The following is a 72089-nucleotide window of genomic DNA, read 5'->3' on the forward strand; positions in this document are numbered from 1 at the left end:
AAAAGTGGTTCCTAGGCCAAAATGGCACTTACAAAAGATTTTAGAAAATATTTCTAAACTCAAAACAAGAGAGTCTAAAATATTTGACTAAATGGGTTAGATGACCCAAGAAACTAATAACCCATATAATACTCTCTTGAGTGGTGCAATTGATTCCTTCATAGGAAGCCTTTATTTATAGGTATCAAGAGGGAAGGCTTCCGTTGCTGGTCTTCGATATGGGATGAAAAATTTTGCCACCAAAGTCAAACCTTGCGACTCAACAAATCTCGACCTTGGCATAACCTTGCCGAATTTCTCGACAACCGTTTTTGTTATCGTTATTATTGTCAAAAAATCTATAACCTGAAACTTGTCTCAAAAAAACTGGTCAAACATATATGCAAGTCTCGTGAGCGAGTCCCACAAGGTGAGCGGGTCCCATGAGATAAGCGGGCCCCACGGGATGAACGGGCCCCACAAGGTGAGCGGGCCCAAGGATAAACAGACCCCATAAGATGAACGGGCCCTACCAGATGAACGGGTCCCACCAGATGAACCTGTCTTGCAAAATATATCAACCAGTTTTGATACCAATTTTTTTGAGACAAATTTCAGGTTATAGATTTTGTAGTAACAATGACGATAACAAAGACGGTTGTCAAGAAATTCGACAGGAATGTCAACTTTGGCATGTGGCAGCTCAAGATAGAGGCCATTCTTGTTCAAGACGGAGTTGACTTGGCAATTCAGGGAATTGAGAAAAAGCTAGAAGATGTAAAGGATGCAAATTTCGCTGATATGGATAAGAACGCTAGATCCAGCATAATTTTGAATCTCTCCGATGAAGTTTTACGGGAGGTAGCAACGGAAACTTCTGCCAAGGCTATGTGGGATAAATTGAAAGTCTTGTATATGAAGAAGACAGTCGAGAATCGGCTATATTTGAAGCAGAGTTTGTATATGTTTCGGATGTCTGAAGGTACATCTATACTCTCCCATCTTGATAAATTTGATTTAATTATTATGGATTTGGAGAATAGATTCGAAAATTGATGATGAAGATCAGGCCCTATTACTTTTATATTCCCTTCCCCAATCCTTTAAGTATTTCCATAATACTATGATTTATGAAAAGGAACCAATTTCGTATCGAGAAATTAAATCTGTATTAAAATCTAAAGAGCAGATAGATAGGGATATTACTGGGAAAACTAGTAGGAGTCAAGCCGATGGCTTGTTTGTTAGGGGTAGATCTGAAAAGAGAAATACAGAAAGTAGAAGTAGATCCAAATCCAGACATAAAAATGTGGTGTGCAACTATTGTAAAAAGAAGAGCCATGTTATCTCTGATTGCTTTAAATTGGAAAATAAAGAAGAGCGAAAGGAGAAAAAGAGTGAGACCACCGAGGCTAGTATTGCAGTTGATGAGAATGATGGAACCATTTTCTGTGCAACGGAAAATAATTTTAGATCTAACAACGAGTGGATTATAGATTCGGGTTGTTCATATCATATGTATCCCAATAGGGACTGGTTTTCAACATATGAATCAACTGAAGGTGGAGTTGTCTTAATTGGTAACAATGCCGTTTGTAAAGTTGTTGGCAAAGGCATAATTCGGATTAAAATGTACGATGGTATTGTGAGAACACTCACAGATGTTAGACATGTTCCAAATTAGAAGAAAAATCTCATCTCTTTGGGCACTTTTGAGTCTATTAGGTGCAGGTATTCTGGTGGAGGTGGAGTTCTCAAAATCACTCGAGGTGCTCTTGTTGTTATGAAGGCACACAGATCTGGTACTTTATATATTTTACAGGGATCTACTGTTATAGGTGCTGCTACTATTTCAACATCATCTTTATCAGATACAGACATCACCAGATTATGGCATATGCGTTTGGGGCACATGAGCGAAAAAAGCTTGGGCATACTGAGCAAAAGAGGACTTCTTTGTGGACAAAATATCGGACCATTGGAATTCTGTGAACATTGTATTTTTGGGAAGCAGAAAAGAGTTAGCTTCAGTTCATTAGCAATTCACAAGACAAAAGGTACTCTTGATTACATTCATTCATATCTATGGGATCCTTCTCGTGCTCTTTCTAAAGGTAGTACCAGGTACATGTTGACTTTCATTGATAATTATTCCAGAAAAGTTTGGATCTATTTTTTTAAGTATAAAAATGATGTTTTCCTAACTTTCAAGCAATGAAAAGTTTTGATTGAGAAACAAACAGGAAAACATATTAAGTGGTTGAGAACAGATAATGGCATGAAATTTTGTGAAGGTGAATTTGATAGATTCTGTAAAAATGAAGGAATTGTTTGGCATCGCACTGTCAGAATGACGTCTCCATAAAATGGTATGACCGAACGCATGAACAGAACGCTTTTGGAGAGAGCAAAATGTATGATCTCCAATGCAAGATTGACAAACGACTTTTGGGCAGAGGCAATCAATATGGCCTGTTATATTGTCAACCATTCTCCTTCTGCATCTCTTGATTTCAAAACTCCTGAGGAAGTTTGGTCAGGTACTCCTGCTGATTATTCCAATTTAAAAGTTTTTGGGTGTCCAGCATACATGCATGTGAATGATGAAAAATTGGAGTTTAGAGTTAAAAGGTGCATTTTTCTTGGGTATGCTTCTGGGATGAAAAGATACAGATTATGGTGTCCTGATTCCAAATCTCCAAAATTTGTAATCAGTAGAGATGTTACTTTTGATGAATTGTCTATGTTATCTTCCAAGAAGGAGTTTCTAGTCCTTGTACTACTGATAGTACACAGAAGCAGATGGAGCTTGATATTGGCAGTTCTGGTCCTTCTCAGACCAAATTTTCTTTTCATCAAATGCCAGTAGATGCACTTGAATCTACTGTTGAAGATAGTTCAGATGAAGAGGAGTATTTCATAGCCAGAGATAGATCAAGGAGAGACATTCGACCACCACAAAGATATGCAAATTTAGTTGCATATGCTTTGTCTGTTGCAGAAGAAACTGATGCAGTTGGTGATTCTTCCACCTATTCAGAAGCAGTTTCTTGTGATGAATAGGTGGAAGGCTCTGAATAGGTGGAAGGCTCACCAACTGGCTCAATTTTTTCTGCAACAGACAAAGCATATGCAACTAAATTTGCATATTTTTGTGGTGGTTCAATGTCTCTTCTTGGTCTATCTCTGGTTATGGAATACTCCTTTTCATCTGAATTATCTTCAACAGTAGATTCAGGTGCATCTACTGGCATTTGATGAAAAGAAAATTTGGTCTGAGAAGAACCAGAACTGCCAATATCAAGCTCCACCTGCTTCTGTGTACTATCAGTAGTACAAGGACTAGAAGACTCCTTTTTGGAAGATAACATAGACAATTCATCAAAAGTAACATCTCTACTGATTACAAATTTGGAGATTTGGGATCAGGACACCATAACCTGTATCCTTTCACCCCAGAAGCATACCCAAGAAAAATGCACTTTTTAGCCCTAAACTCCAATTTTTCATCATTTACATGCATGTATGCTGGACACCCAAAAACTTTTAAATTGGAGTAATTAGCAGGAGTACCTGACCAAACTTTCTCAGGAGTTTTGAAATCAAGAGATGCAAAAGGAGAATGGTTGACAATATAACAGGCCATATTAATTGTCTCTGCCCAAAAGTCGTTTGTCAATCCTGCATTGGAGATCATACATCTTGCTCTCTCCAAAAGTGTTCTGTTCATACGTTTGGTCACACTATTTTGTTGAGGCGTCATTCTAACAGTGCGATGCCGAACAATTCCTTCATTTTTGTAAAATCTATCAAATTCACCTTCACAAAATTTCATGCCATTATCTGTTCTCAACCGCTTAATATGTTTTCCTGTTTGTTTCTCAATTAAAACTTTTCATTTGTTAAAAGTTAGAAAAACATCATTTTTATACTTAAGAAAATAGACCCAAACTTTCCTTGAATAATCATCAATGAAAGTCAACATGTACTTGGCTCTACCTTTAGAAGGAGTACGAGAAGGACCCCATAGATCTGAATGAATGTAATCAAGAGTACCTTTTGTCTTGTGAATTGCTGGTGAACTGAAGCTGACTCTTTTCTGCTTCTCAAAAATACAATGTTCACAGTGTTCACAGAATTTCAATAGTCCGGTACTTTGTCCACAAAGAAGTTCTCTTTTGCTCAGTATACCCAAACCTTTTTCACTCATGTGCCCCAAACGCATATGCCATAATCTGCTAATGTCTGTATCTGATAAATATGATGTTGAAACAGCAGCAGCACCTATAACAGTAAATCCCTGTAAAATATATAAAGTACCAGATCTGTGTGCCTTCATAACAATAAGAGCACTTCGATTGATTTTGAGAACTCCACCTCCACCAGAATACCTGCACCCAATAGACTCAAGAGTACCCAAAGAGATGAGATTTTTCTTCAAATCTAGAACATGTCTAACATCTATGAGCGTCCTCACAATACCATCATATATTTTAATCCGGATTGTGCCTTTGCCAACAACTTTATAAACGGCGTTGTTACCCATTAAGACAACTTCACCTTCAGTTGATTCATATGTTGAAAATCAATCCCTATTGGGACACATATGGCATGAACAACTCGAATCTATAATCCACTCATTGTTAGACCTAAAATTATTTTTCGTTGCACAGAAAATGACTCCGTCATTCTCATTAACTGCAATACTAACCTCGGTGGTCTCACTCTTTTTCTCCTTTTGCTTTTCTTTATTTTTCAATTTAAAGCAATCAGAGATAACATGACCCTTCTTTTTACAATAGTTGAACACCACATTTTTATATCTGGATTTGGATCTACTTCTACTTTCTGTATTTTTCTTTTCAGATCTACCCGTAACAAACAAGCCATCGGCTTGACTCCCACTAGTTTTTTCAGTAATATCCCTATCTATCTGTTTTTTAGATTTTAATGCAGATTTAATTTTTCGATACGAAATTGTTTCCTTTCCATAAATCATAGTATCACGAAAATATTTAAAGGACTGGGGAAGGGAACATAAAAGTAATAGGGCCTGATCTTCATCATCAATTTTTGAATCTATATTCTCCAAATACATAATAATGGAATCAAATTTATCAAAGATGGGAGAGTATAGACGTACCTTCAGACATCCGAAACATATACAAACTCTGCTTCAAATATAGACGATTCTCGACTGTCTTCTTCATATACAAGACTTTCAATTTATCCCACATAGCCTTGGCAGAAGTCTCCATTGCTACCTCTCGTAAAACTTCATCGGAGAGATTCAAAATTATGCTGGATCTAGCCTTCTTATTCATATCGGTGAAATCTGCATCCTTTACATCATCTGGCTTTTTCTCAATTCTTTGAATTGCCAAATCAACTCCGTCTTGAACAAGAATGGCCTCCATCTTGAGCTGCCACATGCCGAAGTTGACATTCCTGTCGAATTTCTCGACAACCGTCTTTGTTATCGTTATTTTTGCCACAAAATTTATAACATGAAGCTTGTCTCAAAAAAACTAGTGAAACAGTTATGCAAGTCTCGTGAGCGGGTCCCACAGGGTGAGCGGGCCCCACGAGATAAGAGGGCCCCACCGGATGAACCGGCCCCACAAGGTGAGTGGGCCCAAGTAAAACGGACCCCACCGGATGAACGGGCCCCACCAAATGAACCTGTCTTGCAAAATATATCAACTAGCTCTGATACCAGTTTGTTAGGACTGATCCAGGAATAAACAAATTAAAATTAGAACAAAATAGGTGGTATAACCGACCATATAATGGTTAGGCGGTAAACACCAGCCATATAATAATTAGGCGGTAAAACCGACCATATAAAAAGGGTTGTGGCAACCCAATAAAGACAAATAACAAAACAAATAAAAGACACAAAAATTTACGTGGTTCGGTCAAATTGACCTACGTTCACGGGGGGAGGAGGAGCAATATTTTTACTATGAAGAAGAAATATAAAAGCCGTAGGAAAGTGATTCCTAGGCCAAAATGGCACTTATAAAAGAGTTTGGAAAATATTCCTAAACTCAAAACAAGAGAACCTAAAATATTTGACTAAATGGGATAGATGACCCAAGAAACTAATAGCCCATATAATGCTCTCTTGAGTGGTGCAATTGATTCCTTCATAGGAAGCCTTTATTTATAGGTATCAAGAGAGAAGGCTTCCGTTGCTGGTCTTCGATGTGGGATGAAAAATTTTGCCACCAAAGTCAAACCTTGCGGCTCAACAATTAGATATGAAAGATTGACTTGTGAAGTTCTTCAAAGGAGCAACAGAAGGAATCTCACCTGTTAAATTGTTGAAAGAAAGATTAAGGGAATTCAGATGTGCAAGTTTTTCCAAGGATTTTGGGATTGAACCGGAGAGATTGTTACTAAATAGGTCCAGCAATTCCAAGCCTATATAATACAGACCACAGTGAGTCTCGAATAGATCCTTCAAGTCTATTTTGTGCCAAAGAAAGTCCAGATAAACTTTGCAAACCCCCCATTGAGCTTGGAATACTTCCAGAAATGTGATTTACTGACAAATCTAAATTCACCACTACCTTCAAGTTTTCAATTTCTCGAGGTAGTGAGCCGCTCAAGGAATTAGAGGACAGATACAAATGCAAGAGATAGTTGAGGCTCCAGAAGCTTGCTGGTATGGTAGAGTTTAATAAGTTTCCACCAAATCTAATCTCCCTCAAAGTTGTAATGCTACTTAAGCATGAGGGGATCGATCCTTGGATTCAATTTTGGCCTAGATTCATACCATATAAGCTGTTTAAGCCACAAAGAGTGTCTGGCAGATATCCACCAAGTTAGTTATCATTCAAATCTAGAACTTGAAGTTTCTGCAGGTCTTTCACTGAGGCCGGAATAGGTCCACTCAGTTGATTTCCAAATAGACTTAAAACCCATAAATTGCACAGATTACCAATAGCTTCAGGAATGTTTCCCTTGATAATACAATGATATCCGTAAAGTTCTTCAAGTGAAGTAGAAAGGTTTCCAACAGATGTCGGAAGAATGCCGTGCAACGGATTGTCAATTTGTCACCGAATATTAAGATTGTTAGGTTCTTGCAATTTGTCAAGTAACTAATAAAGCTCAACTCTGGTGACGAAGGATCATTTGTGAAATTGTTTTGGAAGAGACTAAGTTCTCTTAGAAATCTTAGATCCCCAAGAGAATTAGGAATTGGACCACTGAATCTGTTGGCAGCCAAGCTTAAATATACTAGGTTGGATGCATTTGATATCGAGGCCGGTATCACTCCTTCAAAGTCATTCCCATCGAGATAAAGCTTTTCCAGATTGATTAATCCAGAACCCACTGTTGATGGAAGATTTCCAGAAAGATTATTGCCCGGAAGTAACAATATTTGCAGCGTTGAGATGTTGAACAGTTGAACAGGTATGGATCCTGCAAGCTTATTGAACGTCAGACTTAGCCCTTCTAGATTCTGCAGATTGCCAAGCTGTTGTGGTATTGTACCTGCAGAATAAGCAGGTTTAAACATGTTCAAACAATTATATAGCGTTCTTTTTGAGACTAGTTTGCCTTTTTACAAGGACTAAATCGATTTTGCAACATGATGATTAGGCTAATTCTGACTTTACACCTCCATTGTACAAAACATACAGCTCTTTTCTAATCTATTAGATTGGCATTAGCTAGTGATCCTGGCTTAATTAGTACCTTCTTCTTCTGTGATTAACTGTTAATTAGTTGCATATATTTCCACACTTCAATTATGAAACCTTCAAATCGCCCAAACTGCTCAGGTTGCTAACGTAAGTAGACTAAAGCACAGTGCTCTCACATTTTTATAATGGAATCAACATATCGTTTGCCTAGTTTCATGGACAAGTTGCTGGATTGGGGAGAATTGGGTTGAGTTTATAACTTTAAAATGTGAAGTGGTAAAATCAAAAATTTGAGGTCCCAAGTGACAATAAATAGAGTGATGAAAATATGAAATGTGCGAAGGAAAATTAGACGTGTACAAAAGAAAAGGATCTCACCAGTCGACTGGTTATAGCCAAGCTATAAATACACCTCTAGGGGAATCACACCTGCAAAATACACTTGAACTCTTAAATCTACATCTAGAAAATGTATAGCAATAAAATTAAATAAAATCCTAGTAGCATCATAGGCAATGTATTTTTTACAGTTACACATACATGCAAATATTTAAAATGTTACCCTTCATTGCTTGAGATATTCGAAATATACTTGAGAGTATTATAGGCACTGTAATTTTGAGAGTTATATATACATATGAATATTCAATATATTACTCTTTATCGCTTGGATGTTAGAAAACAGTGTAAGTGTAAAAAAAATTAGGATGGATAAATTCAAATTTTAGGGATAAGAAAAATAGAATAACTATAAGTTTAGGAGAATTGATGGTTGAGAATTTTTTATAAGATCAGAATCACTTAACTTTCCAAATTTCCAATTAAAAATATTGCAGGTAAATCGATGTCTTTGAATTTAAAAGATGAAAAAAAAAAAACAATGGGGCAAGTAACTAAATAATCCTTTATCTTCGTTCGAAAGACTTGTCTATCAGTTGCTTAGTTGAAGAAATAGTGCTTACATTTTAATTGTCAATTGTAGGATCCTAAAACATTTAACGGAAAAGGCTAATGTATTCAAATCATACTCCTCTATAATTGTTAGTGACAAATGCACCGTGTAATGCAGACACAAAAAAGACAAATATAAATTCTAAAATAACAAATATAAATACTAATGTAATTTTAGTGCACAAATTTCAGGAAAAAAAAGTTTATTGTGTTACTTTCTACACTTATTATTTTATCAACTTCATCTAATCTCCTAATGTTTATGTTGTATAATGCAATTATCACTGTTAATTCTAGAGGTTCTCGATTCACTGTCAATGGTGGTTTTAAAATTTTTAATATAAAAAGTTGGTAACTAGTAGTACTGATTAGTTTGGTGGGTCCTCTTAGATTGTTTAGGCCAGTCTTTCCGTTAACTCTCTGAGCGTTCTAATCTAATTTAATTGCTTATCTTTGACAGAAAAAAAAGTAGTACTGATTAGTCTCTAGCAAAATATAAAGTTGGATGGTGTTGAAGATTCAACAATTATGGCTCCTTACCGTGTTGAAGATTGTCGAAACTTATGACTTTTGTTTGTATCTAGCTAGATACAAAATACAATTGTACACGGTATGGAGCCATTATTTTGGTCAACACAATCAAGCCATGATGGTTGAATCTTCAAGTCATAATTTTGGGACACAAAAGTCATAAGTTTCGGCAATCTTCAACCAACATGTGGCTTTGAATATTTATTAGCAAACAAGAAGGAAAATAGCTTGCATTTTTTTGAAAAATTAATTGGTGCCACCCCTTTATCAAAGAAAAGATATAGGACAAGTTTGATCACCTAATCGTAGTTTAACCTTTCTTTATTTAACTTTTAATACTTCTTCTATCCTATGAAAGTATCATGCTATAATTGTCCCAAAACTTTTTTCATTTACCTAAAATAGTAAAAAGAATTTCATGCATTTCCATTGAATACCGTTACATGAAAAGTCAATGACAATTTTGTATAAAGGCCCATAAACGACTTTGACTTGTGTAATCTCGTGCGTGAGACATACGCCCTGCCAAAGGAGCAGCGTGGCGTTCGAACAACAACAAAGTGTTGTGTCATTTCAGGTGGTGAGTCCCACATGACTATATAAGGTGGATACGGGGCAGGAGCGGTCCTCAGACGACCGCTCCTGAACGGTCTCCTCACAATAAAAAACGTGAGGAGACAAATGAGCCAAGTCAGCAAGGCTGAAGCAGGGCACAAAAACGGCACCGTTCCAAATAAAAAAATGTTGACTTCCAAACGTGAGCAAACGGAGCAAACGGAAGAGAAGTAGATTTTGAAATTCAAGTTGAAATTTTGAATTAGTCGCAGAAAACAAAACTGAGGGAAGAGTCTTGGCGTGCTTCTGAAGGAGCTCTACTGTGACAGTCTGACCGACCGCTCATTGAAGGTAGAAAGCTGAAGTTCGAGTAGAATTCGACTTACTAGCTCTTTCTAGTGAAGTGAGTGTAGTCTACTCTGATGAAAATAGCAATTGACAGAAAAGTGAGTGGAAAGGCAGGCGGCAAGGAAGAAGCAAAGAGAGATGAAGCCAAAGTTTGGAGGGAAAACTGAATAGCAGAAGCAGCTGTAGTTTTCAACTGGGTATAAGAGTATTGTATCTATTTTGAATGCGCACAAGGCAGGCGGTAAGGTAGAAGCAAACAGAGAAAGGACAAAATCTCACGAAGCCAGATTTTGTCCTTCAACTTAATAGCAGATGCAGCTATGCTCTCCGACTTCGGTGAAACGTGAAGCGTATTAGCAGACCAAGGTAACATGACTAAACCATGTCAGTAACTGTGGCCAATAATTTGTCACCCTATTTTCAATTGTTAAATGAAGGATAAAATTAGAGTCACTGAAGACATAATATGAAGATGATACAAGAATAGTGAAGTTGTACTATATTAAATATATGTACCGTATCTGTGTGTGTGACCATTTAGTTTTTCAGTGATGAACTATAAAGGGATAGTAGTTTTTGGAAGACCTAGGGGTATGTATTCAAATAAACCATCGAACGGAATTAGGGAAAGATGAGAGAAACAAAGTCACATTTAACAAGTGAATGAATGTACATCTTGTTGTAAATTAGTTACATGTTATAGCCACCGTATTACAATTGATATGAATCATTGTGCATCTAGTAATTGGTCCATGCTCATGGAGTAATATTAGTTTGTCCCTCTCTTGACCGTGTAGTGTGTATAAAATAGAGGTGTAGAGTTGAATGAGGTGAAACTGAGGAAAAGACATATATGTGAATAATAAATGGGTGAACCTTGTATTGTAAGTAAATTACATGATGTAAAAAATATATTACAATGAGTAGAAAGTGATTGTTTGGCCCTCAAAATATAGAAATAGTAGAAAATGCGGAGTTGGCTTATGCGGTTGTTATTAACGAATGACATAAGGTCCAGTGAGCTAAAGAATCTAGAATCAAAATATAATCACCAGCGTGGATGTACATACAGTTAAAATAGACTTACATCGTGTGACCAATACATTACAATCTGTATAAGTTAGTGTACATGGAGTTGTATTTGTGCACAGATTGTGTTAGAGTAAAAGTAAGATGATGTGAATCATTAATCATATTGATAGCGTAATAATAGAATTTGGTATACGAGTAATGTATGATTCATAACACATTATGAATGGTAATATACATTTATGTTGTCGTTTATGTACATACAATTCATGAAGTGTTGCAAATTAGGGTGTTTGATGCATAATTGGTAGGATCAGAAGTAATGGATTGCAGCAAATTGGTAGAAGATGGGACCCCTGAGTTAGGAATGGAGTTCAACAGCGAAGAGGATGCGTACAAGTTTTACAACAAATATGCCTTTAAAATGGGTTTTAGTGTACGTAAAGACTATCTGAATAAAGACAAAGACGGCGTGACCACGTCTAGGAGATATAGTTGCTGCAAGGAAGGTGTGAAGCGCAAGTACGAAGGTGATGTGATGCCAAAGAGGACACGAGCTCCGACGAAAACAGGGTGTGGAGCTAAAATGGTTATTGTGTTGTTTAGAGGAACAATGAAGTACCGTGTGCATGATCTTGTTTTAGAGCATAACCATGAGTTGCACATTGCTCAATGTGCGCACATGATGCCATCACAAAGAAAAGTGAGCGAGGCTCAAGGATTCCAAGCTGAAATAAGCGAGGACGCTGGGCTTTCATTGAAACAGAGCCATGAGCTTATGGGAAAGGAGGCAGGTGGGATGGGAAATGTGGGATATACTCGGGAAGACCTGAAACGATATCTTCGTACTCGACGGGAAAGGAGTTTGAAATATGGAGAAGCAGGTAGCATGCTGAATTATTTTCAAGAGCAAACACTCGAGAATCCATCGTTTTTTCATGCCGTACAGCTGGACTGTGAAGAGCAGATAACGAATATCTTTTGGGCTGATGCAGGAATGTTAATTGACTACAAATTTTTTGGAGACGTAGTCACATTCGACACAACCTACAAAACAAATAAAGAATACCGGCCACTTGGAGTGTTTGTGGGTTTTAACCAACATAGGCAAATTGTGATATTCGGTGCTGCCCTTATGTATGATGAGACTATAGATTCTTTCAAATGGGTGTTTGGTACATTTGTAGAAGCAATGTGCGGAAAGCGTCCAAGTACCATACTAACCGACCAAGATCATGCCATGGCAGCCGCTCTTTCAGTTGTTATGCCTGAAACATTTCACGGTCTATGTACGTTTCACATAAGGCGTAATTTTATGAAACATCTTGGCAATCACTACAAGGAAAATAGTGATCTTCCATACATGTTTGGTGCCTGCATGTATGAGTTTGAAGAAGTGGAACAATTCAATAGGGTGTGGGAGGCGATGGTGAAGAAACACAATCTTGAAAATAATGAATGGCTCTCCGGGTTGTATAAAATTCGTGATAAATGGGCAAGGTGCATGATGAAAGAAAGATGGACCGCGGGAATGCGAAGCACCCAACTCAGCGAAAGCCTAAATGCAGCAATTAAAAATCATTTGAAACTGGATCATGACCTTGTGCAGTTCTTTAGACATTTCAATCGGGTGGTTGATGAAAAGAGACATAATGAACTGATTGCAGAATATGAAATGAGGCAAAAGCTTCCCATGGTAGGGTTAAGGCAAACACCTATGCTTGTGCATGCATCAGAGACGTATTCACCAACCGTATTTGTTGCATTCCAAAATGAATATGGCGAGTCAACAGCTATGGTTATATTGAGACAACAAGATGCAGCGATGTTTGTGGAGTTTGCGGTCATGAGGTATGATGGAGGACTTGAAAGAATAGTAGTATTCAATCGGAATGATCTAAGTGTACATTGCAGTTGCAAAAAATATGAGAATCAAGGCATTTTATGTGGGCACGCGTTGAAGGTGTTTGATACCGTGGGCATAAAAATAATTCCTCCTGAATACATTAAGAGGCGATGGACAAAAAGAGCTCGGGCTGGAGACTGTTTTGATCGGCGAGGACAGGAAGTTGTGGCTGATCCTAAAGTAATGATTTCAACTCGTTATCGGGAGCTCGCTCCAGCCATGATTAAGGTCGCAACTCGAGCAGCAATGTCGGAGGACACCAGCAAAGTAGCAATCACTGTCATATCCGATTTGTCAAAGAGAGTTGAGCTCCTCCTCTCAGAAAGCGAAGAGCAACCTTTGCAAAATCAAAAAAATCTGAATATGGAGGAACGAGATAAAATTGAAATTGTAAATGAAATGGGGGAGGCAGTAGTCGCAAGAGGCATCGTCTTTCTCGGCCTGCGCTGCATTATGCTCGTCTTCATCAGACCCTTCCGCATCAATTTCTTCAGCATCATCATCCTCGTCGTCTGCCCCTTCTTCGGCAGATTGAAATTCCGGCTCTTCTTCGGTATCAGGACTCTTGTGCATTGTATAGTCCTCCTGTACAGGTTTTTTTCCTTTGTCCAATGCTTCAGTCCCAGAAGTGGAAGCTTTTGCTCTCGGCTGAGAGGAGAGGATTTCTGCAATCTTCAATATCCTTCGTTGGCTACTAACAGCAATGTTATACAGCTCATTTAGCTCAGCCTGCAGTTAGATGATGAAATTATCAATCCATAAATGAGCCACATGCTCTCAACAATTTCATACAATACAGGCATATACAATAGTACATTTACGCAAAGGTTCTTAATTTAACATTTGAATTGCGGCCATAGGTTCTATAACTGTAACTTATATACTAAAAAATAAAATGGTCACCCGGGATCATTGAAACTTCATACATTTATAACATGATTGGCCAAGAGATCACTATATTTCTGTATTTCCATTCATGTGACTTAATTTTTAATAACTCTCTAGACAGGGATGTAATATTGGGATTGGTATCACATATTAACATGATACTACAACATGAATGAAGTTGATAGGCCTATCAATAACCAATAACGTTGCTTACAATATGCAGTAATTACGTCTAATCAAACAACAAATTTCATTAAATCATGGAATAGACCCACTTACACCGATATCGGCGTGCCCGCTGTTCATCAGCATTCCTACCAAATCAGGGGGTAGTTCAGTACTCTGCCCATCATATTCATTATCTTCCGGATCATATTGTCCAATCTTTAACAACAAATTAAACCAACCATTTCAATAGAAAAGCCACGCAATACATAGACCACTACCTTTTATATGAAATGAGATCAATAATATATAACATTTTACCAGTTTTCCTTTTCCATAAGCTCCAAGATTTTTAATCTCAAGTGCATCCCTTTCAGAGATCAGAGCATCTGTCCATGCCTTAGCTCGCGGAGTAGTCCTCGACACTTTATGCTTCAGTATTTGTACCCGATCAAGATAATGAATCTGCAATACAATACAGTAATTAATTCAACTGTAGATAAACTTGACCACACTGTTAAAACATCATCGTAGACGCATTCATTTGAGCATAATCTAAGCAATCCATCGCACTGAATTTGATAAAATGTGGAAATACAGACAGTAGTTATGAAGGCTCGCAAAAATAATTGACTCTCTGGTGCACTGTGTAACAATTAGAGCATATTTTCGTCATGACTACAACTATCTAATCTTACCAGCAGAACGAAGATACAACCGCCAACGTATTGGTGCTGCTTTTCACTTTTCTTTTGCACCTCTAGCACCTTATTGCATAGTACGATCCTCACATACTCAGCCCAGTTCAATCTGGCTACCCTATCAACCAATTGCGTACAGTTCCAAACCTTTATTTTGTGCTCGGCTCTAGTGGTTGGAGCCAGTAGACATCCACAACAAAATGCCACGAATAGTCTTAAGAATTCTTCCCCTGCATTCATGGCTACCAACTCATTTGGAAGCTCATTCCATTTGTATGTCCTACGACTTGGTCCACTTCCCCCAACCTCGGTTGTATCGGTGTCTTCAACTGGAACGGGACCTTCGTTCGGGATCCCCAGGATTAAACTGATATCCTTTGACGTTAAAGGTAGCACACCATCTCCACCAACATTTAAACTGCTCAATGTCGGATTAAAGTTGTCAACAAGCCAGGTAGCTATGCCACTAGGAATCCAGTGACACTGTATGTCTAGCAGCCCTCCAAATCCTATGTCTCTAATCTGCTGCTTCTTAGTTTCATCGATTCGTGAAACTAAACTTGACATCTGCTTTGGCGAGCATCGGATAGTGTACTTCTGATTCTACACCATTTTTTAGATATATGCATTAGACTAATATAAGTTTCATTAAATGTTTGATGAATCATGCCGTGTATTTACCTTGATTTGAACCCGTGTTTTTCGCAATATCGGCTTTCCTAGACGTTCCATTTCTTTCTCATACTCTTCTTTCTCTTTCAAATATTCCTCCTTTCGCTTCCTCATTTCTTCCTCACTCAACTTATTATATGCTGCCCGGACAATGTCATTGTACTGCATTGAATAAATAAAATCAAAAAACACGTTAGACTAAACACAAAATAATTGCTCGTTTCACTATTTTTCCCTTAGGCACCCCATCGGTTCAATGATTCTTCAGTTTATTTTGCTAGGACAGCATACCTCGGTCAGCTTAACACCCTTCGCCGAAACCGTGTGTTGATACTCTTTCCTGTCCACATTCAAAACTCCAAAGTTATATGTGCTATTTAGTACCATTATTTTTCCCTCGCATTCAATAATCTTACCTGAACTTCATCCATGGATTCAATGGTGGGACTGGTTCTGCGACCTCGCTTGTTCCCGCTGTAATCAGTTCTTCCTCCCCACCTAAACGATCATTCCTTTTACTTCTTCTTTTCCTTCCCATCCTTCCCCTGAACAGTCAACATTGTAATGCTGAATAATGATGCCAAGTCTAACCTGCCAAGACCTTACGCAAGCACTGGCCACTTACCTATTCGATGAAGTGGGTGCTGCACCGTGTTCTGTACCACCACTTGTTTCGGCGAGTTCTTCTCTGTCTGCTTCCTGAAGTGTGCTTCCTGCTCGCGTTCTTGCCATTGTAAACTAATGTTTTTAACAAACATATTGCACTTCAGTTCCAAAATTTTTTTTCCAACCACAGTCATAACATATCATGAAGTACTGCTAAACATAATATATGAGCATCAAATATTAGTCACGCTAGTTATAGTACAACCTGTAACATTTTTTCTCACACTCAGTAACTCATTCTTCACAGTTTGTTATTTATTCCAACTGCCGCTAATCTACATAATCTGTTGTTCTACCTATCAGATTGTACTTCATCCATCAATTTCTTCTTCTATTTATTATGCTACTGTACAATACCAATGCAGTAGAATAAGGGGCCATCCAAATTTATAGTATCTTCATGAAATTCTATAGACCAGTTCTATTATTGTAACTTCTGATCTATTACGTGTAACAACTATCAAAGATGATGTCCAACCACAACAATTATTGTACAAGTAATCTTCCTTTTCACAATTTGTTTGTCTCAATACCAAATTTTCTGGTTAATTATCCCTCATTTAGTCATTTCATAATCTATTCCCCTGCCTATCAAGTTCAATTCAATCACATTCTCCTTTATTTATCACCCTCTTCAACAATATGAATGAAGCAACAAACCCGTTAAACAATTTTACGTCCTTGTTCATCCAATTTTACAGTGCATTTCTCCTAGTGTCACTATTAAATGACTGCGTGTAATGACTATCCAACATGATGTGCACCTATAATAACTAGTAAGATTCTTAACCGTTATTCCACACTAACTATGCTAAACCTCATGATTTGTTATTCCGTTTGTCTCATATTGCCAACTTATAACCTACTCTCGTACTCATTCACTTCCAACCTAGAAACTTGTCTCTCTTTATGCAAGTAAACCAATAACCTGTAACATCAATGTAAAAGAAAATATGAGAAGCACAACTGAGTACAAAACATTAAAACTCTGTTATTTCTCTGTACCTGTTAAACCACAACATGTAACAATTATCCAACACTGTGTTAATGCACACGCCCTAATACAATAAACTTACACCAATCAAGACACAAATACGACATCTCAATTTCAAAATAACATTTTCATTAGCAAGTATGAGACGCACAACTCAGTACAAAACATTTGAACTCTATTATTTCTATGTACCTGTTCAACCACAACATGTAACAATTATCCAACACTGTGTTCGAGCACACGAACTAATACAATAAACTTACACTATTCAAGACCCAAAAATGCCATCCCAATTTCAAAATAACATTTTCATTAGCAACTATGAGACGCACAACTCAGTACAAAACATTTGAACTCTATTATTTCTATGTACCTGTTCAACCACAACATGTAACAATTATCCAACACTGTGTTCGTGCACACGAACTAATACAATAAACTTACACCATTCAAGACCCAAAAACGCCATCCCAATTTCATGATAACATTTTTTCAATTATAATCTGCATCCATTTTTTCAATACTAACTATCGAACCCATGCACACATTTTCTCAAGCAGTTGTGCCGCACGATTTCCCCCTTCTTTCCCACTCTCACTCTGTCATGCTCAAAAACTAACTCATAATACTCCTATCATGCTGCACTTACTCATTACTATACACAAAATTGTGCTCACGTGATATCCCTCTAAGCGATCATCCTACTGTACGCCAACAACATCCACAAGTAAGGTCCTTCAACAAGCATGTCAAATCACACATGTTACTGCATCATCGTAGGCCTCAAAAAAATTTGAATACCTGACTGATTTTCGGTCGTTCACTACTCCCGCGCCTACGATCTTCCGCTCTTCAACCTTGGGTTCACCTTTCTTCTTCTTATAACAAATCCGAATCACCAGAAATTTGTCCACCACTCCACCACTTCTTGCTTCTCCTTGCTATTTTTTCAGTATCCAATGTTGCACTTCCACAGCTTTTCGCAATGTCACGCCGGAGAGTGTTGCCAATCTCGTATTTTCCCCTCTTATTTCTCCCTTCGTGGCTTTTCGCATGCAACTGCTTCGTCTGGTTTGGGTGGGAGTCTAAGTGCGGCTTTTCATTTTGGTTTGGGCGGGACTTTGCTTACTAGTGGTCATAAAGTTCCGTTTCTTGCCGTTACGGTCAGCAGAGCATAACCATTTTTTTTATTGTCTCACTTAATAAAACGACGTCGTTTTGGGCCAAACTGAAGCCTTTTGACGTGGTTTATTTCTGGCCTTACCTTTCTTTCTGTGAGGGGACCGTTCAGGAGCGGTCCGTCTGAGGACCGCTCCTGCCCCGTATCCACCTTGTATCCGTAGGTACCACCATCCCAATTTTTATTTTTATTTTTTTTGTTTTTGTTTTAAGGACATCCAAGGTTAACTCAAACTGAAAAACGAGGTCCAAAAGGGGAGTTCAAGCATACAGCTATCAATCTTAGAGACTATTCACATTAAGTTGGTTTTTTTAAAAAGTGATGAATTTTGTGGGACGGGAGTATATATTTGAATACTTTTTTTTTTGTTTTCCTTTTATCATACACTTTTTCTCGTATCCTTTCTATCTTCAACTGTTAAAATTATGATTCGAATTTTGAATCTGACAGCAAAAAAAATTCTAAGAACCCTTTCTTGATCATTGAGTCAACTCTAATGATTACTTTTTTTTTCCTAACGATAACAATTAATGATTACTTAATAACCTCATTTTAGTTTCCAAAGCTTCAAATCTAACACTTTGCTATCTTAAGTTATTAGTTATAGAAAAAAAACACACACACACACAAAACACTAAGTTACGTAACAAAATCTAAGGCAAATGATCGTAACAAGAATTTTTGCCATCGATAGATTAAGAATTTAACATTAATTGTTAACAAATTTTTGCAATAGATTGTGTCGTAACTTTTGAATTGTGTTCTAAGTAATTGGCTCATTTTTTTTTATACTAAACCTTATTTTTCAAGTGAAAATTTGGACAAAGTTATTTTGATTTGGAACGTAGGTAGGTATGACTTTATGTTGTCAATGACCTATTGTGAACATTGAGAGGGCGGCCGCCGCATGCTTTTCAAAGCATGTTGCCAGCCAAGAGTACCCTAAGCCTAGCACATGTTCATTAATGTGACCGCCCGAGCTCTTGCATGAGTTTATTGAATTACCAATATAATATCATTTCTTTTCATATTACCAAACTAATCCAACATGTCCAAAACTACAGATTTTTTGCATTAATTAGCAATTTGTAAGTTGCCTCTCTATAATATGTTTGTTAAATCTTTGGAGTGAAATGGTGCTCAGCAAATGAAAAGGTTATGACAGGTTTATTAAACTACAAATGCGATTGGAAAGGGCACATAACTTTAATAGTTTTATGAAATGCCAACCACAGGCACATATTTTAGTTCCAAATTTTCAAGTAAATTCTTCTTTTCCTAAAGAAGGAAACTCATCTCTCCTTTTGCATCTACTAATGCCATCAGAAACCCAAAAAAATGAAGTGAATAGACATAAAATATGCAATAGAAATTTAAGTGTCTCATGAGAGGCGTTTAAGTAAAAGAGTTCACTTACACTAAACGATTTTAAATACATGATATGCTTACACATAGGAACTCCTAAAAATCAGGAGGTGGGTTATTTTTAATCTGTATGTATTGTATTAGTCCTATATCGTTTAGAGTATAATTTTTTTGAGTAAAATTCACCGAGGAAGTCCAACTTTAAAATGGAATATAATATAATGAACAAAATCCCACTTAATTATTTTTATGAAAAAATTTCAAAGGGCAGAGATTGGGCATCTCAAGTAGCAAGTTTTAGGGGTGGCAATCGGGTCGAATTTGAGTTGACGGGTCCGGTTGAGACCCAAATATAACAGAAAACTCGCTGACCCGCCAACCCGAAATGGGTCAAGATAACTGACACGAACCCGAAAATTTCGGGTTGGCGGGTTGATCCGAAATGACCCGAAATTTAATTTTAATTTATTAATTTACCACTGTAATTTCTAATAAAATCAATTTCTCACAAAACTAATTACATAATCAAGTAATAAAAATTTAAATAAATAATTCCAAACCAAATCTAAAATAAATTAAACACCGTAAAAGTGTTTTATCCCAAACCAAATTTAAAATAAATTAAAATAGTATAAAAGTAAAAAATAATATAATATATTATTTGTCCAAATATAATAATTTTAACTTCACACAAATTAAATAAATTCATTTAGGATTAAATAATTAATGCCTTTGAAAAAAAAGAATAACTTAGCTTAGTTAGATAAAATAATTTTTATATTTATTAAATTATTTTTAATTCGTAAACGGGTCATATCGGATCACCCACTTGTTGACCCGAAATCGACCTGTTTTCTTTTCAGATTCATCGGGTTCGACTCGATTCTGACCCGAACCCCCGAAATCTCAACCCAAACCCATTAATTTCGTGTTAGGTTCGTATCGGAAATTGCCACCCCTAGCAAGTTTAAAGTTACTACTTAAAGATAACGAATTCTCTATATTAGAAAGTCTATAGCTTCGGAAATTTAAATCTAAGCATGGTGGAAATATTAGTGTGCTTGCTTTTTCATTGGAATTATACATATAAATTGTTGTACCCTCATAGACAAATCTTTAAAAGAAAATTGTCATCTTCAAAATTTGATTTGCGCAAGCATGTGAACGAATCCTACCTGTTAAGTTGTTATTGTCTAGATATAGTTCCTCAAGCTCCGTCAAGCTACCAATTTCCTTGGGTATGGATGCAGTGAAGTTGTTGATAGACAATCTGAGTACTTGAAGCTTTGAACATTGAGACAATATTGATGGTATTTCACCACTTAGCCTGTCGTCTGATAGATCAAGCCATGTTAGCATCTGAAGTTGGCGACAAATCTCAATCGGAAGCTCCGCCGGTTAATCTATTACTTGAAACAATAACCCTTTCCAAAGAGGAAATGTTGAAGATCTCAGCAGGCATAGGACCAGAAGGTTGATTATAGAACATGTACAAGTTCTTCAGGTTTGGTAGATTTCCAATCTCCTTTGGTATTGTCCCTTCAAGAGAATTATACGACAACCATAACATCTCCAAGTTTGACATGTTAGAGATACCAGGTGGGATAGAACCCGTAAAGCTATTATTTCTGAGGGACAGGTATTGGAGTTTATGCAAGGAACCAATGAAGGAAAGAAGCTCTCCGCCAAGATCATTGACTCCAAAATCAAGAACTTGTAATCGGCACAGTTGAGATAACTCATGGGGCAGTCCTCCATGGAAATTGTTTCGACTCATGTTGAGGTAAACAAGAAAGGATAGATTTCCTAGTTGTGGAGGAATGGTGCCGGTAAGACTCATGTTGGCAATGTTCAAGGCAGTTACCCTACGATGACGAGATCGGCAAGCGACTCCTACCCATTCACAAACTGAGGATGTAGGAGACCAGTTTTCTAAGAATTGATGAGGGTCTGAAGTGATCTGAGCCCTCAAAGAAAGAAGGGCTGATTGATCTGTGGTGATGTTGGTAGTGGTGGCCCTGGCTGAGTAAGCTAACAGGTAACTTGACAAAAAGTATCCAAGAAACAAGTAGTAGTAAATATTTTTCATGGCTATTTTGATATTAAGTTCTAAAATTACAGATTTAGTAGGCATTTGGTTCAAGCTAAGGAATCCGAATTGTAATTGGAATAATTTCTAAAAAATTGGTACGAGTTCTTCGTGAGGATGTCATTCAAATAACTAGTGTTTGGCAAATATCTGTAAGGAATAGGTATCATAATTTAATATCATTTTTTACCTATATTTTGTCCTCTTTTTCCCCTTTTCATCAATTCATCATCTTTTTCTTCTATGTCTAACTCTTCCGTACTCACCCCACCACCATATCTCTTACTAAAACATTACCCAGCAAACCTCTGTCACCAAATCTCTTGTTAGAATGCAAAGAATGTGATGGAAAGAAAAATTTTTCCTCCCAAACTCAATGGAATTAGAAATATACAGATTTGAGATTAATTCATCGAAATAATACACTTGACCTATAAAAAAAAGGGTAAAATACAAAAAACCTCCCTGTGGTTTGACAATTTGACACACTGCCTCCTCATTATTTAAAAACACCCATATTACCCCCTCATGCTTTGAACTAGAGTGAAATTACGCTTTTTGACCTGCAATGAACCAGTAGTCTATCTATTATTAATTTTTTTCTTTTTTATTTTATTTTCCTTTCCTTTCCTATTCTTCCTCTCCTTCTTCCTCCATTTCACATTCTCCACAACTCACAATATCGAAGCAAGGGGTCTTGCTTTTCTGTTTCTCCTTTTTTTTTTCCATTCTTTTCTTCTTTTTCCTTTCGCCGCGATTGCTGCCATGGCCGCTGCCACTTTGTTAGCCATTACTGCCACCATCACCTACCATGAAACTTTCAGCAACCCAAGAGACATAAATAGACAAATAAAAGGTCAGGCATCACGCTATAGTACCTTCGGCTTTGACTCCTCCCCGCAAGGAAAAAAGAGGGAGAGGCCATCGGCAATTTTCCCAATTAACAAACAGACAAAAAGAAGTAACGTCGTCGGCAGGTCAGGCATGGGATCAGTTTTGTCTAACTTTTTCAAAGGTGGTGAAGCCGTGGCGGCAGCTGAGTCCTCAGAGCCATCACGCGTGACGACCTTTCATTCATCTAACCGATGGTAGCTTCACTTCAACAGCTCCAAGCAATTAAACAAATTGGTTCGTCTTCCACCTCATCGTGGTTGTAATATACAATCATTGTAGTTTATGATTGAAAATTCTGTAAAATTCCCTTTTTTTTTGGGGGTTCTGCTTTAATAATTTTGCCCAATGGTTATATGGAATCAAAATTACTAATTTTAATACGTAAAAAAAATAGACAAATAAAAGGGGAAAAATGAAGGAAAAACCCTAAATCTTCGCCTTTGAACTTAATCATTGCGACGAAATTCCAAATTCAACAATGCTAGAGAGTTGCGTGAATGATGAAGATCAAGGTTTACGAACCCCTGATAGAATTGGATGAAGATGAATTGATTTATCGGATCAAGTCAGACTGAATTGACAGTGGAAGCGCCCAGATTTTTGGGATTCTTTGGGCAACAAGGTCCACCTAGATTCTGTGAGGTGCTATAGTAGATTTTAGCGATGAAGATTTTGGATCAAGTAAAGGAAGAAAAGGAAAGGAAAATGGAAGGGAAGAGCAAAATAGAAAAAATGAAAACTGAAGGAAAAAAAAAGGAAGGAGCAAGATTTCAACTATAAAATTTGTAAAGATACCTATGATAGTTAAGTCAAAGCACCAAAATTGAAAGAAAAAATGACAATAAAATAAAAATATTAAAACAATAATAATACATCACTTGCAGGTAACATACCGGTTACCGGTTAAATTTCACTTTAGTCTAAAGCACGAAGGGGCTATATGAGTGTTTCTAAATAATGAGGAAATAGTGTGTCAACTAGTCAAACCACAGCCACAGGGAGGTTTTCTGTATTTTACCCTAGAAAAAAACCAAGTTGAGTCAGTTAAAGGAAGAGGAGTCAAAGTGTTTGCTGCCTGTTATGGAAGGAAAAAAATGGACTATATAGAGGGGGAGAAAGGTCGAATGGGAGAGAGAAGGACTACTATGGAAAGAGGGAAGGGAAAATAGAGGGGTCACCATTGAGGTACGAGGGAAAGAGAGAGAAGGAAGAAGAAAGATGAGTCATGGACATGGGAGAAAGCTGCGAGGGACCAAGGGAAGAAAAGATGGAGGGAGAGAGAATGACGTGAGGGAAAGGGTGTAGAAAGTGCAAAATATTAATTTTTAAATCATGCACATGGATTAAATTTGGGAATCCACCAAAGCTTCCCAATTTATTAGGAACTAAGAACTCCCAAATTTTAGTAATTCATTCCAAAATTTTGAATCCAATACCTGTAGCCCAAACAACTTATATTGAATTTTTTTTTCGATTTCTAATTCCAATCCCCTCTCACCAAACGGCTAGTTAGATGGCTTGGGTAATAATTGCACATTCAAGGTATGTATACTATACAAGACAGTTCGGATGTGAAATAATAATGCGAAAAGATACATATGGCCAGAGAGGTAAAGATAGTAGCACCATGACAACGATTTATCTGTTGATGACATGTTGACAAACACAATATGAGAACAGGGATAATGATGATTGAAAGACTTTGAGGCGTGTATTCGCTTGTTTTAAGGTTATATTTTACGAGAACAGGGATGATGATGTTCAAGGCATCTATTATAAGCAATTTTTTTCCTTAAAGAATTCGATTGATAATTGATAATGGAGGGAAATGGATCCGGGCGGTGCCTCTACAGTCTATTTAACTATCTTGCAAGTGTAGAGGCCAATTAGACACCTAGTTTGGATCTGGCGCTGGTAGGGCAACATCTTGGCTTCTCAAGTCTCTATCTTGCGATATACAAATTTCACAGACCAATTTGCGTTTGGTAAGTTAGCTACCAAGAAGAGATTTCAAATTCCCTTAAGCTGTAAATCGGGCAATAGAATCCCCACACCTATAGTTAAAATGGGGTTTTCGAATCCTTACACCTATCCATCTATACTTCTTATAAAGGTATTATGAGTCTAGAAGTGTAACTAGTGTAAGTAGAATTTTGTCTTACCTTTTTTTTTTTTTTTTGAATACTTAAATTACCCTCCGCTGAGCAATGGTAATGCATTCCAATAATGATAAATGAATGATATCAATCGTTTTAACCGTTACAAAAGTTATTTGTAACTAAAATAACACAATAAAATAATTAAAATCCATCATTAAGAGCAAGCAAACAAATTGAAAAATAAAAAACCCTAAAATTGAAAACCAATAATTAATGACTTAAAGTAAATAAACAAATTAATCAAAAAGGTGAAAAGGCAACTCAAACAACATCAAAGAGAACGTTCAAGTGTCCATAGTGCAAAGGAGACTAAGTTGCTTGTGTTTGATTTGTTTGGTGAGATTAGACCAAAAACCAAATCCATCCAACAAACAATAAAAAGCCATCTCCAATGGAGGAGGAAAAGAAGAAGGGAAAAGAAAATTTAGAATACGAAAAAAAACTCTAACTTTTAACCATTTAAACTGTCTTGTGTGTAAATTTTGGTTGTGCTCAATTCATAACTTAATTTAGCATCTAAGCAAGTAATATCCACAATATTATTTTTGGTAAACTAAAGAATCTTTAAGTCATTTAGATGAACAACTGCTAGACCAAAATGCATTTAGAAATAATAGGCCAAAATCATAGCTAAAAGCTTTGGTGAACGTAAGCATATGAAGAGTGGTACGTGTAAACTATATGACAATAATTCCATATGTTTATGATACAAGCTTTGTTGACTGTGATTCTCTCTAAATTTATAGTGTGCTTATCATTTACTTTCGCACACTCTAAAATACCCCATTTAATTACTTTCTCTACTATTCTAATGTAGCAATCAACTATACCCCATTTTATCATGTGCTTATTCCTTTCGCTGGTCTTATTATCATGCATACAATATTACTACCCATATAACAGCGTCTTCATATGCCAAAATCAAGAAAGAACTAACTCAATGCTACCATAATTTATGAATACTTTGCATGTGAAGAGTATAATTAATAAAAAGTGGCAAAAAAAGGGGGTGTGCCCTTTATTAGTGTATAAAAGGAAGTTCAAGATAACATCTCTAGCCAAAAATTAATCATTTTAATGCCATTCTTGAAGGTCGGATCTACAAATTTTACCTCAACATATTTTGTATTGTATTTGGCACTCAAGATTTGCTATCTCTAGCCAAAGTTAATTATACTTTTGATTACCATCCTTGAAGTCTGAACCTAAAAATTGTAACTTAACAAATTTTGCTTCGTATTTGTTGGCAAAAATAAGGGATAATTGCAGAAACCTCCCCTGAGATTTCTGACATTTGCACTGACCTCCCCTCTAGGTTTAGAAATTGCACTCACCTCCCCTAAACAGTAACAATTTGTTGCAAAAACCTCCTTGACAGCTTTTGTAGAAGTGAGATAAGAATTTTCTTCCAATTTTGCCCTTACTTGCTTGACAATTATTATTTGTTTGACAATTGCTTAACTAATTATCTAATTAGTTAATAGTTAAACTAATTAACTATTAACTAATTATCTAATTAACTATTAACTAAAACTGTTGTCTGTTTGAAACTAACAAACTATTTGCATGTTAAACTAATTAACTAATTAACTGCTTAACTAATTAACTAATTAACTAACTAACTAATTAACAAACTATTTGCATGTTAAACTATATGCAGTACGCATTACCTATTTAAAGTATCGGCTCTTTATTGGTATTTTACTTTCAAACATTTAATTTATGATAAAAACATCAATGTTTGTAAGTCAAACTCAAAAAGTGTTACAGTAATATTCTTACAAAAAGGGAGGGGCATAGGGCCATAAATTAAATGTTTGAAAGTAAGAATATTGATATTACTGTAACACTTTTTGAATTTTACTTATAAACATTGATGTTTTTATCATAAATTAAATGTTTGAATGTAAAATACCCATAAAGAGCCGATACTTTAAATAGATAATGCGTACTGCATATAGTTTAAAGTTTGTTAATTAGTTAGTTAGTTAATTAGTTAATTAGTTTAACATGCAAATAGTTTGTTAGTTTCGGATAGACAACAGTTTTAGTTAATTAGTTAATTAGTTAATTAGATAAACAGAAATTAGTTAATTAGTTAATTAATTAATTAGATAATTAGTTAGTTAATTAGTTAAGCAGTTAATTAGTTAATTAGTTTAACATGCAAATAGTTTGTTAGTTTCGGATAGACAACAACTTTAGTTAATTAGTTAATTAGTTAATTAGATAAACAAAAATTAGTTAATTAGTTAATTAATTAATTAGATAATTAGGTAGTTAATTAGTTAAGCAGTTAATTAGTTAATTAGTTTAACATGCAAATAGTTTGTTAGTTTCGGACAGACAACAGCTTTAGTTAATTAGTTAATTAGATAAATAGAAATTAGTTAATTAGTTAATTAATTAATTAGATAATTAGTTAATTAGTTAATAGTTAATTAGTTTAACTATGCAGAAATAGTTTGATTAGTTAATAACTATTAACAATTAGATAATTAGTTATTAATTAATTAGATTATTAGTTATTTAGTTAATTAGTTAAACTATGCAGAAATAGTTAATTTAGTGTAATTTTTATTAACAAATGTTTTGTTGGGTTTGATGAAAGTACTCATCACATTCATTTGGTAAAATTAAATCATGTTAGGGGTACTTTAGTAAATTGACCCACTTTTACCTATTAAATTGCCTCCAACTTTTGATAGGGGAGGTCAGTGCTATTTCAAAATTGATAGGAGAGGTCAATGCTATTACTATAAAAGTCAGGGGAGGTTTCTGCAATTATCCCCAAAAATAATACACTATAATTTGAGCCAAAGTTTCTTGACAGTTTGAAATGACACCTAGTATGTGCTTACTAAATCGTCTCTATGATTGCACTTGTCAACCAACATAAAACCGCTCAAATTATTGAAGATTGTCCTACTACATCCATATGAAATTTTGTTCCCAACCAAGCAATTGACTGACAATATCCATTTCATGCAAATTTTGTTTCAATACCTGGATTTTTAATTCCGTTCCGTCACTGCCAATTTTGAAGTTACTGTTCAATTGTAGACCGATATATGTTTAGTGAAACAAACAAAATTTTCTTTCTATTTTAGTTGCAACTGTGGTCTTTGGTTGGAATCGGAGAAAACACTGCCAACAATTTGCAAGTCTGAAATTGTGTGAGCGAAAAATATCAAGTTTTTAAAATTACATTTTGACCAGCTAAATTTTTGGTTCGGTCTTAATTTGACCCAAGAAACGTCTAGTTTGTAGTGTGGATTATGTACAAAAGTGCAAAGTCAAAGTTCTTAACTAATGACAATTTGATGGTGACAGTCAGTTATTATTTTATTTCCGTCTGTTGTGCTAAATCTATTTAAAATCACAAATTTTAGGGACCAGACTTGTCTTGACCGAAATATTAAGGATCAATTTGGCACACGACCTAAACATTGAGGATCAAAACTGCATTTCTCTCAAATTTTTAAGTCAATAAACTATTTCTTAAATCTTGACGGTTGGTTCACTGAATGTGTTAATTCTTTCGTTTTCAACATTATTATACCGCCCTGCTGCATTAATAGTTTACAAAGACCAGACTCTTTAACAAGACGACCAAACTTGCAACCTGTAACGAGTCAACGAGAACAAGTTAAATGCTCAATTTTCCAATAGTTGAAACTTGTATCATAAATACATTTCTCAATCTACATTTTTATATTTTTAACTATCTTTTTATTTCACATACATCACATCACAAAAGTGTTATAGTAATTATTCCAAATAATATTTCAAATAATACTCTATTCAAATACACTTATTTTCTTCCCTCATCAAGTACCTTTATCCAACGGTTGTGGGCATTTGATTTTTTTCTTATTTATCAGACCATTTATGCTTGATGGATAATCCCACATCTTAATTAATGTTTTTCAACCCTTTCGAAGTTATATTAATGTTTAGAAGACTCTTTTGGCATTTTTGTTATTTCATTAGCATGAATTAAAGAGGGAAAAAAATTTATAAAACACTAGTGCTCAAGGCACACCTGATTTGCAGGTAATAAATAATTTATTTCCAAAAATTATTTTGATGATTAAAAATGAAAGAAAATTTTAAAAAGAAAAAAGAGATCAGAAATTATGAAAAGAAGTGAGGGTAACAGAAAAAACTTTGCACTTTAGGGGGTATTTTATCTATTTCGTGAATACAAGGGATGAACTGAAACCGTTCTCTAATTAAGGAAAATGTATTTAAGCCTATATTATATTCACTTTATAAAATTAATAAGAACTAAACGAAAGAAAACAATTGTACTAAATGCAAAACTAAATTTCACACACACACACACACATATATTATACGTATAATCAATTTTGCTTATAATTTCTCTATCTTCTTATAACTTTTATCTCTTTAATAAATTTGATTTATTCCTTTCATCCATACACAGTGAACCTGCTTAGTGTGAATTTAATTACTAAATTCATAAATTTACTAATTTTGATAAAAACTAATAATTCAGTCATGAGACAATAGATTGCTAAATATTTTTGTCTTTAACTGAAAATGAATATGAGTAGGTATATAATTATTGTAAAGTTCAATTATCATCTCAAAGAACACCAAACCTATTATTTCTTTTTTCTATGTTTTATATTAATTAATAAATATTATAACATTGTAATAAGTTTACGAATAAAAGTTCCTAAAGACTAATATGCATGTAAACATGAATAATACATTAACATATTAATTAATTATTTATGGCTTGCATCAATTCATAAATAATCACAAATAAAATTTATATTGTGTTAATGCACAAGCTAAATTTTATGTATGTATATATATACACACACACATGAGTTTGGATATGTCTGGTATGAATTTGAATTTGGATATGGATCATAGAAAATCAGATCCTACCCAAATCCTTGACTCTCTTATAGGGTCTGGGTAGAGTTTGAATTTAAGAAATTAAATCCAAACCCTACTCAAGTATATTGAATCTGGGTTGGATTTGGATAAGATCCGATCCATTGATATACCCGGTCTGCAGTTGTCAATCTTTCTTTTGCCACCTTAGTTAAAATAATAATGAATGGGCCAAGATTGGCCCAAAAAAATAAGCATCTTTGAAAAATCACATATTGATTCGGGGCTAAGATTGGCCCAAAATTTCAAAATTCAAAATAAACTTGTTACATAAAGGTGAAAAGGAAAGTCAAGTGTCTAATTGTGATTAACGAGTGCACGTATCGTTGTAAGTGATGTACAATTTTACCCCATAGATACAGTCATTACTGCACGTGGGAATGAGTTTACAGGAGGTAATTCCTCTTCTCCACTAGTTACTGTTGAGTCCAAAAAGCTGCAAAATCACAAGTATTTGAATTGATAGGACATCTACTTTCTAAATATCAAGGGAGGTCCTATAATAGTGACTAACCTATGTGGAGGTCAATAATCAATTTAACTATTCCTAACTGTTACTAAGATTAGCTACTGACGCAAGATTCGATACCTTAACTGCAACTTCAGGAGGCAATTCTCTGCTCAGGCTCAGGATCAGGATCGTCTCATTTTAGAGTTTTACCCCTTTTACTCTAATATTTTAAAGCAACAGTTTTAGTCATACCGCATAAGAAATCACCTAAACTAAACTGCTAATTATCTAGATTTGATGCCTTAACTGTAACCCCTAGAGGCAAGTTTTGCTGTCCAAATGGATTGCATCTCAAATTTTGGAGTTAATTTGCTTTTCTTCTTTACAATTTAAAGACAGTTTAGATCATGCTACTTGAGACGTGACCTGATATAAATCGTTAATTATTTATCACACTTATTTCTATGAACTCTAGATTCTCATAACAAGAAGGGATCTCGCCTGAGGGCATTTAGTGTTCGCATCTCAATCTTACAAATTACTTGCAACCTCAAAAAAGGCAAATACATTTCACCATAAACACTTTAGACCAAAAACAATTCATAAACTTCTAGAAAAAGAAAAGAATATTGCAATCTAAAGATTTGCCATTGGCACATTTTTTTTAGTGGAAAGCCACAGAAGGGCTTAACTTTCACCAAATTATGGGTGTAAGAACCGATTAAGGTCGAGTAAATAGTTTGAGGACTAAACGTGCCTTTAATTGAAAAGTAAAAGGACTAAATATGCCATTTCCCTTATTAAATATTGCTCCACTCAACTCGACCGGTTCAATTTTGCCCCACATAATAGACCCGGTGCCCGGTCCATGCAATTTTACAAATATAACCCAAAAACCCCAGGGAGCCCTAATTTCCCAAAATCTCTACAATCCTCTGTCTCTCACTCTCCGGTCACCGGCAAAAGCCCTCTTCACCACTCCTCCGGCCATTGACGGTACAATTTCCACGCCCCTCTACCAAATTAAGCTTCTTTATCCGTAATATTCTCATTTTTAACATGTTTTTGCAGCAATGGTGGGACTTTCCGTTGGAGAAAAGCATTTTATCAAGGGAGGCATTGAACAGGACCTCCGTACTGACGGCCGAAAACGCTACACTTATCGGCCCATTTACATTGAAACAGGTGTCATCCCTCAGGTAAGGGTTTTTCCATTCATTTTACTTTGTTTTTTTTCCCTAACATAATCTTAGAAATTCTTTTTTGGAGCTAAATTTTGTGTTTTAAGTTTGGGTTTTCTTTTACTATAGGCTAATGGTTCAGCTAGAGTTAAGCTTGGTGCCACCGATGTTATCGCGAGTGCTAAGGTGGAATTTTTTTTTTTTTTTTTTTTTTTGGGTTTAAGTACTGGTTCTGTTTTGTATGTGTTTGGGATTTTTGAATTGTACATTTTGGGTGGTGATGTTGGGATTTTATGTGAGTTGTCAATGTGTAATTCTAGGCTGAACTTGGAAAGCCGAGCCCATCTTATCCGGATAAAGGGAAGGTATTAATCAACGTGGATTGCAGTCCCACGGCTGAGCCAGCATTTGAGGTGATATTCATGTATTCTTTGTAGTTCTGAGTAAACATTTTTTCTTTTTAATAACAGACAGATATGACAAATATAGCGGATAATAACTATGAGCACTATAAAAGCAACATGGAGATCCTGCAGAAAGTTGAAACAAAATGTTTTTTTTTTTAGCTTTTTGTGCAAACATAAAATTTTTTCGCATTTTGTTATTGTATCATGAATCTTTAGGTTGGTTATCTTGTCTTGAAACTCTTGGATGTAACTGAAACTTCATTTCCTGTTTTTGAGCTTATGATTGCATTTAACACTACTAGGTATTTCTTCTTGTTCTATGAATCTTGCGGTTAACAATGAAGGGTAGTGAAGCCCTGGTTTACTTCCTTTGTATGTTTAAATTGACAATGAAGGGTAGTGATGCCATCTATTTGTGTGTTTACTTGCCTGCTTGTAAGCAATGCACAGCTAGGTTTACTAGTTTAAGTAGGTGACTGTGTCTTTCGATAGTGAGCAGAAACACTGGAATTTCTTTGCATTAACATAATAGCTGTGCTGAATGCCATATGGTAGATACTTAATTTATCCTCCATTTGGATTGTTAGCAGTTTTCTTTATGATCTTCTTTCATGTAGGGTAGAGGAGGGGAAGAGCTGTCGTCAGAACTCTCAGTTGCTCTTCAGCGCTGTCTCTTGGGTGGTAAAAGTGGAGCAGGTAAACATGCTAAGAAGCAAGATCAGTCCATCAAGGGATGCAATTTGCTGAGGTACTCTGTCTTGTTTAATTAATATGGGGCTCTTAATTTTCTTTGCTTTTTCAGGGGCTGGAATAGATCTCTCATCTCTTTCTATCGTTGAGGGGAAAATCTGTTGGGATCTTTATATAGAAGGTCTTGTTGTAAGTTCAGATGGGAATCTGTTAGATGCCTTGGGCGCTGCAGTCAAGGTGCATTTATACATTTGATTTATTTGATTAATGAACTGCAGTTCAAAGGTCTATATATATATATAGTTTTTTGGCAATGATGAATTGACTGGTGACTGCAGCTTTTGACTTTGTTTACCAATGCGGATTAATCAATGCTTGGTGGCAAGAAAGAAGCTTAGACACTGCTTTTGAAATCCTAGATTAAATCGATTAGACCTGTTTGATGACTACATCTTTTCATGAAGTTTGATTTTCATTAAAATAATTGATTTTTAGGCTGCTCTGAGCAATACAGCTCTTCCAAAAGTCCAAGTGGCTTCAGCTGCCTCTGATGAGCAGCCAGAGGTTGATTTGAGTGATGAAGAATTTTTGCAATTTGATACCAGTGGAATTCCTGCCATTATAACTCTGACAAAGGTGAAAGAATAATATTTTCAGGTACTAGTTATCCAAATTATAACATTATCTGTAATTCAAATATCTTCCATGGTAAATTTTGCAGGTTGGTAAGCACTACATCGTGGATGGAACTTCGGAAGAAGAATCTCAGATGAGCTCAGCTGTCTCTGTTTCTGTGAATAGGCAAGGGCGCATATGTGGGCTGACAAAGCGAGGGGGTGCAGGCCTAAATCCATCTGTCATACTTGACATGATCTCTGTTTCTAAACATTTAAGTGAGCAGCTGATAAATAAGTTGGATTCCGAGATAGCTGCAGCAGAAGCTTGTGAAGAAGATGAATTTTGACACAAAATCAAGCATCCATTTGGTGTAATAGTTCAACTGTTTTGCCTTCAATATAGCTTGCTAAAGGTTGTAATTTTGTAGAATTATCAGATACAAATTAACTTATAGGTGCTCAGGAAGTGATTGAGCTAATTGCAGCTGGAACTGGAAATGGCAATTATTTGCTGAACTGTAACCACGGTAAGCAAAATTTCCTAGGGGTGTAAGTTGTAGCTCGATGTTTAGTTCAGGAAGTTCAGGAAGTTGTAGCTTGATGTTTAGTATTTTGAAATTGATGAAAGACAGGTTGTACTGCTCTTTTCAATATTATTACAAATCTGTAGATTGTCATACATCCTTTATCTGGACTTGTGAATTTGTAGATGGTGGTGCTTTCTTATCCTGGATATGGAGTAAAGTTATCTATATGGGCCAAAAGAAAGAAGTCTGTTGAGAGTCAAGAATGTCTTTCGGACTATTTGGCATATATCAGAATCTCATCCGTAATAGGCACAGGAAATTCTTCTTTGAACCATGAGTATTTTGTGTCTGGCAGAGAGCATATCAGCAGAGCACGTTGGTTTCTCATTCACCAGGCCATGAGCGACAGAATGACTTAATTTTATATTTACAGGCTTATAATAATGCTGAAGCCAGAAAACTATTCCTGTGTTCTGTTTCATACGTGGGTTGTGTCTGCTGCCTCAGGAGTTTTTCTGCCTATCAATCATGAGATCCATATCCATGATTTCGCCTATTCTTGCAAATTCTTAATTCGATCGTATTCCAATGGTTACACTAGATAGTTTCATGACCATAAAAAAATAGTCTTATTATTCTTTTATTTGATTCTATAATCTAACATTTACCATTTTCTACCGAAATTTTAAAGACCTGAATCTATTTCAATTTTTGGTGCATAAAGTAACGCGATAAAGGCTCCAAATGGTCACCAATGACATTTACTTTTCCCAAAGATCAAATTTCTCCCGTGCTAAGGACCAGGCTTTAGGTATGGGTGAGCTGGAAAAGAGTGACACAACTGGCCTGATTCCTGTGTTTCTGTGGATAACAATTCGAGATTGGAAATAGTATGTGAATAGGGAATCTGGTAATCATGTAACATTGGTTTTAATCGAATACAACTTAAAAACTATGGAGTTTCATTCGAATATTCCTATCTCCTTTCATGTGTCATTTTGGCATTCAAGTACATCTGCAATACAAGCTCAATTCCTTGTCAAAGCAAAAGAGCTGAAACCCGCAATAAGCTCTCTGCAATAAAGCTGAGGTTCTTAGACTTCTAGCATAGAGTTGGATGGCATAATTGAATCATCCATAGGCATTCAGTTGATCTTTATTACTCTCTACAATCAAGTTGAACTCCTTCAGACTTCTATGTGACTTGATTGGACCAGGTATACCTTTCAAGCATGGAGATCTTTGGGAGAAACCATAGTGTTTGCTGATCTGACTGCAGCTTGTAGCCTCACTATTAATGGAAGATATGGGAGAGAGTTTATGCTTATATGGAGAATTGATCTCAGAGTAAGCATCAAAACAGATTGGTCTTAGCCTGGGTGAGCTCATTGATCTAACTTTTGCCTTAGCAGATTCTGTGGCTGCCATGTATGTTGGAACAGAAGGAGAGCCTACAAAAGAGTCCTCATCTCCGTTGGAACGTTGCCTCCTGTGAAATGATCTTCTTGGAACATTTAGAGGAGAATCCAATCCTTCAATCTGATATTGTTTCTGAATTCTTAGTCTGAGTCTTCTGCCAGCTAGTTCCTCTTTGGCCTTTGCATTTACCGGGAACGCTGTTCCTATATTGCGAAGATCTTCTCTTTTAGCCAACTGGGAATCCATCCATTGTTCTAGCCAGTATCTCTGTTTTACATTTTGCTTGCTTTGTTCTGACTCAGTGGACCTCTGAATATAGACAGTATCATGTTAGTGATGCTATGCTATCTGGTGCCGGTAGAATTAAGCTACACTTTTAAGATTTCAGGATTCAAAGTTTTAGTAACTAACCCGATGATTTAACCAGTATTCCTTTATTCTTTCTCTCCTGATTGAAGCCACCCTCTTGTTCATGGACGATGCATTTGCTTCATCCCTCGACAAAGTACTATCATCCCACGTTCTCTGGCTATTTGTATCAATCTGCAGATATCAAGAAAATAACTAAGATTTGGGGACGAAAATAATTTAGTTACTTGGAACAAGAAGAAAGTTTCTTAGGATAAATTAAAACTCAAACTCAATAGATAAATCTGTTCTTTCATTTTTCTAGTTCAGGTTGAGTAGCGTAAGTAGATGGATGAGGAAATGCTAAGGACGATGATACTTGATCTAGTGAACTATTGAAAGCAAACTAAATGTTATGGAACTTTGTGGATTTACTCAACTATATGTTCAACAATTCATATATATTGTGAAACCTAGAGAAATTTCTTTTTGACTCTTAAGTTTCTGCTGATACCCAGTCAAGCACAGTATCACTTTGGCGAGGTTATTGATTGATTTTACACCAAAAGAACATTTCCATCAAATTGGATCCACTGTTAACTATAAATTACAGCAAATCAGGCAAAAGTTTGAACCTTTACGTTATTAATGAGATAAAGCCCCAGTATTGTCAAAAGTACAGTAGGAGAAAATGAAAGGAGGAAGGCCAATTGGCTTTTGGATTATTTGTTAAGCTTTGTCAACACGAAGGAATGAAACATAAGAAGAGCTAAATTCACCGTTAACTTACCCTTATGTCCTTCTCTGTCATGTCCTGCACCTGGTTTTCTTGATTATGCTGAGTGGTCTTCACCATATCACATCTCTTGGCACGAAACTCTGACTGAATGTTCACTATGCTTTGCAAACACTTGAGGGTATTAATGGCTTGGCGTCGAACTGCCCAACCGCGAATTATCGCCTGAAGCCTTACTAGTCCCTTCAGTGCACGTAAAGCTTTTCTAGCCTGCAAAATCCAAACAGTTATGTCAGAAAGAAAGAAAATGATCATCCATCTAAAATGAGTTCAAATGTTTCAACTGACACTCGGATAATTCTTGTTGCCCAATTTAATTTGGTGTTTCACTAGTAATTTGCAGGTTCCTTGTGATTTCACTTTTGATATGGGAAGTTTGATAAGAGTGCTGCAGTTGGATTTGCAGATACAGAAACAGAGTGGAGAAGTTTGAAAAGAGAAGTTTGACAAAACTCACTAGATATCCGCGAAATGCTGATTGAATTTTGATAGCTGCAAGATGTTGGATCTGCAATTGGCATTGATGAGATTGTGAAGCAGGGCTAAAGACATTGGTTGCTGAAACTTCATGGGATTCTTTCTTGTCTTGAGTGGACAATCGAGGGCTGACACCGGGCCTGAAATCTCGAGTATTAGTACGAGAGATTTCTGCAGCCGTAGTGTTAATGGTTCCATTTTCTGCATAATTCTGCTTCTCTTCTTCAGGTGCACCTAGTATGCTCTTCTTTGGAGGTGGTGGTGCTGATAGAGAGGCTAACCTTTTGCTCTTAAATCTTCCAAATGCCCATCCTTTTCTTTCATCCTTCTGTGAATATTGTAATTAAGCACCTTCTGAGATGTATGCAACATTCTGCAAATAAAAGAAGCAGTTGAACTCATTATTTACCTTTCTTGATTTTGTATCTGCAATGAAAATTCTCCTCAGTAGATTGAACCAGCTCTTCTTCTTCTTTGCCATGAAATACCACTCGTTTTACATGAAATCATGAATCTCAGTGACTTCAACTAGCGATTTGATTTAAGAATTATACTTCCTAGACTGAATCTAGCAATAGTAGCAAGTAATATTTTCACGAAGAAGCTTATTGGGACTTGGTAAACGTTGCACAAATACAGCAAAGATCAACCTTGAATTTAGAGAAAACTTTGTATTTTTTATGACACCAAAGACTGGATCACCAGGAAATCTGGTGCAAACAAATGCAGGTAAAGTAGATTTTCTTGAAGGAATAAAATAATGGACCAAGACTAAGATTCATATTCTTTCATCTTTTCTTCACTCCAATGATGTACATTTGCCTTCTTCCCCATGTATGATGAGTTTCATCCATTCAACCAGTAGGGCCTTGAGTCATAAGCTGTTGGCAGAGAGGTAGTGTATTTTGTATTTATGGAGGGAAACCTGTTCTATATAAGGGAATCTTTTATTATGGCTTGTTGCACCTTTCCACCTTTCATTTTTCTCAACCCAATAAATGACATGTTCATATGTTTGTTGGAAACCTGAAAACTACACTCCTATCAGTTTAGACTGGACCCTGACATATTTATTGGATCAACCTTAGCTGATTGAATCTAGTCTCTTTCTTTATAGTAATTAGTTTCATGGCGACTGTGACATATACTCCAAAAAAGAGATGTTACCTTAAAAGTACATAGATTTTTACTGAGCAACTAACAGACTGCTCTCGGATAGATCATTCAATACAAGTTATTGGCCTTCATTTCTAGTCTCAGCAGTTGGGTTGAGTTTTGTGACCTTAAAGCCACTGTGCATCTGTGCCCTTTTTCCCTCTTCTATTTTCCTCCTCTCGCTGTGTATATATCCCTCTCAACATATATACTGTGTATATATCCCTCTCAACATATATACCGAAACTCAACCGATTTAGTAATGGTAACGCACGGTAAAGTGCACGCATTAACGTAATAGATATAGACACTAAAAAATAACATATCTAAACACTGATAAACGATATACGAACTTCTAATCTGGTGTTTGTATTTTGGTGATTTAGTGCCTATTTATTATTATGTAGTGTTATTAGCGATTCACCAACAAAGTAGTGCCAAGTCACAGGTGCTCGCCATCCAAGGCTCAACTAGGCCAAGTCATTAAATTTCTAATAAACAAGACTTCATAATTTTCAACTTTTGCATATGTGCGCATTAATATTAGTTGGTGTATTATTCACAAGCTTTCTGACACGTACACAAGTTATACTTAACTACAACAATGATAACATGGCTTCGTTTGTGCCTCAAAATTGTAAAGAGTATGGTGTGGCCTTATATTGGCTTTGATTGGTCAATATCTTCATAACCACAACACTCAAAAGACTTCAAATCCCACAGCTCCCATTTCAGTTGGCATTCATCTGACTCTATAATTTCCCAAGAATGGGCCCATATCAAACCATAAACACATACATTTGACTGACACCTATATACACCTACTCAACAGAGAGGCATGTGGATCAGTGTCCATGATTTTATTGATCATATTATGAGGTACTAGTACTGCAGAAAGGACAGCAGGGCAGCTTGGCTTTTTTTTTTTTTTCCGGAAACGATAGATAATTTTATTAATAAATTAGGCATTACAGTATTTGACCAACGGCTCAATCAGTTATAAAAAGTGTATCATGACACTTATTGATGCAAGTCTTTTGTTATGTGTTACATTTTCCCCGGTCAGAAAATCCATCTATCTTAAGCACACGTCACATGAATACTAATGTAGAAATTGCACATGGACTACAATATGGGGAAATTATAAGTGGGGTGGGAAAGAATCTATTGGAAAATTATATGTGCTTTAACAATTTGTAGCACATTTTGATGCAAGAAAGTAGTGCTCCAAGTGATATTCATGTGCACTTGACGTACAAAGAAATTTTCACGTCTAGAAATTGTTCTAGACTTGTATCGTCTAGGCTTAAAATGGTGAGAGTGAGGGATGATAGAAAATACAGTGAAAGCGAGAGAGATGAGAAACATTATTGGATGTGGGGAAGTGCTCATATGGAAGACAACAGGGAATGTCAAGACAAAACAAAGCATATGCTTGTGATGAAGATGGGAAAGACAGCTGTTGAGGGTCCTAATGCTGCCCACCATGTACATTTATCCTAAAGAAATTTGTACACGGTAAAAAATACAAGGAAAACATGGGGTGCTTTGTTGAACAATTTGTTTGTAATTTGATAGAAACTGAAAGTTGGTTGGCAATGGTGTGGGTTTGGGGCAGGGAACCCTGCTCCATCCCTCGTCTCGTGCCCGCTGTTCCTGTAGGTGCCCTCATCCTGCCCTGTTACTATTTTTATTTTGGGTAAAAAACAAAAAAAATCTCCTGTGATAAATCTAATACACAGAAAAGCTCCCCATGGTTTCAAAATATATAACACGATACCTTATACTTTGAACTAAATTGTAAAGGTGACGGAATCCGTTAAACTTAACGGAAATGGACGAAATGGCCAAAATGTCCTGATATAATTAAGCAAAAGACAACTCAAAAAAATCATTTGTTTTATTTTCTAAATAGAGAGAATTGAGGGTTAAGGGGTAGAATAGGTATATTTGATAAAAATAAGGTATAAATTTTTTTTTAAGGTTCCAATAAGTCATTTCCGTTAAGTTTAACGGATTTCATCACCTTTACAATTTAATTCAAAGCATAAGGTGTCGTGTTATATATTTTGAAACCATAGGGGGCTTTTCTGTGTATTAGGCTTACCACAGGAGGTTTTTTTTTTTACTCTTTTATTTTTTTTATGTGGCTTTATTTTTATATACGTACAATACTATACAATAGACTTATTAATCATTCTTTTAAATTTTTAACGAAAAATTTAAGATGAGATAAAGTTAAAAAATTATTTTGACCATGTGAATTTGTTTCTCTATATTTGATATTACATAAATTCTAAATCAATTATCATTATTTTTTACAAACAACATGCCATAACAAAAAAAAGTAAACTAACATAGCAAAATTATCATTTTTATCAAAAAAATTATATTATGTTATCACAAGAAAATATCATATTATCCATTTCGCATTACATATATATATAATTATTTATATTACGTATTATATATTCATATATATATAATATTAAATTAAGACGAGAGGCAGGGTGGGGTATCCTCCTCCACCTCGTTTAAAGTTGGGGGAGATTTCCTCCCCTCCTCCCACCTCCCGCCAAGCATTTCCCCCCTCTCCATCAAACCCTATTGCTATCCCTAACCGAAAGAGATGATGACAAGAGAGTATGTACAACTTTTGGAAGATCTATATACAATGACTCACATGTTAGTTAAATAGTAATAAGATTAATATTTTATGCAATAATAGTATAGCGATTTTTTTTTCCATACTAACAACTATGGATGTATGTATAACACATATGCATGATTTGAATGTTAAATTTAAATTCATGTTATGTGACATGATTTAAACTTGTTCGTATAAAAAAAATTGTATATTAACAGTATATAAAAAGCTTACTCATAGTAATATAGCATTAATACTACAATTACCTCATGCCTTTGCGAGATTTAAGCTTGACATTTTTTTAGTTTCACTGTTCTGGTGCCAAAAATGGCTCAACATAATTCAATATCGTGGTCACCTCTTGAAACAGTAAAGGGGCTGGAATTTATTCCCTCAAAACACTAGGATGAGGGACAAAATTAAGACTTTAGTTTAGATGAAGCAAACAATTAAATACATAAAAATATAAAAACATTGTAATGAATAAAGTATGACAAATTTGAGCTTAAAATTCATGTGAAAATAATTAGCATTTAAATGCTTAAACAATAATAGACAATGCAAAAAAATGGAATACTAAAAATTAAATATTCTAGGAAGTTAAGTAATGGCAATGAACAATTAGGTAAAAACTTAACAATGATACCCAAATCAAAATGGAATCTAACAAAAGCATATGAATAAAAAGCTAAATAGATAAAAATGAATAATTTTCTTTAGGTCTTCTATAGTTGTACCTCTTACTTCTAAACAAGAATAATTGTTAATATAACTAATAAGTAAGATATAAAATAAATTTGAATAAATTTTAAACCAAAAATGGCCTTAGTTTGGAGAAATGGAGAAGAGTCAATACTTGAAAACAACTACAAAGACACAAATGTTGGTCTGGTTTTGTGTGTTAAATTATGTTGGTTAATACCGGTAGAGTTTTTAATTTGATGTAGTAGAAATAAAATTTAAATGGGGTGGTTCGTCTTAGAATCTTTTGTTTCCTTTTCATTCTATTTTATTTAATCACTAATTGCTATCTGCTTTGTATTGGGACTTTGGTTATTATAGAAATTTGTATCAAGAGGAAATAGGGGGCAATATATACTGTAAAAAAGGAAAAAAAAGAAAAGAAAAGAAAAGGAGCAATGCAAAGCCATTGACCTTTGAGGAGGCATAATTAGTGCAGTTTAAGTAAAAAAAAAAATTAATAAAAATTAATGTGATAAAAATGCTAATGGCACTTTCTTTTTTTTTTTGTTAAGGACTCTCTTACAATTTGTTTTATCATATAAACTAATAAGTGAAAACTATATGATAAAAATAATTGTGGGAGTGCTGCTAATAAAAAGTGGAGTGACATTAATAGTTTCATGTCGCAAATTCTCAAAGTTTTTCGAAGTCAATAATGCATGAAGAAAAGGTTTATAAACCTTCAGTTTCTGATGACTTAAAGTGGGCTTTAATGTGCCTATGGGCTTTGGATTAGGACATTAATTTGAACCCAACCCAATTACCTTTTGGGTTGAGTCCATTAAACTGAATGTGATTTAGACCCATCACATGCCATGATCTATGTTCGGTTTTACAAACAATGACAATAGATAAACGTTCAACGATTTGAATGAAATTGGCACACAAAATCTCGAATGATCAAAACCTTTTTCATAATAAAATTATGTGATTACAAATCCACGAGAAGATGAAAGGTTAATATGTAGTGGAAGTTAGAAACGAAAGGAGATGGTCCAGATGGAGCGTCAAATAAGCTGGGAAGTTCCTCATATTTAAGAGAATTCGGAATGTCTAGACCAACTGACTGTTTCCCATCATATGCACCATCGTACAAAACCAATTCTAGGCAGAAAATTGAGTAGGATGCTGCAATTTGAGCATAGAAGTAAGCCTTAGGAAGTGAACTTGTACAGATGACTTGGAATTTCTGATAGAAACTTGTGAGAGCAGAGGACGGATCTCCCGTAGAGGTCAAGAGCCTCGGGAAAATGCACGTCACCTACAACACAAAAAAGACACAGATTAGGGTTTCTCCTCGATGCGACTTTGATGTTTAAGTTAGCAAGTATAAGATGTCGAGAAATGAAAAACGAAGAGTATGAATGGAATTTGTTACCTCTAAGATGCAAGAGAGAAGGGTATTTATAATGGTAATAAAGTATGCAGATTAATCGGTGACGTGTCTGAGCTGCCTTTAAGGTGTTGGAAATTAGGAATGGCAACGGGGCAAGGGACCATTGTCCAAACATACCCCTCACCCCTGCCCCATCCCCCGTCACCCTAACCCCTTGCTCCGCCCCAACTCACAGGTGAAAATGTTTATAATTAGTAAGAAATTTAATTAATAATTAAATATAAATATATAATTAGTAAAACGTGTAATTAGTAATTTAGTATAAATATAGTAGTATAACTAATAATATTAATTATATCACACACACATATAGATATATATTATTCTAGTTAAGCGGGGGATTAGACGAGGGTATAGTCCCCCGTCCCCTGCCCCATATTTTATGGGAGAAAGAATTTTACCCGCAGTCTCACTCACCCCACCCCACTCTCCATGGGATGGGTGTCCGTGAATACCCGCTCCAATTGCTATCTCTATTGGAGACGGACTCGGGGCACGGACGGTTGCACCTGCAACCGTCCCGGGCAATTTTGGTCATTATCAATTGCGCGTAACTTTCTTTGTACATCGTGTAACTTTTTTTTCACAGGATGTATTTTCAGAACAGATAGTGATGGGCCCCACACTTGGCGCGAAAATCGAGTTACATGGTGTAATCTCAGCCGCACAAAATTTTGAGGGCAAATCTTGGCCCTTAACCGTGCAGGGACGGTCATACTGATGACCGTCCCTGCCCCAAATCCATTGGAGACGGTCGTAGGTTGGCTATGTTAGGAATTGGAGCTTCAGATAGCCTTGTAGGGATTGATGTCAGGCGGTGGGATCACATCAATCATTTCATAAGGGTTAAGGTAACGGATCGAACTTCCCCAGCTGCCATCTTAGTATCCACTATCCACACCAAGGACACCAGCCTCGGATACAAAGCCGAGCCGGAGCGGGTATCATGTGTTCCACAAAACTCAAGAAGGATCAATTTCTAAAGCATTGTCACAGTTTATTTCTGTTTCTTGACACTAATTATCGATACAAATGACGTAAGATTCAAATTACAAGAATTTTGATCCTACACGAGCATTGGTTATTCATTGAATCTGGATTTCTATTGCTGAGTAAGATCAAAGTGGAATAGGACCATATGATTAACTTGGGTAGTGCCTTAGTATTAACACCGAACGGATTAGGATATATGTCGATATTTCACCTACAAATGCTTAAGTTTTACCATTGACAAAATAGGTTACTAAAAATTAAGCCTTTTACAATGGAATCAATTTCAAAAGTTTATGGCTCGTTCAATTAAGTAAGATAAAGATCTTTAAGATTTATTGGAAACCCCAACTTTGCTTTGAAGAACTCCCCAAAGCACTGGAATTAAGAGTACATATTTGCCTAAAATTAGCAAGTGGTTAAAGGCTTCCGTGGTATGATGTGAAATTTTAGGGTGTCATTGTAGTTTCAGTAGGTAGAAGAAATGGCTTTATAATTATGATGAAATCCTAGGAATGTCATTCTAATTCATTACCATGATTTTTAACATCCTTTGATACAAGAATTTTGTAATAGCGAGTTATGTTGAGCGTCCATACTCAGGTCCAATTATCACACAAATCTCATACAGTGGAAAGAAATAAAGGAGGGAATGGATCAAATTTTGAAGCCATTTCGATGCTTAAGTGAGTACACTATTGTTGAGAGTCCAAAGTAAGGTTACAAACAAATTGATTCAAGTCGAATTTTGGGTTAGTCGAGTTGAATCTCAATTCAATTTTACCCAACTTGAATTCAATAAACTCACAATAGAAAACTCGAATTCGAGCTCAACATCAAATTCGAGCTAAGTCGAACTTGAGCTCGAGTTTAAAAAATAAAAAAAAAATTATTTTATTTTTAAAAAATGAATAAAATAGTAATTTTTTCTTAGCAAATAACAAAATATTAGGGATATATATAATTGAGTATCTTTGAATTCAATCTTGACTTGGTCAACTCAAGTTGTCGAGCTTTGACCAAGTGGCCTCACAAATACTCACGAGTGACTTATTCATTTGTAGCCCTAGTCTAGAAATGAGATTTTTGATCAATTGTTTTTTATTACCATTTTGGTACATAATTAGGGTATTTATAGATGTAAGAGAAGGTATGCGTCTTGTGGCCAAGGGTAACATGATAATTTACTCTTAAAGGGTAGGCCCTGTATATCATCAACCTACCATATGAATATAATGAAGTTGAAGCAAGCAAGATTCGAATCTTTAGGATTCCTGCTGATTAAAAATTCCAGTTATGTGACCCATAAGTTATTCATTGGTATTTCTAAAAGGATCCCATTAATTATATGGTGAGGCTATAATGTAGTATACAATAAGAGACTGTGATTGAAATCTACATCTTTTACTTTTCTCCAGTGGTATTGGTACACTTGATGTGTTTGCAAAATTAAAAAATTAATTAGCAAAAACAAGATGAAATTTAAAGAAGGAAGGGGAAGTTATTGACATAGTAATTAGTTACTATACCAAACAAATTAAATCACATTATCTGGTAGGTTTCAAAAGCCTAGTTGCATCTGTTAATTGTTTCCTAGATGACAACACCAAAATCAGACTATATGGCAACAGGCAACAATTAGAACAGTAATCTGCCATGTCAAATTTCCAAAATCTCACCGGTACTTCTCATGTTTGCCTCTCATTCATGTCCCTTGCTACAAGAAAAAGAACCACAAACAAAATTTCCTTTGAATATCCCACAAATCAAGACTACAGAAACATGGCCGAACCACCTAGAATTAAACTTCAAGCTACCCACACAACAGTGGATCAAATGTTCGTAACTTAGGCTGATACAGAAGAGGAAGGCAATCATTAGAACAATAATCTACCCAAGGCAAATTTCCAAATATTTTACCAATATTTGTCATGCTAGCTTGCCATTCATGTCCATTGATAAAAGAAGAGCACCATAAACAACATTTACTTGCTTTCAGTATCCCACAATCAAGACTACAGAGTACAGACCATGGCTGAACCACCTACAAGTACACACAAAAAAGTGAACCAAATGTTTGTAATTTAAGCTGAATCAGAAGAAGATGATTCATCAGAGCTCTGATCATCTCCCCTGCTATCATTTTCCACAGATCCCTCACTTTCACTTTCAATATCAGTCCAGGGAGTCTTGAAAACCAAAAGCTCTTCGCATCTTTCTTCAAGAGCTCCCTCCAATCTTACATTCCAACATCCCTGAATGTCAAGGTATGTAAGAGCCTTACACGCAGTAAGTATCGTGCTAAGGCCATGATCAGTCATGCGAGCAAATCCAAATTCAAGATGATCAAGCTCTGCCATGGTGTTGGCTATCGCGAATGCCTCATCATCATCAGTCTCTGAAGCCACAACTGCCCCAAGCTCCAGTGGTGGCATGTTCCTCTTCAAATGAGTCAAGAATTTGCAGTGTTTCCCAAATGCTTCAAGGCTTTTGCTTGTGAGCTTCAGACAATAGCTGATATCCAGTTCTGTCAAGTTCACTAGTAATTCTGCATGCTTTTCTACTACCTGATCAGTTATCTCACTTACTGGAATTTTTAGGACCTTGAGACATCTTCCACTGCAACAATTACAGAATAGAGCATCATGTCATTGTGATTGATGATATATATGACCATAGTGAATGAATCTTCTTATTTCAACTAGCAATAGATGACAAAGTCTATTTTCAATTACAGTGTGCATTTTGTGTAAAGCATTGATTTACAGATACAAACACAAATCCTGAGCACAAATTGAATGTTTTAGTAGCATAAATTGAATTTCCAGCTCCAAATTAAACATGGATAGCTTTTATAGTACAGTTTTTTGAAGTACCAGAATTCCCAAGGCCACATTCGCCCTATTTAGATAATCCCCAAGCCAATTGGGCACTTAAGAATTACACAAAAAAAAAAAAAAAATTGATGCACGTTTCACATGCGCAGATTATTCAAATCACTAGATAGAACCATGAATTATGTACAAAATTCTCAAGTAATTATTAGCTTCCAAATATAGGTAATGAGTGAAGGAAGTAGTAGCCAGATCTAACCCATGAAGAAAAATTAACTAGTGGACAATCTGGTACTAGTATATTCTCAAGAACTAGATAGAAACGAATTCAGATCTCAAAGCCATTTTCCTTTTCAACTATAAAAATTTCCTTTTCTTTTTTCACTTTACGCTTGAATTGTCACACTTGATCATAAACAAGCTATTAGAGAAGGCAAAATCAACTAGGTGCTATTTCAATAAAACAGGAAATATTATTGTTATCTCCAAAGAACAAAACAAAAACAACTTTTTTGCAAGGTAAAATTCCACAAAACAGAAACTTCAAAAAACCTTTCTGGCATTTTCAAAACCACTTCTAGACGGTATTGCAACTAAGAAATATTCAACAAAAATACATACTAAACAAACAAAGCAAAAAACAAAAAAAAAAAAAAGAAACAAAACGTTTTGATAAGAAAAGTACACATACCAGTTGGCGACGTAAGAGAAACCGGCATTACCCAAGCGATAAGCACAGAACTTTCCGGCGGTAAACTTGCTCCGGCGAACAAGCTTCCTAACTACCGAGTCAATAAGGAGCCCACCACGGCGATTGCCGGCGTTGCAGCTGTTCCAGTGGCTGCGACACCAATGTTCCACGTCAATCTCATTCCAACAGTACGGCCCCACCACCGTCTCCAGCCACCCTCTGCAGACTAAGCTCACCGCCCTCACCATTTCTTCCACGGGGACTATTTTCGTGAATATCAAGGATAATATTTCTGGGATCATTGCATCCCAGCTCCGTGTTGGTACGATGTCGTTTTTGGGTTCAATGGTGCAGACCCTTTTGGTTTTGACCCTGCTTTCCATTTCTGCGTTGCAATGAAAACACGCACAACACACACTGGTAGTACGTTGTTAGTATTAAGGAGGTGGTTTTATCATTTATGGGGTTTTGTTGGTTTTTGTTGTTTTTCAGTTTTAGGAAGGTGAAGAGTAGGAGAGAGAAAGGCGAGAGGGGTTTAGATGGTGACACGTGGAGTTCTGAGGTATGATGAGAAAGTTTAGGGTGTGTGTGCACAGACCTTTCTTTTTCCCCCCTTTCTTTTGGTGTTAAATGCACTACCCTCCCCAGCCTTTGGAGCAATCTGCACTTCCCTACCTTTATATTTGTTTGAGTAGTGATATATATATTAACAATAAATGAAAGGATTAATCTTTTTTACACTGACAGTGTATATATCGTCAGTATTGAATGAATGACAATTATACAAAATTTGAATTTGAAATTCATCTTTCACATGTATCATGAATCTAATGGTGATAGTGTATAAACTGTCAGTATATATAAAATTAACTCTAAATGAAATGTATCACTAAAATTCGTTTCCTATTTGAGTGGCAGATTTGAAATGCCACTTAAGACCTTTTGTAATTGTATGGCTAACTCGAAATGCCACCTAAATTTTACTTGATAATAAGACGTTTCCAATTAAGTTTCCTTCTTTTTTTCTCGATTCCATAGCCTCATCCAACAGCTGCAAAATTGCAATTCATTCAGTCATCAAATCTATCTCTAACTCTGTGCCACAACCGGTTCCTCTTCAGCACCAGTAAAAGCCATTCTCCATTGATATATCCCTTCTAGAACACGAAGCCAATCAATGAATAATTTCAAGGCCAAATGTCAAACACAAATACAAATGCCCAAAAACAATCTTAACATCTAAAATCATAAAATTAATCATAAAATTGTCGACTGAGGGTTGAGTATCTTGACCTTTTTTTCCCCTATGATTCTAACTTCATTTGCAATGTTATCATTATATCTTTTCCAAGATTTGATGGAAAGAAGGGAAAGGGGGATTAAGAAATGGGAAAGTTTGGAAAAGGGAGGAGAAAAAAAAATTAGAGGTTTAAGAGTATTGTAGATTCCTGATAGTCTGATTGTTGAAGGAGGGCACTACAAAATATCAATTCCCTTATATTACTTGATGCTTATTATTGCTTTTTGTTTTATGGTCTCTCTGGGAAATATAGACTAAACAAAAAGGGCCAAACTAGCTTGGAGTGAAGCACTTACTCCTCGGTTCTCTGAAGCTGTTTTCGTCGTTAGTCTTGGAAAATATGGATTTGAAAAAAGACTGCAATTGCAAACCCCCATTGCTATTGCTATTGCCATTGCAGCTGTTTCTGCTAATACAACTGCTATTATCAATCGCTCCCCCACTACCATTATTACAAGCATTCCATTGCTGCTCCTCCTGCTTCGCCATTGTATCTTTTTTCTTCAATTTGATTTTAATCGGTTTGGTTATAAAGAATGGTGACGATGATGAAGAGAGGACAGAGGTTGTTTGGGTTTTAGGGTTTTTTTTCTTGATAAATTATGATTTTGGTTAAAGAGTTTTTATTTTAATCGGTTTGATTATAGAGATTGAATGGGTTTAAGTTTTCTGTCCGGTTAATCGATTAATTAATTTAATATGGTTTGAGTGGGGTTGTTTGAGGGTTTGGTTTATTAAGGGACACTTGGCGAGATTCTAAGGAGTAGGGTGTGAGACAGAAGATTCGTTCCGTAGTAAAAGCCATTCTCCATTGATATATCCTTTCTAGAACACGAAGCCAATCAATGAATAATTTCAAAGCCAAATGTCAAACACAAATACAAGTGCCCAAAAACAATCTTAACATCTAAAATCAAAAAATTAATCATAAATTGTCTACTAAGGGTTGAGTAACTTCATTTGCAATGTTTTCATTATATCTTTTCCAAGATTTGATGGAAAGAAGGGAAAAGGGGATTAAGAAATGGGAGAGTTTGGAAAAGGGAGGAGAAAAAAAAATAGAGGTTTAAGAGTATTGTAGATTCCTGATAATCTGATTGTTGAAGGAGGGCACTACAGGTTTTTTTTTTCTTTGTGGAAAACTTTTGCTTCTACACATGAGAAAATTTAGTAACCGTGATATGATGCTACTATTAAAAGCGTTCATAGTCAAATTATGATCAACGATTGAAGGAGTCAAGATGAAATAGGGTCAAATAGCTCTACCATGCACGTCATGGACATTTGAAACCCCACCTTGGCTGCTAAATTACATGACCGCCCCTGAATTGCCAAATTATGATCAACAGTGACAGTCGCAACTTCACAACATTGGATCCTTACATTTAAAACGTAAGATCCATTTCCAGCCTACTAAATTTTTGGTGACTAATAGTTGGTTGGGAAAAAGAAATTACTCCACAAAAGATCATTATTATTCGTTTACACCAAATCTATGATGAAAAAACCTACCTTTTTGCCACTATTCTGACTAGAATGTCACTCATATTATGTATTCATACACTTTTCAGTGGACAACCAAACTGGAAACGGAGTTTGGTTCTAAAATGCAATGTTTAAAATGTGAAAGGCTAATTGTCTTATTGTGAAGGTGAGTGGCTTAATTATCAAAAAGTAAGGATGTTAATGGTTGATTATGCTATATGGTTAGTAGTTTCATTGAATTTCGGGAAGGGAGCTATCTAATTGTTAAAATTTGCCCAATAATTGGCTCATGACTTCAGCTATTTAGTATTATTTTCAATTTTAGACTCGACAGTTATTAGCGTAGCACAATTTGAATCTATTCCAAAATGAGAAAAAATTAGGAAATAAATTTTCCTTAGTTCAATTTTGCTTGTCAAATTTTATTTTATTTTATTTTTATAGTTGCACTAGTAACTGCTAGAAGATATATCTCCTTAAGGGCATACCATCTGAAAAAAAAATATATATATATACATGTGGTTTAGTACTAAAAATAGGCTAAAGCACTTCAATGACATAGTTGCAAACCATTGTTATACATGCTCATATTTTCAAGGAACTATAAGTTAACTTTTACTATTTTCTTCTCTTGAAGAGGTAAGCACGGGAGTTAAAAGTTCTTTAGTGAATTTTTTGAAATGTTAATGCCTAAGTAGATGCAATCTGAATATTGGTGGCTAAGATCATAACTTATGAATTTGTTAGGACTACTTTGGCAATTATCTGGTTCTTGAATGTTGACCATGCAGTACAGTACACGTAAGAGTCTTTTAGCTAATTTTGGTAACGTTGGGAATGTTTAATTAGCATGACCCCTGAATTGCCATATGGTCCTTTCTACAAATTTTGTTGAAATTTTGACATGGGGAAAATGGATGTCAGTTGAGACTATCACTGTTGATTTTGGTTTTATCACTTTGGCTTGCAGGAGATTAGTAAATTTTATTCATTGGAGAGAAAATCAAAAGAAAATGTCTTTTAAGCTTGACCAAAGTAATAAAATGTTGTTAGTAAAATATATAGTGCAGCAACTGCAAAAATCATTTCAAATTGGAAATCACACTTCACCAATCTTTATTTGCCACTTGTATGGAACAAAAGGCATAGATAGTCGAAGAAGAAAAAAGTATGAGATGAAGGGTTTTAGATTACAGTATTCAGAAAAAATGGCAGCCTTGTCAAATTAATTTAGTTTTGAAGACAGACTAATAAATTTTCAGTCATTTCAGTATGAGTTGGCCAAGAGTGAACTATTCACCTCTCCTCCAGTTTGATTCTTTGGCAGCTAATCAGTGGCCACCTCCAGCATCTTGTATTGTCCTGTGCCCATATGGTAATGTTAATTTTCATTGCAACACTATTTATTGTTTTTTTCTTGGTCTATATAGAAAACATGTTAAAATAAATGTTAAACGTATTCATTTTGTAGTTGAGAACTCTGTTGATATGTTTATCGGGTTTATTCTTTAATTTCTAAATTTTGAAATGGAACACTTTAGTCCATAGAATATAAAAATTGTCTCGCTTAAGTAAAATCATTGATCGAGGTGGGACAAATTCATACTTATGCATGACAAATTTTATATTTTAGAGATTAAAGTGAAATAGATTTTATATTTTTGGAACCTATGTGGAATAAATTTTATATTTTAAGAACTAAGGGAAATAGACTTTATACTTTGAAGACTAAAGGATCTCACTCTCCAATTTATAACCAAAGCAAGAATTCAAGAACATTGAAGTGAAATTAACCCAATCTTTATAGCCCAGTTTCGTGTTTATAGAGTTTATTGCTATTCATAGGTGAAATTCCTAATCCACAAGCACAATTTCCTTTGAAGCCCATCAAAGATCTAGAATTGTTCAGATATCCAAATAATGGGCTGACAATTTCTTGATGTTGTAGCCCAGTAAGGACGTGGCAATAGGAAACTACGTGCCCAAGCATTGAGAATTTACTTTGCCCATCACACATGCCAGAAAAGTTTTAGGGGAAAGAGGCCCTAAAAACAACCAAGATGAAAATATTCATGCTTGTGTTATGGAGGTTCTCATGCTTTACCTCTTTGAACACACACAAAAAATTAAAAAATTTTGAAAAAATTTCCTAAACTAATTAATCTGTAAGATGTTTGACCCCCAAAAAATATACTAATATGTAAGACAATAATAGGTTATGTGTTTAGTGATGATGCAAATCAATAAATATTTCAAGGTACACATTGATGGTTTTTATAAAACGCCAGTAAAAGAACACATTTTTACTCAAAAAAAATTATAGGATACACCCCCCCCCCCCTTCACTTGATGATCGTTGATATTGATACTGTATTACATGAACTTGTTAAAGTGCAATTAGATCGACAATGAAACGCAGCCTAGTTGGTAAGACGTTTTATTTGTAACTAATAGATCACGAGTTTGAGGTTCGAGTTATCAAGGAGGATAAGTGAAAAATCTTTAAAAAAAGAAAAAGAAAAATTATAATTCGATTTTAAATCATCTTGATATTAGTGGGCCAATTGACAAGATTTTGCAGCTGAACCTTGAAGTTGCAAAATCTTTATATGAGCAGCCCGACAAGCACCCCGCTACCACTAAAAATAAAACAAGCGAAAGACGTCATACAAGGTATCTTGCTAAAGTTCATTATTGGGGCAATTAGATTTCTTGTGGAGGTAATTCTTAGCAAAAGAATGAGCTGAAAATTTGTAATGTGTAAGTAAAATGATATCAAGTAGAAGAGACAGAGAGAGAGAGATGTTTTGAAATTATCATCTCAGAAAAAGCATTTCTTAATATAGTACAAGAACAATCATAAAGAAAAATGACTGTATCTTTCATCAAAACTAGCCAATTAGACTATTACGTAGTACAAATTGATCTTTACCTTGTAGAATAATTAAAAGGTGAAATAAGTGTTTCACATCTACATAATTCCTTTCAAAGAAACATCAACTACTTCTTTGTACTGCCTAAGTGCATTGTTCTTTATTACATTAGAGTTTTTTTTTTTTATAACAAAAAGTGCTTATAATTAATCTCCTAGAAAAATCAACGCATTTGCTACTTTGAGTATATTTTTCTATTGACAATTAATTGAATTTTAATACATCACCACGGAAATTAATGAGTTCAACACCTATCTGATTTTAGAAACTCTTAGCGCATGCAAGACAATAATAGGTTAGACGACAGAATATGCATGTGTTTTGTGATAGTGCAAATCAATAATTTGTCAAGGTAAGCATTGATGGTTTTCATAAACACTAGTAAAAGAACACATTCTTGCTCAGAAAAAGAATAATTCTAACAGTTGCCCCCCATCACTTGTTGATCATTGATATTGTATTACATGAACTTGTTAAAGTATAATTAGATTTTAAACCATGTATATTTCAAAATCATTTTAGCAGGCCAATTGACAAGATTTAGGGTGCATGTGTTTGATAAAATTAAAGTTTGAAAACTGGAATCTAAAATTCGAATTCTGAATCGGTTAAGCTACTGAACTGTTAAGTACTAAATCTAATATAATTTAGTGTATATTATTTTAAGTGATAAATGAATAGTTTATCACTTATTTTTTAGAGTAAGTTTTATTTAAAAATTCAATTCCACTTAATTAATTTAGATGTTCTAGGTTATCAAATGTATCTAAACATATAAAGATCTGAACTCATTAGGTTTACTGCTGAATTTGGTTATCAAATAAGGTTTTAATAGTTGAATCTGAGTTGCAAAATCAAGCAATTTATATGAAAAGTCCAACAAGTACCTCGCCACAAGTAAAATTAAAACACGCTCAAAGATGTCAATGAAGATATTTTTCTAAAGTTCATTATGGGGGCAATTAAATTTCTTGTGGAGTTAATTCTTAGCAAAAGAAAGAGCTGAAAATTTGTAACGTGGAAGTAAGATGATATCAAGTACAAGAGAAAGAACAGAAAAAGAGAAACGCCTATCTACTTAATCGCCTAGCAAAATCAAGGTTTTTGTTTCTTTATTTATATGTTTATTTTGACAATTAATTAAATTTTAAATCAATCACCAAGGAAATTAATTAGTTCAACACCTATCTAATTTTAGAAACTCTCAGCACATGTATCATCATATTCTCAAACTCCTATATGTACTTAAAATAAAATATGAAATGAGAAAATTGTCACTGTTTAATTAAGCCCCAAAAAACTAGGGCCCTTAAAGAAAAGATCAAAAAGCAAAAGGTCATTGTCATTATCAACTTGTCAAAGGAGATGAGATTTAAAATAATTGTCAATTTCAATTAGTCGACATTAACACGAATAGTGAAACATATATACAATTCTCGTTTTCACACACCACTCCTTTTCAATAATGAGTAGAGAATTATTTTTATTGATAGGAGGAATTTGAATAGTACACAAAATTTATTGCTGAAGTTAACTCTTAAATTGGAGCAATTTCAACCACTAATTGTCCAATCCCATGCGTGTAGATGGCCAAGTCCAAGTTCTCCACGATTGAGACAACACTCAACAGCCATTTTCGATGTTATAGTCATTGCAATGATAAATAGGCCACACATATTTATTGTGATTTCATGATATATTTAGATTCTTTCTTTATGGTATAATGGATTCTTACGTCCCCTAGAACCCTCCCTTTCTTTTTCTATTTTATGGTGAAAGAGAAAATTGGACCACAACATAAGCTAGCTAGCCAAAGAAATCAACCTGCAGATTGCTTAACTTAGCTACGTGTATATAGTTACATCCCTCAAGAGCTAGTTTCCCACCTCTTGTACCTAACTAGTTTCAAGCTTTAATACATTCCTCCTAATTTGCACTTAGAGGAAAAAAAAGACAAAAAAAAGGGAAAAAAGTTCATAGGTCATTAGTAATATTATGTGGTTTTCAAGTTCAGGATGAATTTATTCATAAAGCTAAATATGGTCAAAATTAATCTCAGCCTATAGTTTTGCATGGCTAAAAATATGCGTTCTTGTTAGCTTTCTCATTGGACATGTAACTGATGTTTGCTAGACATAATTGTTACACCACATTGCCACTGTTGAGACATGCACATGCTAATCTTGCAAGGGGTTTCACAAGTATTACCATTAGAAGAATGAACATTATTGTATAGTCAAGGAGAGCCAAGGTGTAAAATGTGTTTCATCTTTTCTTTTCTTTTTTCCTTGTTTTTTTTTGACATGTGACATCTGTGATCAGAAAGACTTATTGTCAGATGCCTTTAGATTCCAAGTTCTTGTCCGTTCAAATTGTTTGTGGACGAAGTTTTTGCAGTATAAACAGTTGACTTTCGAAAAGTTAAAAATGAATCACAAGAAAGAGGAAACATGTTTCTTATATAATTCATTTAATCTTCTCTAACAACCACTTTTTGGACTGCAGAGTAAAGAGGAGACTTGTTAGAAAGCTCAAAATAGTCAAAATTAATCTCAGCTTATAGTTTTGCATTGCTAGAAATATGTTATCTTGTTAGATTTCTCATTGAACATGTACTTGAAGTTTGATTCACGTAATTGTTATACCACATAGCCGCAGTCCAGACATGCGAATGCTAATCGAGTAGTATCGCTAGGGTTGTAATTGCACTGAGCTTCTCGCGAGCAGTTCAGTCAAAAATTTGACTCGAACTCGGGTTGATTGATTTTGAGTTGAATTCGAATAAATCAATAGACCATAACGAGTCGAGTTCGATTGTCTATTAACAAGACTCGAAAGCTCATCAAATCTTATCATGTTTTTTAATTTTAATTTTTTAATATATTATTATTATGAAATTACCCTTGTACTCATGAGAGTTATTGAATTTACTAAATGTTTAGGTTGTATGAAATTTTTTGAATGGTGATAATTTTTTTAGCTTAAAAATTGTAAAAAAAAAATGAAATTTCGAAATCTTCTTGATCGAACTCGATAAGACTTGCTTTGACTTGAACCCATGCAAGTTGAACTCAAGTTCTATGAACAATGTATCGAACTCGATCTCGAGGTCGAGTATCCTTCCTGCAGGTGAAGTCGAGCTCAAGTGTGATGATACTCAAGCTCGACTCGACTCGATTACATCTCTAGTACTGCCTGGTCTAGGGCTAAGACAATTTAGATGGGGTTTCACATAAGAATTAATTTTATATATACTGACACTATATATACTATCATAATAAAATACATGACACGTATATAAAATTTAAATTTAAATTAATTATTATGCATTCAATGATGATAGTATATACACTATCAGTGTATACAAGATTAATCCTTCATATAATGTGTAATATGTGTTCAGTGTTTCTTTGTATTTCTGAAGTGTGACATCTATCATCTAAAGATGTAATTATGAGAGCCCTCATAGATTTTCCGAATTCCTATCCCTTCAAGTTCTTTATAAACGACAGAAAATTATACAGTACAAAGAGCGACCCTCAGAAAGTTGAATTGAATATCAATAAGAAGGACACTTATTGCTTTACGTGATTCATTTTAACTTCTCTAACATCCACTTTTTGAGCTGCACAGCATTTTCCTATGAACGATTAGCAACCAAGATCTCCAAAACGTCTAGAATTAGCCTATGTTCAAATACTAAATTGCTTTGGTCATTTCAAACAGGTTAAGTCATTAGTGAGTTGATTCAGTCAATCGGGACACCGAGACATGTAACATTCACCACACCAGCAAGTAGTGAACCTGCACCATAAATCATAAGTACAAGCAAACAAGCAGACGTCAAATGGTTACACAATCAAGCAAATCACATAGATCAAAATGTGCCAAAAACGTAAATAGTGAACATATACACCACTAAAAAGTGAGTACAAGCAAACAAGAAAACGTCAAAAAGTTAGCCAATCAAGAAATCTCATAGATCAAATATGTCAAAAACGTAAAGTTTCCTGTCTGACTATCTGCATCAGGCCAATGACATTCCAAAGCTAAACTATGATGCCCAAATTATCCATCCTCAAATCCCAAAGCACCATTTGGGTATCAGATGGAATTGGACCAAGGAAAATTCAGGGATCCATCAGACGACTAGTTTACATGTCCTACGGCTCATCATCTAATGATTATGATGCTACGTCCATCTGCTAGCTTGCGTCTCAATTTACATTGCTAATGCTAGGCAGGTATTGGTTACCAATTTTTTGTGCCCTTTTCCCCACTTCTTCTCCTTCTTTGTAACGACACATTTGTGAAATATCTCATTCACTAAGCTTTTTTCTGCTTTTGGAGTTTGGTCCAAATTATAGGGACACATCACTTTTTTTATTTTTTGGGTAGAAAATATTTTCTAGTATGAAAAGTACTGCCACCACAAGTTGTGCAGCAGATCCTTGCCGGCAATGAAGACTTGTTTACATTTGTCATTTATCACACTTGAGTGGAATTTCTTTAACATTGCTCACCTTGATTTTGACTTTTGCAATCATGGTGATAGTATATTTTGGACTGATTAATGCTTTAAGAATTTACTTTTGAGCATTTTTAATTATTAACCGAACGAGAAATATACTACATAAGACATATATATATATATACACCAATATTTGCAATTCATTCATCTAAAGCATTTGAGTTCTAACTTTCGCAAAAAGATTGAATAAAAATTCGAAAATTACTCTGCTTCGTTTGACAAGCAATTAATAGCCATATTTTATTAACATGTGAACTTCCATATACCCGATTTGTGCCAAAATCCAAAAAAAAGGAAAAAAAACAGTGTCTAAGATCTTTTGCTTATTTTCATTGAATTGTCATCGAAAGTATTCCATTGTCAATAACCAGCTGGTTTGTCAATCTCAGGCAACTGTACTTCCAGGTGCTCAGAAAGAAGACAGCACTAGTGTTGTTGTTTTCTTTTCCCGTGTTGTTGTTAGTGCATGTGTCATAATTACACATCCTTTACTTAGAGAACTCTGATTAGTTATCAGAATCATTACAAATTCAGATTTTCCCAACAACAAATGGTTGGATGGTGGTCCAAGGTTTGAATTCATGAAAGGAATTGTCTGCATATTCTGTATTTAATGGAAGAATTGGAAAGATGGTTCACTACACTTGTATATCATTCTTTGGGTATATACCGTACACAAAAATTATGCATTTTGGTCCCAAGATATGGATTGTATAATATTTTGTCCCAAATTTCTTCCTCACCACATTTTTTGTTTTTATTTCTAAATATCTAAGGTGGTCATATCACATTCATTTGCAAAAATTGATAAGGAAAATTGAAAATACTCCACTTTTTCTTTAAAATAAAATTAAAAAGAAAGTATAAGGCATGTCTAAATAACATGTTCCTTCCAACTTCGATTTCACTAACTTTTCGAAAGGAACATTTGAAGAACACATGCTCATCTTATTAATGCATAGCTCTAGGTGTTCATTTTCATGAAAAATTTTTGCTGGTAATGGGAATTGACAACAAATTTTTTAAAATTTTTGTCTAATTATGTTGGGGATCAAAATACATGATTTTAATTATGAGGGACTAAAACAGGTCATTTACAATTTTGAGGGATCTAAAACACGTAATTTACAATTTTTAGGAATCATTCATGTAATTATTTCACTAAGAAAGCTAGATTTCTTTGGAAAAATCACATTCGCGTTCACACCGTAATGCACATTGATTTTCTACTTTAAACTAGAAGCCAAAGAATTTTATACAAAAAAACTTCTAGATTAGGCCACCACTTCCATAAGTGAAAGCAATATATATTCTGTATAGGGTAAAGAAGAATTAAGAAAAAGGTTAAGCACCACTGATGTAACTTTCAACAAATAAATACTATATTCTGTATAGGGTGGTCAAGGAACATAGACCTAATCTATCACATGGATTTCTTGAAGATTATACGCAACAAATATATCTTCATTATCAATGACTTGTGAGGCTCAAATTCGTGATAGAAGAAAGGAGACACTGACAGAAGAGGCTGGGTCAGAAAACCTAAAAAAGGCAAAATTCTAATTTCAAAGTCGGTCAAGAAATGAAGTACAAAGCATGCCAAGGCATCATAGTTAGACAAGTTATAATATTTTGTTTGTTTGGTAACAAATTATTTGTTTGTTTGGTAACAAAATAGAATGTCCCCAGACTGCCAATCACCTCCCAAAATATTAATAGTCCTCGACAAGTAATAAACATAAATAGTTTGAGTTCAAATTTTTCATCTCTTTCCCGACTTCTATTTGCCGTGCAAATAACCCTAAGCATTTGTTAATAGTCCGGACGACACCTTATTTTCATGCATTCAAAGCCGTTACCCTACTTCTGATCACCAGAATTACTAGGTAATTAACATGTATATGAACATCCAATGAGAATACCCCTGTGTGGCTTCATTTGATTAAAAAAAAAAACATAAGAGATATTCCTCTTTCCTTTAGCATGCATATAGGAAGTCTTGAATTTCAGACATGTCTGGAATCTCTTCTAATGGAAAAGGGGCAGTTGATAATTATTCCTAAAGGATGTTACCAACATGTTATAATCCACACTTAATTATTTTGTAACACCTTACAATAGGAACGCAATTATTATGTATAAGATCTTTTTGAATAGTTACTGAATATAATGCAGTTATTGTAAATTTATTCAAAGTAGTTATCAAATTGTATTATATTGCCTGCAAACAATTATACTGATAATTGTTCCTATTCCAAGTCCCACTTCTAATACCATATCTGAAATTATTTTCATGCATCGATATATTTAAAACTTTGCATGCATCTAGATTTTCGTCAAACCATGATAGGCAAAATTTCCTTTGTTTTTAATGTTTGTGGTTTTGCTAAGCTTCTTAAACATGCATTATTCTTTCATAGTCTGCGTATGCTGAATTAATGTTATGTATAGACAAATTGCAGCACTTTGTTAATAAATTTAGTTTGCCTAATGTGTTGAAATCCAATTACATGATCAATGAACCTTGGTTCAAAGCATAGACGATCAATTACATTTTTTTAGGCAAAGATGATAGCTTTCATTGATATGAACAAGTAAGTTTGTACAAGAGATTAAGAATCTCAGTTTACATATAGACGATCAATTACACTAAAAATGAAAACACAAAAAATTGGATCAACATTGTTCAAATCTATTGGGGATGGAAGGATAAGATTTGCTACGAATAGACTACAAAAAGTAGGAGGTTGTGGAGTTGACATTGATGCAAATTGGAATTGACCCAATTTTGTTGGGGCCATTCAATTGGCTCTTAAATTTGTTAAAGGCTTTTATCAGTCAGATAAATTAGGAAACACTGAACGTGATTCTTGCAGCTCATGATATATTTTGTTGTTGTGATCTGCAGAGATGAACATAATATATATTAAGTCTTTCAGTGGACATAATACAAATGAATATGGTCCACTATCGATCAAATTAAGGTAGTTGAACAAGTGTTAGACCATGTTTGATAATGCAATTCAGCACTTAAATTTAATGTATTTAGATCTTAATATATTCAAATGCTTTTGATAACAAAAAGTTGAACAAACTGAATTAATTAAGTGCCACTGAATTTTTTAGGCAAAGTTTGCCCCTAAAAATAAGTGATAAGTTATTTACTTATCACTGAATGTGATATATACTCAAATGTATTTAATTTAATACTTAACAATTCAATAACTTAATAGATTCAAAATTCAGATTTCAGACTTCAGTTTTCGAACTTCAATTTTATCAAATGCATCGTTCGACAAAATTTGTTGTTATTAGTTGGGCACGTGCTTTCATGTTTACTGGAAAAATATAAATTCACTTGAATAAACTACAAAATCCTTATGGAAATTATTAGCCTTACAAAGAAATAGCACTTTAGGCTTTACAGCTCGTGATTACTGTTGTACGTTGAAAATTCACGTAGTATATATATAATATCCTTCTCCTAAGAAATTTTAGAAAACTCTTTCCTCCGACACGACTTCGATTCCTTTTACATTCATAAATCACACATGTTGTCTTTAAAACATTCCTGCCACCATGGTTGGGATATTATATCTTAGGTGCGTGTCTGTTTCTGCTTAAAGATTTTCTCCTATAATTAATGTTGTTTGGATGCGTTTAGCTTGATTTTCATTGTTATTATCATACTTTTGAGGGTAAAGTAGGATATTATTTTCCAAACTCTATATGTGCGCATTGCTTCATTGTCAAGGAAACTTCTCTATAGTATTAAAGTTGTTTCAAAGAAATTTGAATAAAGAAAGTAAAAGGGAAAATAAGTAGATTTGCAATTAAAATGGAAGAAGGGTATAATTAGAATATCATATGGTGAAACAAAAGAAGATTGCACCAGATATTTAAGGTGCTCTTGTTTAATTAGTAGGATGATACCAAATTAGGGTGGGAATTTTTTTCCTTCCACAAATACTATTATTTTTTGAAACACTTTTTCCTCTAACAAAAGAAAACTCTGATCAGGATAGCTAATAGAAAAAGCTTGCCCATTGAATTGCACTTGAGGTCATAATTGTCATTTTTCAATATAGAGAGAAACCAATTTTTTTTTAGCTTAATGAAGAGTAATTACATGAATTGCTATGTATTATACAAGTTAAAAGAGTTTTCCAAACCTTAAAAATTGAAAGAGATGATGCACTTAATCTCTCTTCAACAAAAGACTTTGAATTATGTGTGATAAAATTAAAAATATAGATAATGGAATTTTTATTTATTCTGTGTAAAAAATTTACTTTTTTAAATGCTATCACTCATTCTTTTAATTTTTGGAGTTTGGTTACTTTTTATTTTTTTAGAAATTAGTTATTCATCATGAGCTCTAGTGCTTTCCCCTTAGGTTCTTGAAGTTTTCAATTATCACCAACTTTAAAAAGGATGTCATAGTGGAACTGAAAGCCAAGAACCGGTAAAAACAAGAAACATCTTTTTTTTTTTTACAACAAAAATTTAAAAACCTTTTCTATATAAAAATAAACATAAAAAGATTTGTTTATTTCATTTTTCAACCTCTACAGTTGTCTATTGTACAAAACATAGTTCCCATAGGAAATATTTTGTCATTAGCTGTAGTTTTTTGTATACCAAAGTAATTATCTCTAACCGTGGGTACCGACTTTACCACTCACTCTGTTATCCCCTTCATCTCTGCGCTAATGCGAAACTTGTTACACTAGCTTCAAGTAAACATATTTGAAAGGGAGAACATATTTAGTCTGTGTCAAATTGGTCTCTAATGGTTCGACCAAAATAAAGATAGTCCTAAAATTCTAATTTTGGGTGGATTTAGGATTAGGATAATTGATGGAAATTCAACCATTCTTACCAGGCAAAAATCAAATTTCCATTAGCCAACAGGTTTGATTTTAAACTTTTAGTCTCCAATGTTTAGAATTTGAATCATTACACCTCTTAAGTTTCAAATAGTGATGTTGAGGGTTTTAGGATAAAATTAGATGTCAATTGGGTTGAAATTATGTGATATATACTAGAAATTTTAATATTAAAAATCAAGAGAAAGCTTAATAAACTTTTTTTTTGCTTATATTGACAATTAAATAATCAATTAAATATCCCTTTAAAATATAAACAACTATATGTAAATTAAATTGATTGAACTACAATTTTTCTTTTTTCTTTTTTTTTTTGGCATTTCAATTGGTTATCAATTACATTTCAAATGAAACAAGTATTTTGTATAATTATTTGAATTATTGAATACAGTTTTAAATGTACACGAACATATTATTAGTACTTTGAACTTTATTGGTGAAATATTTGATTAAATGCGAAGGAAAGACAAGAAAAAACAACTTGAAGCTTTTATGAGAATCCAATGAGTACTTCATGTTGGTAATTACTTTTGCTTGTTAATGTAACCATGAATCTTAATCATAACTGATTGAAACCTAGATCCACAAGTCATGCACCAATTTCTGTACTAATATTTAGAATAAAGTTATATCTCAAAATTAAGATTCTCCTCTTTCCAATAATTTTTCTTTTTGTGTATTACGATGAAATTTTATTTTGTAAATAATTTAACAAAGAGATACTCTTTAGGCTGAAGAATAGTGTTGTATCAATGTGAAGTGCTTTTAGCTGCATTTTTAAGGATTTGAGAACACATTTGTTATACATTTAATTTAATTTACCTTTTATTTTATTTGAAACTATTGAATATAACTATTTGAAATATAAGAGACCACATATTGATAAAAAAAAAAAAAAAAAAAAACTTCCAGCTTTAGGGATAAAAAGTCCTTCGTCTAACTCTAATTTGATTTTCATGGTTAGGTATTGTAAAATTCACTTAGTTGTCATAAATTTGCCTTAAATTAGAAATTTTAAGGATAAAATTTGTTTTGGTCAAAATATTGTGGGTCAATTTACCATACAGGCCACATATTAGGATCATTGTTTGAGAGGTAGACGTCACGGCCGGCAGCTCCGAAGTCTTTGTAATGTACCGACTTTGGAAGAAAACTGGACACCAACCCGAAATTGAAAACGTGGGCTCTCACTCGGTAATCGCCAGACCATAATGGGGTAGTTGACGCGTCCTTTTTTCTGTGTGCACTAAAAGCGTGTTGAGTTGCAAGCGAAATTAATGTACCGAAATTATGTTTGTGGCCCTTTTATTGATTCTTAACTTACTTAATCCTTTTCCCAATACTGTAATCTTTACAAATGATCCAATTAAATCATCGACCTGTTAATTAAATATATTTTTAAAAAATTATTAGCACTCCGTCAGTATTCTAATCGTGTTACAAATGAATATGCCGTAATGCAAATATTTTATTTGTCATTTTATCTGTTTATTTACTACTATTAAATGTTGATGATTAGACTTTTTCTTTTCTTTTTTTATGATTAGACTTGCCCAAGTGTAAGACATGTATTTCAATAAATCCTGGTAGCATCACACGCACTTGAGATTTTGAGAGTTTTCAACACATAAAGGTGCCTAAATTGATTATTACTGCCTACTTTTTTACAATTTTTTAAATATAAGTAGGAGGTTCTCGAATCTGATATCTCTCATTTACACTTGTTTCTTCTGTACCATCTAATCCATCATTTTCTCTGACCTCCTATTCAAAATATGAGTGCTTTTTTAAAAAAAAAATAGATGGTGGATGTACCTAAAATTTAAGGGAAAGGGTATAGGAATTTTTTTAAATTTTTTGGAGATGGGAAATAGGGTAATTGGTGGTTGTAAATGATCAAAATCGCACTGTTTGTAGCTTTCCCAATGTTTTCTTCTTTCAATTACTATTGCTTTGTTTTCGTCTAGTCCAACGAAGATGTACAAATGTACAGTTGCTTATCAGCTCTGCCCACGCTGTTGTAATACGAACTAAAGGTTTCAAAATTCACAAATGATAACTGATTCTAATTAACTATGGTAAATTCTTGCGCGCCGAAAGTAAAGTTTATGTACTCTGCTCATGCTCTCTCCTCTCCTCATTTTCTCCAATTTTTCTCTGTTCTTTTTCCTCTTTTAATGAGGCTTGGTCTCTGTTCCATAGATTTCGTTTTATTATTTTTTTAATACAGTCTCTTCTAAATTTTCTTAGTGAAAGTTCTCTATTTCTCTTAGGGGTTTTTAGTGAGAATTTTCTATTTCTTCAAGGATTCTTAATGAGCACTTTATGTTTTTTCCTTCTTTTGTTGTTGGATCCAAATTATTTCAGTTGTAGTTGTCAGATCTGATTTTTTTTTTTTTTGGATTTTAGGTCCCTTTCGAAAGACCTCATCATCATTATTCGAACTCAAAATCATTGATTAGCAGATCTGATAATTGTAATATCCACAAAATATAGTTACAACGATTTATAAAGACAATTTAAAATTTTCTTATATTTTTCAAATCTGTAAAATTTTTCAGATCTGTTATATCTGTTAAAGTACAAATATGATCTGTTAATTTTAGTGCATATTTAATCTGTCATTAAAACAACAATATAAATCAAATCGTGCTAAGCGATTTCCAATAATTCATTAATGAAGTTTGCTTTTTATAAAAAAAAAAAAAAAAAGTAAAATTTCTGTAGTGCCGAAAGCTAATGAGAGGTGACGGGATAAAACTTGCACTTCCCAACGACATACTTTTCGATCATGTCAAAGTGGATCAAGGTCATCTGCGTTTGCAGGTGCAACTGTAGAGAACAGACAACGGCCAAGATGAACTAAGGAGTGCTCAGATTGATCTTGACCGTTCATTTGAAATGCAACTGATCTCGGTCGTCCATTTGAAATTTACGGCGAAGATCAACCAAAGCTCTCCCGGCCCATCTCGGCGGTCAATTAGTATGGTGCGGTTGCACTGACCCTGTCGAATTCGATGGTATAGCAACAGTCTCTCAATATACGCTCCACCTAATCTTTCTGCATTCCATATCAATCTGCATATCCTTTTCGTAATCTTTCTGCATACCATATCTGTGTGATGTTACATGCCTTCTGATGAGAACGAATCTTGATGGAAACCGCATTGTGTGGAAGAGAGACAATTGGATAAGTTTCAGCTGACTGAATGGTCGTGGTAGTGTTTAAGGATTGAAAGGTAATGATCAATAAGCACATGCCCTGATGAGGGAAGGCACCCCATTGACAGGAATATTCTCCGTTTAAGAACAAAGTTCATATTTTCTTGTTTATTCGTATGTCCAGTTGAAGATTCTTTCCACCTTTGGCAGAGATATGCAGACGTGGTGCTACTTTGGACCTAGGCCCTCCCTACCTCTTTTGCGAAGCATGGTGGTAAGCTTAATGGTGCATGTTGATTTGGCAGTCCATTCGACTACCAGATTACAAAATCTAGATAGAGAATCCTCAAGGGGTATATAAAAAGAAAGGGAAAACAGCAAAAAGGAATCGGTACTTCACATTTTGTGTTTGTTCTTATTTGTTTCCTTAATTTTAAGACGATGCAGTTTACACCTTACCATTTTAGGCCACTATTTTTTACTTGAAAAATCTCACGTGCCGACTATGTGATGCAAATTTGAAAATAAAACAGCCATATGAACCTTTGAATATACCTTTCAACGGGTTGGGTATAGGACGAAATTCAACATTCCTAATCCGGACCCGTTTTAGTGTAAATGTTCTGTATTCGACCCGCATTCCCGACGAGTCTTATGCTTGATTTTTTAGATCCAGACTCAACGGATCCCGGATACGAGTCAGGTCAAATACGGGTCAAATTTTATAATAAGTATATATATTTTACGATTATTAATTTATTTAAATAGGTTTCAGTCGAATACGGGTCGAAATGCAATATTCTGCATTCAACTTGCTTTTTTATTAAGAAAAAATGGGTTCGAGTTCGGGTCGGATAAACGGAACTATACTTCTACCCATAGTGGAAAAAATTAGCCGATTCAGGCTGGGTACATTCAAAGTAAGTTGGGCTGGTTTCATGATTAATATAGGATAATTTCAGTCCAACTTTGATATTAATTGAACCCTAGAGCAATCCAAGACAAGGATAAGAAATTCTCTAATTTGGTAAATCATAATTTCTTCTTTCATCTTTGGAATTGTTCAATTGGTTACTATCGATTGAAATCTGGAAACTACCGGCATTTCATTTTTTTGTTTCTCAAACAAAATTTTTCTTGCCATAACGAGTTTGATTTTGCTTTATTACCCTCTATCGAGGGCTTTGCTTTTAAATTTTTAGAGGATCAGGCATCTCATTACCATATGTTCGTATATGGTCAGAAATAGGTATGATATCATTTTTGCCCTTGAAATAAGTATCATTTAGTGGGCACCTGACTTCTTCAAGCCAATAAGCAACATGCGACCGAACAAAGTATTGCATTTTGTATACTTGAGGGACTAAAATTACATTTAAAAGTGAGGGACTAATAAGATGTGAAGAATTATTTTTACAATTTCCCTGACATGAAAAGAGGAAAGATTGGAATTAAGGAAGAACTTTTGTTAGTTTAGTGTTCTACGAGGGGAGTAATGCAATCCCGTGGTTGTAATAGTCATTCCATTTCAATCCTGTCTCCTGGGATTAGTCATTCAATTTCAATCCTGTCTCCCAAGATTTGACCTAGTCTAGTCCCTCCATGTTCTAATTTGTCACGCTTGGTCCCTTAGGGAGTGAAATTTGGACAATTAGTACACTTTATTAGACCATTTTATATTTGGCTTGGGTTTATGAAGGGTTTCCTTCCGTCTGGGCATGGCTAGACAACTTCTTATTGATTCTTGTAAACCTAATTACAAACAACATAATCACATTTTTTGGCTGCCGTGTTTTTTTATTAACAAAAATTAGTGTGCATACCTTGACATTTATACATACAAATGATGAGTCAAATTAGGAAATACAGAGAAAAGGAAAGAAAATGTTGATAGGAACAAAAAATATACAGTATAATATATATTAAGACTGACAGTGTATAAAAAAATTACCCTAAAAATAATCTTCTATATATAGTTAGTTCATAGTAAGTTAAGTTCTATTTTGTTCGTAATGTATAATTTGAAGTTATTTGAGTATAATTTGGTACCATGCATGCTTGTATAATTTGAGTATAATTTGAAGTTGGTACCATGCATGCTTGTATAACATATTCTTGCAACCATTTCACACGGTTGAAGGCCTAAAGAAATCGAATTTTGGGTCCAAAATGGAGGTTTTAGGGCATGTAAAATTCTTTTTTTTTTATTTAATGTTTTGGTTTATCATATTATAACTCTTAGCTCGAGAACCATCTCCTTGTTAATATCCATGCATCTAGCCACTTCAGTGCAGAAGCTCGATTTGCCTGGAAAGGATGATGTAAATGAAGCTGATTCTACACAATTTGATTATTTTGGATAAACGGTGCTAGATTCATCCCTCTTCCCTTCTTGTTTCATAATGTTATGAGTTTCCCTTTTTTTTTTTTTTGAGTCAATGATCATTGAGTTTCCCTCATCCACTATCATTTAGACCTACATACATTCTAAACTTGTAATGATTTTTAGTAGAGAGCAAGACAAAATTTGTCTAATGAGCAATTATATGGGGTGCATATAGATGGTCTAGCCTACATTTTTGACCATATGGGGAACAAGGGGAAAAAAATATCATGTTTTCAATCTCCCTTGTCGTTGATGTAATTATTCTTACTCGTGTTAAACAACCAAAAAGCTTTAATTAGGGTCTACTTAGGCTCAGACAACTAAGTCGATGAGTACTAGGACTGCCTTCATGATCATGCCTTGTGACAGTGCAATTTCAATAATTTGAAACCAAAGAGTCAAAACCATGCACATTGGACGACTCTCAGCAACAAGCCAAACAAAAAAGCCATTAAAAAAAAAAGGGGAGGCTCAATTAATTAAGCCTTTTTCGATTTTGGCTCTTGTGGTCAAATCAGAAATGGAATGTTCTTATGGTAACTTGTGCTAGCTGATTATTTTATCAGACATGGGGAAGTGGCTAAATAACTGGTGGGGCTTCAACGTGGTCTAATCTCAACCAGTTAAGAATGATATTAATGAAAAGCTCTTCCTAGTATACGTGACTACAAAAATTCACGAATTGATTTGGCCTTGGGCACTTCTATTTGTTACTTGAGATAAGATTATGTTTTGTATTAATGTTTGATTTGAAATGTGAACAACAATGATGTGGCATTGCGTGAATGTATACCAATTAGTGCAAAAAGTTTTTTTTTTTAAATTATGAAAAACATTAATTTTTAAATTTCTGCTAGTGCTTTTGGTTTTTAGGATTGAACACTTATCTACCCAAGCATTTATTTATTATTCATCTGCAAATTATTTTTGCTATGGTTGAAGGACTATATATTATTTGGACAGCCAAATGAAGGGTTTCTAGCCCTCCAGAGCTTTTCATTCCCCAAACCCCCAAAGAAAATAAAAAAAATGAGAAACTTCTCGCAGCCCTTTTTGTTTTTTGACCCGTCTCTTTTATAATCTTTGGTTCTAATTGTTTTGAGATTTTGGTTTCAATTCGTGGCTTATACAATGCAAGATTGCCTGGGATTTGCAACTTACAAAGGCATTTTTACTTGACTTGTCTAATGTAAGCCTACCTAGGATTCGCAGAACTTAGCTAGAGCCTGAGCTTTAAAAAAAGAAAAAGAAAATCTTAATTAACTAATACTTAAAAAGTTTACCAACATACTCAAAACCCAAAACCCACACGACTTCAACCTTTTTCTTTACTTTATTGAGTCTACCTAGTGGAGGAAAGAAGTCAATCAAAGTTAACCACTGACAAATATATATGATAAACTTGGGAACATATCAGATCTAGTGGGAGACCCTACAAATATTGTCTCACAGAGAGAAGTTGTAAATTTGTGTTTGTTGTGATTATAACATTACTTCTATCGTCCTTTGCTCCATGGCCCAGCGTGCTAGTACCGCATGACACATGCATTGCATGTGAAATTATCAATTTTGTTACGTATTTTACTATTAATAGCATTAATACGCGAAGGGCATTCAACATAACACAAATAACATAGTCGCAGTGTTACAGTATTTTTCAACCACCTTTTTATCTTATATATATCACATGAAAAAAATGTTACAGTATTTTTTAAAAATTATCTCATATAATCTCTTATCCAAACACACTCATAATATTACTCTACTTCAAACCTAGTAAAATAACATAGTTGTAGTGTTGCAAAGCATGAAACCCCACACAAAACACGTAGGAGTGTCCGATGTTTTCATTTGTCAAAGTTCATTATTTCATATCTAAATCTGTTTAAATCCAAACCCTAAAAAAAATTACAAATTTGAGGAAAGGTCTATGTTAAACCAAAAACCATGCACATGTATGGTAGTTAGTAACTAAGAAATCTAAGTTAGCTAAATTTAATTATCCTCTATGAGAATGACATCGAATTTGAATTTTGTAAGTGTTCATGCATTTAACCTACAAAGTTTTGGGGGGAGGAATAGGTTGGATGATAGTATAAGTGATAGATCTTGAACGCGAGACTTCCTACTTACACTAAAAAAAAAAATTACCTACAATGTTTTGAAACTATAACCTAGATTCAAATGAGTTTGGGAGTGGTTATCTTTCTTTAATCCCATTAAGTTCTAGTCTGATTTTCGATATAAGTAATTTGGTGGATTTGGTTGTGGGTTTTGGAGCTATAGTAAGTCTATTTCCATTCAAAAATTCGAATGGTTGAAAATAGTTAATTTTGGAATTTAGGTAGCATTTATTGCTTAGACTCTAAGGAGTTTGTAAAGGGTCTAAATCCAAATTTTAAAACCCAAATTCATATCTTATAAGAAAATTATGAGTACAAGTAGAGTGTGATTTTGTATAATTAAATTTCAAATCTGGATCCACATTAAAATCTAAGGTCTATTTGAAAGCCTTTTTTTTGTTTGTTTTTAATACACAAATTTTTATCAAACTTTGTCTATAGTATTTTCTAAAAACACTCCAAAAGTTTTAAAATATATACCACAAAACACTCCAAAACACACACTCATTTATCTCTTTTGCCACCACTCTTCCACCTCAACCCACCACCATTGACACCACTGCATGCCATTGTCATCATCTCACCCTCTCTATTTGTTTCTCTCTCTCTCTCTCTCCCTCTTTCTGCCTCCTTACATCCATCCTCCTCCTCTCCTCTCTTCTTCCCTCTCCTCCTTCTTCCCCCACCATCCCTTTTTTCCCTCCTTTTTTTCCTCTTTCCCTCTTCCTTCTTCTCCTCCCTCCCTCTCTTCTTGCAACTCCCGTTCCCCTCCCCTAGTCTAGATTGTGGCGAGGGAAAGGAGAGGGGTCATCGAAAGGGGGAAGGGAGGGAGGGAGAAGAAGGGGGAAGATGGAGGAAGAGAGTGAAGGAGAAAAAAACTAACATCGACTATTCTTACCATTGTGATCACTTTTTGCTCATTTTCTATGAAAATTAACACCAAAAATGGAATCTACACAAAAAATTGAGTGAATGGATCAATCCTCAGTGTGTCTAACACTTGTGTATAGTACTACTTGAGCTTTTGCTCATATAAGTGTATATCCTTTTGTCTATTCAATACAAAAACTACCGTTGCTGAAAAAAAAAAAACAAAAAATTGAGTGAATGGTGTAATTTTGATGAATTTTGGTCAATAGAGGAGGTAGCGGCTAGCGGCTGGTGGCCAACCACTATTGGTCAATGGCGGCACTGCCACTAGAAACTCCATAGTGGCTGTAGTGTGAGCAAGAGAGGAAGAAGAAGAGAGAGAAGAAGAGAGAAAAGAAGGAGAAAAAAAAAGAAAGTTTCTTAATTTTCATAAACTTTCAAATAGACAAAAGTTTTTCTACAAATTTGACAATAAAAATTTATCTAAATACCTAAAAAAACACCTTGATAATGAACTTCTAAATCTAGATACTGACCTATCCAGACCCATACGCATACTTTGATTATAGATTCAAAATCCAATGTAATTATGTCTTATTATGTTTTATTACCCAAAAATACTTTTCTTGAAAAATAGTTTGAAATCACTAACACTCTTTTCATTGTAAAATCAAATTTCACTAATTAATTTCCATAAGCAAAATTCAAATTGCATAATCATATAGCTTCTGCAATAACAACAAACAGTGGAACTTTTTGAAGCACGTAATTAGTTGATATAACATCATGAAATTACTTCATTTGGAAATCCAAGAGACTCAGGGGGTGGAGGCATTGTCAGAGACTCTCACAGCCACACCTTAGGAGCATTTTCATCATTCTATGGATTTCAAACAAATATGAAAACTGAAATCATGGCTCTTCTGGGGGACTACAATTGTGTGTTAACCTTGGGTCTACATAACATTATTGTAGAAATGTACTCCATAACTTTGCTGAACTCCGTTAAAGGACTGCAAAGGTGTCCTTGGTGAATTGATGCGGAAGTAATACGGGTTTATGATGTATTAATCAAGGCAGTATTCATTTTGACACATTACTATAGAGAAGTCAATTCCGCTGCAAATGGCCTTGCAAAAAAGGCCAATATAGACTTGAGTTTCAGCCATCTTTGACGCTGCTTCATTGCCGCCACCAATTATAGAGATTACGTGTTTAGATTCTACATAATTTCCTTATCTTCGTTATGTAAGGGAGTAGTAGTCCTTTTTCCCTTTTGGCTTTTAATGTCTACTTTCCATATAAGCTTTGGAGGTTAACTCTATGTCCCCCTCCTTGTAATTTTTCTTTTTGGTAGTTAATAAAACTTGGGGTGATG

The 72089-nt window shown here is 34.7% G+C and overlaps 6 protein-coding genes across 7 annotated transcripts; 2 read left to right on the forward strand and 4 right to left on the reverse strand.

Annotated features, from left to right (window-relative positions):
- Positions 1-6898: 6898 nt before the first annotated feature.
- Positions 6899-10395, reverse strand: LOC113759691 (LRR receptor-like serine/threonine-protein kinase FLS2). Its single transcript, XM_027302268.1, has 2 exons — positions 10281-10395; positions 6899-7485 (listed from the first exon to the last, which is right to left on the reverse strand). Exons 1-2 carry the CDS (start codon positions 10393-10395, stop codon positions 6899-6901), a joined length of 702 nt encoding a protein of 233 aa, XP_027158069.1.
- A 978-nt stretch (positions 10396-11373) lies between these two features.
- Positions 11374-13141, forward strand: LOC113759692 (protein FAR1-RELATED SEQUENCE 5-like). The gene is made up of 2 exons (XM_027302269.1): positions 11374-12902; positions 13063-13141. The coding sequence occupies exons 1-2, from the start codon at positions 11374-11376 to the stop codon at positions 13139-13141; spliced, it is 1608 nt and encodes a 535-aa protein (XP_027158070.1).
- Positions 13142-20966: 7825 nt separating this feature from the next.
- Positions 20967-21677, reverse strand: LOC113759693 (LRR receptor-like serine/threonine-protein kinase EFR). Its single transcript, XM_027302270.1, has one exon. It carries the CDS (start codon positions 21675-21677, stop codon positions 20967-20969), a length of 711 nt encoding a protein of 236 aa, XP_027158071.1.
- A 9351-nt stretch (positions 21678-31028) lies between these two features.
- On the forward strand, positions 31029-33702 carry LOC113762130 (exosome complex exonuclease RRP42). The gene is made up of 8 exons (XM_027305420.1): positions 31029-31109; positions 31185-31312; positions 31424-31480; positions 31615-31707; positions 32319-32397; positions 32504-32628; positions 32887-33027; positions 33113-33702. Exons 2-8 carry the CDS (start codon positions 31187-31189, stop codon positions 33353-33355), a joined length of 864 nt encoding a protein of 287 aa, XP_027161221.1. The 5' UTR covers positions 31029-31109; positions 31185-31186; the 3' UTR covers positions 33356-33702.
- A 732-nt stretch (positions 33703-34434) lies between these two features.
- Positions 34435-37453, reverse strand: LOC113761701 (protein IQ-DOMAIN 14). Of its 2 annotated transcripts, none has more exons than XM_027304802.1 (5): positions 36985-37453; positions 36556-36900; positions 36093-36308; positions 35366-35497; positions 34435-35263 (listed from the first exon to the last, which is right to left on the reverse strand). In XM_027304802.1, exons 1-5 carry the CDS (start codon positions 37054-37056, stop codon positions 34667-34669), a joined length of 1362 nt encoding a protein of 453 aa, XP_027160603.1. In that variant the 5' UTR covers positions 37057-37453; the 3' UTR covers positions 34435-34666. The 2 variants fall into 2 exon arrangements, with proteins under 2 accessions (XP_027160603.1, XP_027160602.1); XM_027304801.1 differs by having other exon boundaries at positions 36556-36903.
- Positions 37454-45566: 8113 nt separating this feature from the next.
- Positions 45567-47429, reverse strand: LOC113763742 (F-box protein FBW2-like). The gene is made up of 2 exons (XM_027307651.1): positions 47033-47429; positions 45567-46126 (listed from the first exon to the last, which is right to left on the reverse strand). Exons 1-2 carry the CDS (start codon positions 47413-47415, stop codon positions 45592-45594), a joined length of 918 nt encoding a protein of 305 aa, XP_027163452.1. The 5' UTR covers positions 47416-47429; the 3' UTR covers positions 45567-45591.
- Positions 47430-72089: the final 24660 nt, after the last annotated feature.

This window comes from Coffea eugenioides, chromosome 2 (assembly GCF_003713205.1).
Source record: "Coffea eugenioides isolate CCC68of chromosome 2, Ceug_1.0, whole genome shotgun sequence".
Classification (NCBI taxonomy): domain Eukaryota; kingdom Viridiplantae; phylum Streptophyta; class Magnoliopsida; order Gentianales; family Rubiaceae; genus Coffea; species Coffea eugenioides.

Bases quoted from the DNA above. Each gene is read 5' to 3' on its own strand.
- LOC113759691 (XM_027302268.1), bottom strand. From the start codon at position 10,395: ATGTTACCTTGGTCTGCTAATACGCTTCACGTTTCACCGAAGTCGGAG. The intron at 7,486-10,280 runs GTTTGCTTCTAC...CTTATTCTGCAG, and splicing joins TGAGATTTTGTCCTTTCTCT to GTACAATACCACAACAGCTT.
- LOC113759692 (XM_027302269.1), top strand. From the start codon at position 11,374: ATGGATTGCAGCAAATTGGTAGAAGATGGGACCCCTGAGTTAGGAATG. The intron at 12,903-13,062 runs GTATGATGGAGG...GAATACATTAAG, and splicing joins GTGGAGTTTGCGGTCATGAG to AGGCGATGGACAAAAAGAGC.
- LOC113759693 (XM_027302270.1), bottom strand. From the start codon at position 21,677: ATGAAAAATATTTACTACTACTTGTTTCTTGGATACTTTTTGTCAAGT.
- LOC113762130 (XM_027305420.1), top strand. From the start codon at position 31,187: ATGGTGGGACTTTCCGTTGGAGAAAAGCATTTTATCAAGGGAGGCATT. The intron at 32,398-32,503 runs GTAAACATGCTA...TTGCTTTTTCAG, and splicing joins GGGTGGTAAAAGTGGAGCAG to GGGCTGGAATAGATCTCTCA. The intron at 33,028-33,112 runs GTGAAAGAATAA...TAAATTTTGCAG, and splicing joins CCATTATAACTCTGACAAAG to GTTGGTAAGCACTACATCGT.
- LOC113761701 (XM_027304801.1), bottom strand. From the start codon at position 37,056: ATGGCAAAGAAGAAGAAGAGCTGGTTCAATCTACTGAGGAGAATTTTC. The intron at 36,904-36,984 runs GTAAATAATGAG...CAATATTCACAG, and splicing joins CAGATACAAAATCAAGAAAG to AAGGATGAAAGAAAAGGATG. The intron at 35,264-35,365 runs GTTAGTTACTAA...GTCTATATTCAG, and splicing joins AATACTGGTTAAATCATCGG to AGGTCCACTGAGTCAGAACA.
- LOC113763742 (XM_027307651.1), bottom strand. From the start codon at position 47,415: ATGGAAAGCAGGGTCAAAACCAAAAGGGTCTGCACCATTGAACCCAAA. The intron at 46,127-47,032 runs GTATGTGTACTT...TAATTGTTGCAG, and splicing joins TTCTCTTACGTCGCCAACTG to TGGAAGATGTCTCAAGGTCC.